The 69,777-nt window shown below is 41.2% G+C and overlaps 4 protein-coding genes and 1 gene segment (V, D, J or C); 2 read left to right on the top strand and 3 right to left on the bottom strand.

Moving 5' to 3' along the window:
• LOC103367589 (Ig kappa chain V-V region K2-like) lies at window positions 1-1,901 on the bottom strand. The segment is given in 2 exon segments: window positions 1-592; window positions 1,849-1,901. Coding segments are annotated over 2 exon segments (441 nt in total).
• Window positions 1,902-8,022: 6,121 nt separating this feature from the next.
• Window positions 8,023-29,591, top strand: LOC103367590 (myosin-11). Its single transcript, XM_008295670.1, has 5 exons — window positions 8,023-8,473; window positions 17,300-17,396; window positions 25,929-26,082; window positions 26,163-26,305; window positions 28,985-29,591. Coding segments are annotated over exons 1-5 (723 nt in total). The 5' UTR covers window positions 8,023-8,146; the 3' UTR covers window positions 28,987-29,591.
• Window positions 29,592-29,918: 327 nt separating this feature from the next.
• On the bottom strand, window positions 29,919-32,754 carry LOC103367591 (cocaine- and amphetamine-regulated transcript protein-like). Its single transcript, XM_008295671.1, has 3 exons — window positions 31,832-32,754; window positions 31,048-31,131; window positions 29,919-30,096 (listed from the first exon to the last, which is right to left on the bottom strand). The coding sequence occupies exons 1-3, from the start codon at window positions 32,030-32,032 to the stop codon at window positions 29,989-29,991; spliced, it is 393 nt and encodes a 130-aa protein (XP_008293893.1). The 5' UTR covers window positions 32,033-32,754; the 3' UTR covers window positions 29,919-29,988.
• Window positions 32,755-33,216: 462 nt separating this feature from the next.
• On the bottom strand, window positions 33,217-39,977 carry LOC103367592 (survival motor neuron protein-like). Its single transcript, XM_008295672.1, has 8 exons — window positions 39,902-39,977; window positions 37,882-38,064; window positions 36,984-37,178; window positions 36,607-36,738; window positions 36,165-36,323; window positions 35,069-35,206; window positions 34,466-34,502; window positions 33,217-33,487 (listed from the first exon to the last, which is right to left on the bottom strand). The coding sequence occupies exons 2-7, from the start codon at window positions 37,990-37,992 to the stop codon at window positions 34,467-34,469; spliced, it is 771 nt and encodes a 256-aa protein (XP_008293894.1). The 5' UTR covers window positions 37,993-38,064; window positions 39,902-39,977; the 3' UTR covers window positions 33,217-33,487; window position 34,466.
• A 6,439-nt stretch (window positions 39,978-46,416) lies between these two features.
• LOC103367593 (growth arrest and DNA damage-inducible protein GADD45 beta) lies at window positions 46,417-48,209 on the top strand. Its single transcript, XM_008295673.1, has 4 exons — window positions 46,417-46,682; window positions 46,919-47,020; window positions 47,139-47,361; window positions 47,521-48,209. The coding sequence occupies exons 1-4, from the start codon at window positions 46,639-46,641 to the stop codon at window positions 47,632-47,634; spliced, it is 483 nt and encodes a 160-aa protein (XP_008293895.1). The 5' UTR covers window positions 46,417-46,638; the 3' UTR covers window positions 47,635-48,209.
• Window positions 48,210-69,777: the final 21,568 nt, after the last annotated feature.

The following is a 69,777-nucleotide window of genomic DNA, read 5'->3' on the forward strand; positions in this document are numbered from 1 at the left end:
AACACACTTCAGGTACATTTATTGAACTGTGTCAGATCATACAGGTAAAGTCACAGTTACATGGTTATTCTTCTATACCACTCTGAAATATAATTGTAAATAAAAATCAGAGGAACTAAACCTACAAGAGAAGCAGTCTAAACAGACAAAACTGGAACTATTTCAGTTCAGACCAATAAGAGACTCTAACTATGGCGTTAGTTCTCTGAGAGGATCCGTGGTCTTGGTGCATTCTTCTGCTCGTTGCCTCGGCTGATCCCACAGTAGTAAACTGCTGTGTCGCTCTGCTGGGAGCCTCGCAGCAGCAGTGAGCCGTTGGCTGCAGCCGACACTTTATGAGGACCAACGCCGTCGCCGTACATCACGTTAGAGCCATTGAACGACCTGAGGGTCAGAAGCAGCTGCGGGCCCTGTCCTGCTGCCTTTCTGTACCAGCTGAGGGTGGAGTGGGCAGTTGGGGCAGCTGTGGTGTTGGCGGTGGCGGCATTGGAGGCATTAGCGGCGTTCACCAGGGGGCACTGCAGGATGGCGTCCTCGCCGACCCTCACCTGGACAGTGGAGGTGGGCAGGGCAGCCACACGGTGATAGGAACCTCAACAACAGCAACATGAAGGAAAAAAGGTTTATTTTCATTATAACTACACAAAAACAATGAGTAATGACAAATAAAGCCAAACAAACAAGACTGTAGTAACGATTTGTAAAATGGTTTTACGTCACATCAGGTGCTCACTTCACAACAGGAACCTCATCCACCTCCTCGTCCCCAAAGCCGCACTATTTTTGGACACTATTCATTTCAGTTTTCTGCAGCTCTCGACCGGAACCAGTTACAAAAAACACTCAAACTCACCTTTTTTATACCTTCATCATCTTTTAAAAATATGCTGAAGGCACTACTTACTGTGTCCTGTACCTGCTTTTAGTGTATTTTATCTTCAAGCCTGTTATTGCTTTGTTTTTTAAGCATGTATTCCTTTTATTGTATTTTCTGTTCTGTGCTGCCTCTTGGCCAGGTCGCTACTGTAAAGGAGAAATTGTTCTCAAATTAACCCACCTGGCTAAATAAAGGAAAAATAAAATAAATAAAGAAATTATGTGTTACGAGATACGTTTGTTTGAAATCGGACAAAATGAGATCAAATGTATTAGAAAACTATTCGAAAATTAGGGCCATTATAAAATAAAAACGTCACATTATTAGTAAACATTTTTATATAATAACAGCAAGGGTCAACATAGTAAGGAACACAATAAAATTAAAAGATAAGAAGTCCAAATTATGAGAGTATAAATCATAATTATTGGCCAATTATTGGCTAAAAGCTTAAACTTGTGAAGGAAACAATGAGAAATGATCACATTAAAAGTACAACATTTTAATTACATGCAGGCAACTAACTGTAAAGAATTTTTTTTAATCATTGATTTGTTAGAGTTGCTTGGTTTAGAAAAATGTTGTAAAAGAATAAAAAAACAACATATTGTGACGTTTTAAATGTTGTCATGTTTAAGTCCAAAACCCAGAGATTCAGTTTACTGATAGAAAATCGGACAAAACTGGTAATCTGTTATGTTCTAGGTGTTTTTTTTCCCTTTCTCTTTCCTTTTTTGTCAGCCTGTTACTTTACATATTTTCAGTTTCAGAGTTTAATCCAGACATTTAGTTTTAATCCCCCAGACAGGAGGCTTTATTGTGAAAGGATTTTAACTGTAAAATCTCTTCAAATTGGCCTAAAATGCTAAACAGCTCTTCAGCCTGTTGACAGTTTCATATTTAATAAGCAGTTTAAAAGTCGGTCGGTTTTGAAGCGAGCTGTGAATTTCAAAGACAGAGAGCAGACTCACCGTGGAGAGCGAGGACGATCACCCAGAGCAGCACAGACTCCATCATCAACTGACTGAGGACACTCGTCCTGCTGCTGTTGTTAATGAAACCAGCAGAGCGTTTCAGTCAAAACAACACCAACGGATAAACAACATGTGGCCAAAACTATATGGACACCGTGTCTGGCTCTCCTGATTTGGGCTCCTTTGTTCTTGTGTATATAAAACTGGAAACACTATTTTCCAGCTAAATTCCGAGAAACTTTGTTCTTAAGCTCCTAAAAATCGACGGCTATTTGTCTGTAAATTATGAGATCTTTCTAAAAGAGTTTGCTACAAATTCTAAGGGAAATGCTTGTTATTACGTTGCTGCTTGTAAACATGATTTCCCCTCTTTTGCAAAAACCAGAGCTACTCATACACAGCAGCTTGTCCTAAGGCTGGTCGATGTAACTAAGAAGTTAAATATGACAAAGCATGATCCAGATCCAGGGAGGGAGCACACTTGGAGTTTGTTCTTGGGGCCAAACTTTATGTCTTTTCATGTTTCAAGTTGGCATCTGATGTGTTGAAGTGAAACTATCACTTTTGTAGTTGTGTTTTAGGAAGTCTCTGTCATCACTGTGTGTTGCTGTCATTTTATCACCAAGACCTACCAGTTACTGAACTGTCCAAGTTGTTGCTGGATGATTTTTTGCTGACAGATGAATTGTAGTTGTAGGCTTTATTCATTTTATTTTATTTTACAGCTGTAGCATCCATTCATTATCTATACACCGCTTAATCCTCACTAGGGTCGTGGGGGGGCTGGAGTCTATCCCAGCTGACTCAGGGTGAAGACAGGAGACACCCTGGACAGGTCACCAGTCTATCACAGGGCCACACTTAGAGACAGACAACCAAGCACACTCACATTCACACCTACGGACAATTTAGAATCACCAATTAACCTCAACATGTTTTTGGACGTGTGGGAGGAAGCCAGAGAACCCGGAGAGAACCCACGCTGCACGGGGAGAACATGCAAACTCCACACAGAAAGATCCCGGTGCCCCCAACGGGACGCGAACCGTCGACCTTCTAGCTGTGAGACAACAGTGCTACCAACTGCTCCACCTTGCAGCCCACAGCTGTGACAACTAATTGAAATATAAATAGATGAATCTTCTGATTGGTTTATCTTTTGTTTGATAGAAAAAGCCAGAAACTGCTAAAATGCAGTTATGTTGTAATATTCTCCTCGTGTCCATGCCTGGTTTTGTTTGATTGAAAGTTCAAATCCAAAATATGATCATCAACCCACATTCCTTTGTCCAGGCCAAAGCCTAAATCTTGGTTAAAACATCACTGTCTGTTGACTTTTGGCATTTGATGAGAGTATCTTTATATATTTATACACATATACACTTGGTGTTTGTCGTTTAAAACCTTTAGAGAGATAGTGGAAAATACTCTTCTTCGAGTGTCCATTTTTGCTAAGAATTTGCTTTATCACGGGCACTGCTGTAGCTCACCTGGTTAAGCTGACGTCCCATGTACAGGGCTACAGTCCTGATGTGGAGGTCATGAGTTCAAATCCCACTCATGGTCCTCTCCCTGTTCTTCTCCCCCACGTTCCTGTCTCTCTCTCACTGCACTATCCAACAAAGGCCGAAAAAACAGCTTTATTAAATATTCCTGAACAAAGTACATATTTTGTGAAATCTGTATTTAATGAGCTTGTGTCTGAATGTGCTGAGCTGTTGGACATTATAGGTGTAGAGAGTGTGACCCGTCAGCAGAGGGCTTTGTGACGCTCAGTATTGGTCTGATGGATAAAATGATGTAATAATGAGCCGTTCCAGCCTCACGGGGGCGCTACAATCACCACACACTGTCTGCAGCCAAAATAACTTGTTTAAATCTGTGGATCTGTGCAAGAAGTTCTGCAGAGAGTTAAACTGTTGAGCACAGATGAATCAGCAGAGGCTCGCTGCAGTCACAGGCTGTATTTCACTCATTGTTGCAACACTGACATGTTGGATTCCTGTGTTAAACTGAACCAGATCATCTCTGTTAGTGATGCTCCAATGTCAGCAGTCTCACAGCAACACTGCTTTTTATTTTGCACCTTAAATAAATGTGATCAATCTGAGAGAATTTTCTCTGTCGTGCTACGATCCTTAGAAAAACTTTGTCTTTGGGGATTTTTTAAAGTCAGAAATTCCAGAAATTCATTCACTCCCACTCCTTAAATGTGAGGACCTGCTGCCTTTTTTTGGCCATAAATGTCTGAATAAACACAAAATCTTTGGGAACTGGACTGTTGGTTGACCTGAAAACCATTAACAGCATTTTTTAACTTTTTTTTTTTTTTTTTTTTTAACATTTTATAGACACAACACTGAATTGGTGTATCTTCACACAGTAAGCATGATTGGTTAAAAGCAATGAATTTGTATTTAAATGTTGAATTTTTATTTTTTTGCCAGTGGCTATATCCTCATTAAGAAAATGCCAAAAATTGCTGGTGAGTTTCCACTCATCTAATCTGAATGTATGATATTGCATCAACTTATTTGTTGATTGTTTTTTCCAACCAAATCTACAAATTAATTTGATAAAAAATATGGAGTAGAAGTAATAAGTATTCAATGGGAGAAATACTCCAGTAAAATACGACTGGATTCTAGAGTATTCTTTTTTTACAGTTAGTTTTGAGTCTGTACTTTTGAGATGATGCAGACGTATCTCTGACTCTTGCATCAGTTTTCTCACACAGATCGGTTATTTTGACTCTCCTATTAATTATTGACAAAGTACGATAAGACCTTATTGATCCCAGAGGGGCTGTTCTCATGTTACAGCAGCACAGAGACAACCAAAGAGGAAAAAACAAAGTAAATAGCCATTTAAATAAAATGAGTATAATACAACCAAATTGCTGAAATTTAATAATCTAACATATACAGTTGAAACAGAAGTTTACATACACTGTATTAAAGGACACATAATATTTATTGTACTCACTATCTGACATTAAATCAGACTAAACTCTTCCTGTTTTAGGTCAGTTAGGATGACCTAAATTATGTATATTTGCTAAATGCCAGAATAATGAGAGAGATTTTTTTTTAGAGAGATTTTTTTATTACTTTCTTCAAAGTCAGAAGTTTGCATCCATTTCCTCAGTATTTGGTAGCGTTGCCTTTAAACTGTGCTCTGTTAGCGTACAGCTCACCTCCGACCTCACCTCAACTCACAGCTCTTCCTGTGTTTGGACAGAGGACGCTGGGTCAGAGGTCCGTCGGCTGTTCAAGCTAAAATCATCACATTTGACGATGGAGGAGTTTTCTCTCCTGCTGTGTTTAATATTTGTATTTATTTATATCATCACTGTGGCTGGAAAGAGATGATAAACAGTTTCCTGCTGGTTTTTGCTGCAGTTTTTTTTTAAAGGTTTTGAAGACATCACAGATGCACAAACAGAATGTTCAAGTCAAGAAGCTGCAGTACATTAAGTATTCCTGAAGCATTTTGATTGAAGCTGTATGCAGCTGAATTCCATCAGAGCTACTCTATGAATCAGCTCCTCCAGTCTTGACTGTGTGCCACGCTTCATTCCTCAGCCTGCTAAATTTATATATGTAAACGTTTCACCCCTCCAGACTGAAACACTGCTTTGCTCCCCTTGAAAATGGACCTTTGTAGAAATGTTGGATCTGTACTGTGACTCACTGGACATAGACTTCAGGTATAAATCTGCTATTTCTGCTCCCTATCTGTGTCTAATTGTTTTCAAAATCCACTACAAGAAACAACAATAACCTCCGAGCAGCAACCCATACACTAAAAATGAATGTTGTAATCGTGTAATAAGACAGCTCCACTCGGGTTTTGTTTGTTTCTTTCATGTGAATTATCCATTTCAATGACAGTTCTCGCTTCACTGCATGCAAAACAATTCCCCTCTAACTGTTTTGCAGGAATGGCGTCCCTGCATCCTGGACTTGGCCCCGCCTAAGAAAACTGTGATTGGTTTCAAGAAATTCTGAGGTGCAGCCAGACCATTCTGCAGCTCTGACACAGTGCTGTGGAGATAGTTCTGGATATGCCAGATATCCATCCATCCATTATCTATACACCGCTTAATCCTCATTAGGGGGGCTGGAGTCTATCCCAGCTGACCCAGGACAGGTCGCCAGTCCATCGCAGGGCTACACTTAGAGACAGACAACCAAGCACACTCACATTCACACCTACGGACAATTTAGAATCACCAATTAACCTCAACATGGTTTTGGACTGTGTGGGAGGAAGCTGGAGAACCCAGAGAGAACCCACACTGCACAGGGAGAACATGCAAACTCCACGCAGAAAGATTCCGGTGCCCCCACCGGGACGCAAACCGGCGACCTTCTTGCTGCGAGGCAACAGTGCTACCAACTGCGTCACCTTGCAGCCCATATGCCAGATAATCAGAGTAATTATATAAACTCTAGGACCGTAGTGTCCAGGTGGATTAGTTGGTCGAGATGCCCTCACCAGGCTTCAGTGTTACTTTCATAAGGAGAAAAGCAACATCCTTCCAGGATTAACGTATTATTTTCGGCAGCAGGAGGAACAGAATACCTCTGAAATGGCCCAACTTAATGGAGTCACATTTATTTATCGTTTACTGAGCGTTACTTAGAGTCGGCTAAGTCAGTTGGTGTGCCTGCATTTTGTTCAAATGGGCGCCATCACATGTCTTAATTTATCCAAATCTGTGGTGACACTGAGAGGTCACACAGTGCCACTTAGGAAAATGTAATCCGATCAAGACAGCCTTTTTACCTTCTTGGCAACAAGAGCACAGATTTGGAAAGAAGTCCTACAATTACAAAATACAGTTTTTGTATTCTGTCTGTTATCGTGTATTTTCTTAAGCTGCCTGGTGTTGAGCTCTCAGGGGTCACTTTACAAAACACCCAAATAATAAACTTCCTTCACTAAAATAATCTGAATTGTTTAGGATTAATTACCTTCAATCAGTTGCTCGACAAAATCTGATGTTTTTTGTTTTTTTCTACACGATCTTGTTTCAAACTCTCAAAAATTGTTGATCTGATGCAATAAACGCTGGCACAAAGCTGTTTTATTTATAGTAAATGTTTCTTCTTTATTGGTTTTCTCAGCTCTTGAAGGACTTGGCTCAGGACATCCCCCCCCCCGCTCCGTTTGTTTATCTGATGAAGTAAACAGCAGTCAAGGTACAAATGTCTGCATTTGACTATTTGAACAGGAAGCGGCGTGTCTGATTTTAATAAAGAGACATCAGAAAGTCTTCTTCTAATCGTGATGCTTGTCTCTAAGATCTGGACCTGTGACATTACCACCCACGTTTAGCGTTTCCAGCTGTGAGCAACTCCTCTGCTTCATTTGTGTCCAGCAGGCTCAGAAATCGATTGTATTTGGCCTGTTTGCCTTGAGTGAACTTTATTTAGTACCTCCTGCAGCGTGTAAACACCACAGACTGAGAATTACTATCAGCCGAATTCTTTATGAAAACAACCTGAGTTTGTTTGGCTGCTTCCCTCTGAGGCTCCACCCTGATGGGATGATTCGGGGGCCCGGCGCTGGACCAGGGCCCCTAGTTCCTGGCAGGAATCATACATGTTTATAGAGATGTTGTTTGGCTGTTTCCAGGACCTGAGTATGCTCTGAGCCAATCAGAGGGGGCATCAGAGGGTGTGTTCTGTGGGGGCCAGCTGTGTGCCAGCAGCTGGCAGGAGATCAGGAAAGAGTGAGAGTTGCTGCTGAGGGAGGCATACTTTGACTTTATGTCTGACTCTCTCCTGCTTTGCTCTGTTTCTGTTTCTCTTTTGTTTCATTCCTTGGCCCGAAACTTGTTTTCAGTGTGAGAGTTCATCCAGGTTCATAGCTGTAAGGCCAGGAAACAGAAACAGAAAGACTCAGTGTTACGCAAACACACACACACACTCATACGCTCACACACAGGCTTTACACATAAACGAAACTTTCCATGTGAGCTCTGAGTGTGTTTCTCTGTGATGTGACTTTCCTGCTGATCACTATGTCCTCTCTGGGCTCGGTAACACCGACATGCAGGGGAGGAGGGTGAGGTTTGGGGTGGGGTGTTGAATGGGGGAGGAGCGGGTGAGTTTGCCGTCCTCCTGTCACCCTCTGAGGGAGCCCCTCCCTGCCTCCCTGCCCAGCCTGAAGGGAAACTCCAGCTCACTTCAACCTGAGAGACTCTCCCAACAGCAGCTGCTCGCTCCACAGCTCCTCATCCACATTTTCATCAACTCCATCCTCCTCCTTCCTCAGGTGTCCCCCCATGGCGGCCTCCCCAAAGTCCTCCAGCACAGCAAAGAACTTGCTGATAGGCGTGTTGGCGCTGTGGTCCATCATCTCGCTCGTTGTCATCGTGGTGTGGGCGACGTCTCCCGACCTGAAGGGCTCGGCCCAGTGCCGTGCCGAGCTGCAGGAGGCGACGGAGAAGCTGGAGGGAGCCAAGGTGGTGTTCAACAAGAACAAGGTGGCTCTGGAGGAGATGGTGGAGGAGGAGAGGGAGAAGCATGCCCGTCAGCAAGCTGAGATCCTGTTGCTGCTGGGACACCTCAACGCCACCAACGCTACACTGGAGGAGTGTCGGCAGGAAAACGTAAGTCACAGATTTAGTTTCATTACACCCTGTATAAAAATATTCAGCATTTACTCCACAGTCAAATATTAGAACTGGGGGGCGGAGATGTGTCTGTTTTTTTTTTTTTTTTTTTTAGATTTTGCAGAAATGAGTCAGCATCTCATGACAAGACAGGATGGTAGATTAAATAGATTAAAAATAGATTTACTGGCAGATTTTACACATGGTTTCAGAAAAATAGAATAAATTTTCCCACGAGAAGAAAGTCTCAGTTGAAGCTGTTTGCATTTCTGTGTTTATAGATTTTGCAAGTTTTTCCTTCCTAAAAATTGTACACACACACACACACACACACACACCCACACACACACACACACACAGACACACATGAGTCATTGGAGTTGAGAAATGTGGCATGAATTATGATATTCACAAGAATATTTTTCAACATCAGTGCATTTCATGGTATAGCAGAAGTCTGTAAAATCACTCATAATATAGTCAGAATTATGTAACTGTGTTTAAAAAGACAAAAAAGAAAGATTTTACACTGATGACACAGGGCTCCAAACTAACTTTTTCTACTAGCAGCACTACTGAAATCAACAGGTGACACAAAACATTCATATTTTCTTCCCCTTTTAACTGTACAAGTCATAAATGTATGAACTCATAAAGCAAAGTAGTGCTTCAAGACAGGATGTGAACTACATGGGGAATCAGGGTAAGCTTGGCTTCTCTTGTTAAGACGTGATTTATGAATTTCTGCCATGCATCGCGATTCCTTTTGTATCTTCATCATCATGGATCGTGTGTAAAATTAGGCTGTTATTAACGTAAGGTTCATGCATGAGGGTGATTAATCACTAAATATTAGCTTTAAAAGGATGCATGCTGTTCTTGCTACCATCATCAAAGCATGTTGCTCTAACTCAGTGATCAGGTGTGGCTGAGTGTTGCCGTGGAAACACAGGCTCTGGTCCAGGTCTCGGTTCAGCCTGTGGTTAGTCAGGCTAACTTTTTAGGCCTAAAAGAGGTCAGTCTTTGTTTTTGGCGTAATTGTCCTAACATGCATCAAGAGGTTCTAAGAGCATATTTTAGACTCATCTGCCGCTACCGACCACTTCCTTTGGAAGCTGGTTTCACATTTATACCTCAACAAGGAAACAACTGCAAAACTATTTTAATGTTTACTGACCGTTTACTCAGAGCTGGCTCCAAACTAACTGACACCAGCTCAAAGAAGTAGTTAGTATGGCTGCATTTTGTTCAAACAGATAAACAAAACGTGGAGTGGAATCTCAACAAACAGCGGTTTGTATATCACAGCTCAGCAACCAACATGGCAGATCATCTACAAATGGTCGGCTAACTCGTCTGCGTTATTTTCCTCAATAGCTGTGTTTAGATCAGCAGCCGATGGAGCTCTAGTTTTAGAGGTTTTATAAATATGGGCAGGTCTGCTCTTAGCCTGTTGTCATTTCAGTATAAAACAACCAGATTCTGATGATTAGAAATGCTGCAAACAGTCGCTTTGTATGTTGATTTGTAATTAATTTAGGCCAATAAGGCTCGCAGGTAGAGTACACTCAGTCCACTGTGGTCCATTTAGTTCATCTACAGATAAGACATTTTTTCTTTGCGACCAATCATTTGGATTTTAATCTACCAAGACTTTTGTTGGTTGAATATAACCTGGGAAACAACAACAACAACAAAAAAAAAACCCTGAAATGAGCCTCTGCTGCTAAGTATTGAATTCAATGTTGGTGGTCCAGCAGCCATATTTGGTCTTTTTGGTTACTTCTTTTCAAAAGGTGGAAAACCTCGTGCTGCAACTAACAATCATTTCCAGTGCCAGTTAATATGTTCAATATTTTCTCCTTTAATTCATTAATTAATAGTTATTTGTCCATAAAATGTCACCAAAATGTTGACCTTGGGTTTCATGCATACCAACCCTGAATAACACCTTAAAAGTTTTTGATTATGTCTAGGCAATATAATATTTATTAATTCATTTTTAAAGCTCATTTTTGTTTTGAGACTTCAGAATTTATAAACAGAAGCAGCTCTGAACTTAAAGTAATGAGCTGAATGAACCGCTGACAGTTACGAGCACATCGGCTGACGTCCCATCATGCATTATTTCATTTCAAACGCCCGTCCAAACGGAGCCTAAATGACTCCTAAACACCGACGCTTTGACTCAAATTACAAACTTAATACCAATCGGATGCTGAAAATAGAAACTTTTTCAATCCATCAGGCAAATTCAAACCAAAGCAGCCACACCCATCTCACCAAAACACTAACAGCTTCCATCTGTCCTCAGCAAAAACTCAGTCATATCAATAAATAACTTGCAGAAAGAGACGCTGGACAGAGGCCAGGATTCAAAAAGTTTCATCCTCAGACTGAGAGAAAGATCCAGAGTGGAGCTGCAGGCTGTGTTTTCAGTACAGTCAGTGTTTGTGTTACATGGATTTCTCCGAGTGTTAACGAGCTCTGATATGAACAGAGCAGGACTCTCCTCTGCTCTGACCTCCTCCCTCCTCTCCCGTCGACTGTTTCCATTTCTGGAGACGTTATTTTACCGCCCGGACAAAGACTGAGTAGATGCTCCCTCCCAGCAGGCCGAGTGTTTCAACTGTTTAGGTGCTTCCAACATTTCCAGCTCCACATTCTCCGAGTAGTTGGTTGGAAAAAGTGACTGTTTGCCTTCACTCTCTCTCCCTCCGCCTGTGGTTCGTCCTGAGTCACTCCTCCTTTTCCGCCCCTTTTACCTCTGCCCCACTCCTCCCTCCGTCTCTGCATCCTTACTTTTTCCTCCCCTCCTGACAACTCATCCAGTAAAAATCTCAGGATTCATGTGCTGCAGGGAATTGTTGTCTGCATCACCGTGGATTTAGTTTTTTATTTATAGCAACAGTAAATGTGCAAAGACAAAAAGCCTTTCTTCGAAGAATCCCGTTTTCCTACGAACAGGGATTTAACAAGCTGCTTGCTAGCTTCTACTACAATACCCAGAATTCCCTGTGAACACTGGACTGTACCATCACTGAGAAGTAAACTGTGTTTGAGTCACCAGTGGAGTGCTGTCCCAGTTCCATATTTAGATAAGAAGCGACCCTTCAGTCAGTGGCCTTGGTCATCATCCAGGGAAAAACAATCTGATCTCAGCAGTTCTTTGCCCTGAGGTCTCTGCAGAAACACAAGATAAACTTTGGTCTCAGACACTGACTGTAGAGCTGCCACTAATGACTATTGTTTATTGATTAAACCCTCAACTATTTTACCAATGACTGAAGCTAAAAACTACTGACATCATGACGAAAAATGTACGCGTGTTGGTTTAAAATATTGATGTCAATGCATTTTCACTATCAACGATCAACATGATGATCATTTAGAGTTGTGTTTGGGTCCACATTCATTCACCGTCGTCTGTTTTTGGTCTCAACCAGTTAGCTTATTAACTAGTTTTTTACCTGCTAAGTGCAGCGCTAGACTCACCAGCTTGTGTTTATTTGTTTCTGTTTGCTACCGATTACTGATTTACAGAAGCTTTTCCTCTGAAAATAGCTGCTTCATGTGGCTGAAAACAACACTTGGAGAGCGTTAAGAGTGAAACTAGATGATAAAATGGAGGGCTGTTGTAGCTCTGCACATGTGGCCCAACAGATGACCTGAATGGGCACTTAAGTTAACCTGCTTGTAAATGCAATCATCAACCTTTAATCCACTGTTCCTTTTTATTTTATTTCTTTGATAGTATTTAGGTGTCAGTCACAACTTTTTGTGGTTGTGCCTGACACTGAAAAGGTCAAAGTGTAAACTAAGTATAGTCAGGGGAAGCATCACTGCTGTTAATTTAACATTGACTGATATCAGATTGTTTTTAAGCGTCCAAATTCCTGCATTACAGTCATTATGTGGAGCTATAACAAGAAGAAGCAGGAAACAGAGGTGCAGCTGCTGTATGAGCTGATGGAAAGGATGTGCAGTCGTCATGATGAATCCATAAAAACACACCACTGCAAATCTCAAATTTAAATGTTTCCTGGAATAACGTAAAGTAAACGACGTCTTCTAAGGACCGCAGTTTCTGCATCCACTCAGAAAAACAGGATATTCGTTCACTTTGCACAGGAGACGTTCAGGAAAGCACCAAAGATACAAAGTTGGTTTCTTCCTCCTACCAGCTTCCTGTGTTGAGCTTCAAGCTGCTGGAACCATTTTTGGTAGGATTTAACCCCTTCAAGTCAAGTTCAGCCTCACTATATACTTTCCTCTTTCTGTGTGCAGACATGTGGCCTTTTGCTGCAGTCCTACAAAATAAAAGCCAGGGCTCCAGACTGCGACCAAAAGGGTTGCGTATTTTTTGAGAGTGTGCGAGTTAAAATTTAAAGCGTTCGCATTAGTGCGAGTGTATGACGATCATTAAGCTGTATTAGTGTCTCTGTAACCGACACAGGAAGCTACTGTGTTAACCACAGTGGTGGAAAGCAGCACTCTAGTAACTACGGTGAACTGCGCTATTGACGCTGAAAAATGCGGCCTCCTCGTGAAAAGCGGAGCGCACCTTCAGTGTGGAGCGTTGAGGGAACATTTGTAAATCGTAGATTCCATAAGAAAATTCAGCAAGTCATATGTTTCGCCTGTGACAAGGAGGAAGGTGCGACCAAATGAAAAAGTTGGTCACAGCGGTGCTACCAGTGAAAAAGTTCCTCTGGAGCCCTGAAAGCTGTAACTGAGAGCAGTTACCACCTGCAGCTCAGGAAACATATTTCACCGTTATCTTATCAGCCTTTCCTGCTTTATGTCCTCAGCTGTGGAACATCTGAACTACAAGTGATATTTGTAGGTTTTTTGTGATATTTTGGGTTTTGATTGATGTACTTTAGTCTTTAATGTTAATCAGCTGTGATGTTTTGTTTCTGACTTTTTAACTTTCTTTCTTAGACTTTGTGTTTTTCATGTGATGCCAGTCGTGATTTAACTTTATATTTTATAATTTAAGCCTACCAACTCCAAGCAGCTTCTGGTTAGCTTTTGCTCTGGTCACATTTTTACGTCCGTTTTAAGTCCTGTGTCGCAATGGAAACAGCACAACCACGGCTAGAAGGAGAGAGAACATCTCCTGTGCAGTATAAATCAATGTGTTTCACAGTTTTCCAAGGGCCCACAGGTGTTACACTAACCTGCTCTAGATAATCAGCTATTTACATGTTGACAACCTCCATGAACTCAGACTTTTTACACTACTCTACACATCAGCTCTAGTAACAGATTTCAGCATTCTGAAAGTATCTTCCCACAACTTGCTGCTCTACATGAAGAGTTCATTTGCAAAAACAGATCACTCCATCTTCACAAACCTTCAAAAAACCCGCTTTTCTATCGTCTACCTGAGACGATATCAATCAAACTTAAGTTATGTCTATTTTTTGTCATGTCGAGTCAGATCCACTTAACTTCAGTTTGTTTGATTTTATCTCAAGCAAACAACAACAAAAATAAGTTTTCTGAAAGTCTACAAAAATGGAGTTATCTGTTTTTGCAAATGAACTCTTCATGTACAGTTCTTGAGCCATGCTGTAGTCGTTCTTGTCGTCTCTTCTCTGCTCTGTAAACGCTGCCTGCAGTTCACCTGAAAACTCCCCCAAGCTTTGTCATGTTGGGTCAGTCGAGGCTTCTTAGTTGTACTGAGGAGCTCAGAATCTTAGTTTTTTATGGGATCTGGTGCAAACGTTTTATTTTTGAATTTGATTATTAAATACATAATGTTTTTTTTTGTTTTGTTTATAAAAGAAAACGCTTTTCAAAATTGCTGATAACTTTTGGGTTCAGAAGGTAAAAAACATCGACACTGTCTCTATCAAAACTGGCTGTCTCATTGCAAACTTCTTTGTCTCCGAAATCATCAGTTTCAATATGCAGCTGTTCAGTCAGCGTTTTGTCTGAGGAGCAGAAACCACAGCTGTGGTTTTTCACAACGGCTACTGTATGCAAATTCTGAACATGAAGTAGCTCTTCCTCTGCATCACATCCTGTTGAGCAGCTCCAGGTGTTCAGATTGTTTTTAGTCCTTAAGGAGGACTTGGATTTCCCTGATCGGGGGATTTTCCAAGTTTTCTGTCAGAAGACTGTGGAAGAGGCAACAGAGGTTACAGGAGCAGAAATAGAAGGAGGCACACATTAGGAGCTGTTTCTACATTAGCCTGACAAGCTAACCTTTGTGAGCTTTGTGTGTGGAGCATTGCTCCAACGGATGCTGTCTCAGTTCGCCAGCAGCAGCGGTAACATTTCAGGATGTGAACATTGTGACGACACGCTGTAAATATAAACTAACAGCTTCAGTTCTGTGTTCAGACCTGGACGTCCGTCTTTGAGCTGTCTGCTCCTTGAAGTGCTCCGTGATGCTGTTTGCATTCTGGCTGCTGCTCGTCTGTAACTCATCCCTGATTATATACTCAAACACTAAATATCTCCCGAGTGACTCCTGCAGTGTTTTGTGTTGCTGCTGCTGCACATGTTGTTGTTATTGTCCAGGACCGGCAGCGTCTAAGCTTACGTCAGTTCCTGCAGGACCAGACAAACACAAGGACCCACAAGATTTCAGGAGTCTGACATGGACTTGGTACCAAAGTATCTGATAGCATAATGATCACATCGTCACTGTACAGCATCAGAAATATGATTAGTCCACTTCATGTTGTTCTGTTATCAGAAACCACTCAGGATGGATATGTTTGTGTGAACTGCTCCTTTAAGTGCCGATCTAACTATAACTGCTGCGTTCGATGAAAGGAATGTTTCTAAAAGCCGTTCCCAGCATGGAGTGGACAGACGGGGCTGCCCTGCTTTCAGTCACCACCTCAGCTCTGAGAACGTTCAGTCTGGTCCGGCTGAGTGTCATTCTGAGCCCGTCGATAGTCCACAAGTTCTGAGTTTGTCTCCAGGAAAGAACAGATAAAGTTCAGATTATGTTTTCGCTCTTGACAAAAATAACTGATAAACCAGGAGCGACACGTGGAAACGCCTTTTTTATTACGAGCTCTGATTTGAAATAGAAAACAGGTCATTCAAAGTAAAATGATACTGAAAACACTGCAAGTAGCGTTTTTATACCAACACGTTCCAACATGAAAGTCACAGCGACACATGTTCAGTCCAACTAACAAAACAATATTTATCTTTTTTACTATTTTGTGTCACTTTATAGACCAAATAATTATTTGATTAATTGAGAAAGTAATTATTGACTAATTATTTGACAGTGACAAAAGCCGTTAACCTATAAGCACATCAAAGATTTGCCTTAAGAGTTTTGATTTCATGTAACTGGCACATTTGATGTGATTTTTGACCTGACCAGATTAAGTAGTCATCAGAACCCTCATTTGGTAGAAGACTATTCTACCAATAATTGATTGATTGGGGACTGCCTCTGGTTCTGGTCCAGCTGGGTGTGGCTACAGATGAAAAACACCTGAAACTTTAAACCAGTGAGGGCAGACAAATCTCAACTTGGTCCTCAGCAGGACGAACCAGAACACAAAGACAGGTTTAAAAGGTTTAGAACCTGCCTCTGAACTTTCTTCAGTAACCTAGAGATGTTTTTTTTTCTGTTATCCATGAAGCACTGCAAACAGGAACTGCTAACAGAGAATCCTGCTGCTTTTAATAGCACCAGTTTGACAAAATCCTAACAAATCCAGACTAAAAACAGAGAGAACAGCAGCACCTCTCTGGAGCTGAGCTCACAGGGTGCAGCTCTCCTGACATCTTTCATGTGCTCCTTCTTATTGCTTTCCAAATAGACGTCTACGCCGGTGTTAACACGTTTTCGTCACTTCTTCCATTTTCACACCAAAGCAGAATTTCACACTGAGCTGATAAAATGCAGGAGATGGAAAAAAGCGCCAAGTTTGGCTTAAAATTACAGGGACGGGCTTTAAATGACAGGAGGAGCACGGTTCACTGAGAAATCTGGAGGTTGTTTTTAGTCATTACTGTGGACGGGCTGAAAAATGAGTCACATAAAAACACTGTCCGGGACGACTAATACCAGAAGCTACTCACCTCTCGAAGAAAAATAAATCCCAATGGAACGAGACTGTAAAATGATGATATCAGTTTGGTTTGTTGCCACCGGAAGATTCAGAAGGCTTCAGTAACTGAGGAGGAAGAAAAGGAGTGTAGTGAACATCAATAAAACGTATTGATAAGCAGATATATTCACCAAGTGGAGAGTTTTGGGCACAATTTTATTTGTATTTAGTCACTCTGAATTAAGGTGAAGATTATTCCCTTATTTTAATATAGATCAGTAAAATCAGTGTTTTGTTTATTTGCATGTAGAAATGTAATAAAATATCTCTAAAAATCAATCATTAATCTAAAGCTGAAGCTGCACAGTTAGTTTTAATGCTTATTTCAGGTTATTATGAACATGTTGGACTCAGTTTTATTCATTTTGTGCTTGAGAGTAAACAGCTCAGTCTTTTCTTATTGATGCAGCATCTGATTGTTTTCATTCCTCGGAAATAAAAAGCAGAAATGTTACTGAATGCAACTCTTTTGTTTTCTCTGCTGCACTGAAAACCAGCTCCAGATCCCACAGTGACGGCAGCTGTAGGATTTTTGTCATTTCACTTAGTTTCAGTCCAGACTGGCTGTTAAATACCAATAAGTGTGGCCAAGGGAGAAAACAAAGAGTAAAAGTGCAAGTTTAAAGCACTCAGGAGGTCCTTTCCTTTAACCACTCGGTGTGTTTTCCTTCATGCTCACAGTAACACGTGTTTTTTTTCTTTGGGGTGTGTTTGTTTCGTGCTACAGGTCGTCCTGAACGGGAACATCACCCTCCTGCAGGAGCACATCGAGCAGCTGCGTCAGAAAGAGGCAAACCTCACGGCTCAAATCAGCCTCCAGGAAGGTAGGAAAAACTCCATCACTGCCATGAAAGGAGACTTTCTCAGTGAGCCACCAGCGGTATTCTTAGCTGCATTTTCCCCCGCCTGTTGCCATGACGACGCCTGAGTCTGTAAATAAATACACACGATTGGTCGGTTTAAAAAAACGAAAAGAAAAAAAAAGAAAGTGCTCTGAGAAAGACGAACGGCGATGAGTCAGAAAGACAAACGTAAAACAATCTGTTACACAAGAGTGAAAATGAACTGTATTTAGTAACCTCTAAGAGTTTTCACATCTGGTCACAGAATTAAATCCGATATGATAAAAGAAACTGAAAACATAAATAAATTTGGAAGTAGAAGAAAAATAATCCTGTTCATACTGAGTACATTCTGCATTAATGAAATCAGACAGGAAACGATTTCAAATTAAAAAAAACAAAAAAGAGAAAAAAATATAGTTTTTGAAGAAGGCAAGAAAAGAAACAAGAAACAAACGAGGAAAACTGTTAAGAAAAGACGATGAAAAGATGGTCAGTGGGAAGGAAAGAAGGAAAGAAGGAAGGGAAGAGGGTTGATCTTGTTTCTGATTCAGGGAAACGTGCTCTGGGTTTGTTCATGGCACCGAACTTTGTGTGTTTGTTGTGTGCGTTCATGGAGGTTTGCATCTGATGCATTGAGGTGAAACTATCAAACATTCAGTTGAGCATTTGCTAGTTGATGAAGTGTTTATCACTGGGACTGCTATCATTCTATCGTCAAGGTCGAGTGCTGCTGTGTCTGTGGCCTGTTGTCACTGTTGATAGTCGATGTGTTCAGGATCACACGTTTACAGATTATATGTCCGAATCCGTGCACTTTTGAACTTATAGCCAATCTTAAAGTGTGACATCATCTGTAAGCACATCTGGGACCTGCACCGGTGCTGTTACTGTGCTGAACCCTCGTTATTGTTGCCTGGTTGCTGCTCGTGTTGCGGCTCCTCGGCAGCTGGATGAAGGTTGGTGTCAGGACAGTCAGGCCTGTGGAATGTGGGTTTCCCTGTGCTGAAGTCAGGGTCGCAGCGCTACGCTAACGGCTCAGAGGGAGGAACTTCACAGCTCAGCTCAACATGTCAGACTGCAGCACCGACAGAGAACGTTTGTACAACCCTTTATTTGGCTTCTTGGTGCACTCATCATATTGGTCCTGATTATTAATAATCATGAATACTCGTCATACCCACAATAACCCGCATCCAGAGCCACAGAATAAAAATAATTGTTCTGTGAATGTTATGTAATGAGAAGAGACTGACTCTCCCATAGAGGAGCTGTGTGCTGCCACATTTACCAAATTAACCAGTTAGTTGATCAAGTCTTCACTTCTCTCTCTTGTAAAGCTGAATACTTCTGTTTTAAACTGTCAATGCGAATGTGTTCTCAAAGTTTTTCTGAAGTTTCCAAAGACATTAAGTGGCGGCTAGTTGCCCCTGATTTGCATAAAGTAGCCTCGACCTCAACTTAACACAGATCAGGAGTCAGAATGAAAAACCACATCACAGCGCCACCAGAAGGCGCATGGCATGGACGCCTACAAGCAGTGACGAGTATCGGTAGTGTGTCTGTCTGTAGTTGTAGCTGTCAGAAGAGGGTCTAAGCAGAACCGTTGTAGCTGCAAGTTATTTCATTTAGATATTCAGGAGCATTGGATTGATTTATTGCTGTCATTCTGTTACTGTTTTTATTTTGGAGGATGCAGTTTGTTTGTCAGTCTTCCATGAGCTGGACTTGCTTTTTTTTCATGTGAACGTTTCCTTGCTCTGTCTCCCTTTTGTGTTTTTAACTTTAACTGCAATGTTGACATGTGGAAATTTCAGGGTTGGGCCCAGTGTGTTAAATTTTTTAACCTGGCAACTGCCCAAAATATTTAAAAAAGGGTTCCATGGCGTCAGATCAGTGTTTCCCAAACATAGATTTATTTGTGGCAGTGTGCTGTTATTCAACACTGAGCACCACATGATGCTGATTGTCTATTTCCTACCATTTTAAACGGGTAAATCTCATTCTGATCCTCTCTCTCTATCTCACAAACACACTGACAACAGAACTAAAAGCCTCTTCTGTCTCACACTCTTGAAATAAAAATGTACAGCTTGTTCTTTTATGCAGAGCAGAATGAGTTTGGAGTACATGAATGGTTTGTATCAGAAACACCTCTGCACAAACATCCAAAACGGACACATTCCAGATCATTCTGATAAATTAGCTCCAGCTGACCCAACCCTTCAGTTATTACAAGCATGTACGGCACTGTGCTACCTTTCCAGAGCTGCAGCTCATAACTGTGGCAGGGACACATTTGGTTTTAAGTTCCTCTAACTCGAGCCTGGCTTGTAGCAGCTAACTAGTATTTACTGTCCAAACCAGCTGCAGCTACACAACATTAAATAGCTGTTACACTGTCATTTGGGCTCATCTACACATTTTATGGCAGATGACAGTAACTCAATCACTTCTGTCAGCATCAGTGGCTTCTGCTAACTCACACACAGCTTCTCCAACTGCCAGCTTCTATTAGCTTTGAACTGCACTTTCACAGGCTAATTATTCACTGAGCTCAATTCTCAAGGAGGTAAACCATTACATTTGCAAAACCAATTAAAAAAAACAACCGACAACGGGCTCAGCTGATATGTTCGTCCACTCAACCAAAGTGAATCTTATTAATAGGAGACGTTTGTCAAGGCAGGTTTCCTCCAGTGGAGTCGGAGGCAGCAGAAGACAGAGACCTTGTGATTGCAGTTACCCAACAGTTATATAAGAGCTTCACATGTTAATAGAATAATGGGCTGTTCCCAAAATTGCCTGTGACTCTATGCAACATGAAAACGCAAACAAAAATAGTCAAACCCGATTAAAACAGGAGCATTTTTCCATAAGTTCTATGAATTGATTGTCAACTGTTACATTAATCACCAGCTATTCTGGTAATCAATTAATCCATCTGGGTGATGCTTTAAGAAAAAAAGTTCTCTGATTATAAAATGTCAATAATTTCTTGTTTCTTTCCTTCTCTGTGACGTTAAAATAAATGTCTTTGAGTTGTGGACAAAACAAGACATTTAAAGACACTGTCTGGGTCTTTTTTGATTTTGATTTTGATTTTACTATTTTGTGAAATTTTATAGACCAAAAAAATGAATCACCTGAAGAAAACAGAAAACAACGGACAGATTAGTCAAGAATAGAAATAACCATTAGCTGCAGCACAGTTCACCTCCAGTTAATATATTTTATATTGTTAGTATTTTTTATTTTTTTTCTCACAAATTTCACAGCATAGTGAAAACACCCATCACAGGGTATCCACACCCATCCTAAAGCTACAGGTGACACTGGAATCACCAACTATTTTGATAATTCAGTGTTTGGATCAGGCAGCTCATGAAAAGCAGGTGTCAGATACACATTCAATCTTCATTATCTTCATTTGGCTCCCCCACTTCGGCCTTGGAAGGCTGATATCTCTCCATTTCTCCTGGATGTCATGCAGACAGATGCTGGACACCTCCCCTCCCCACCACCCTTCCTCCTTCCACAAGTCTTGAGTTTTGTTGTCATGTTTAATTATGTTGCTTATGTGCTGAGGTTTTTTCCTAATCCCACACTGTGCCCCCCCCCTAGAGGAGCCTAGTTTGGGAATTGCCTTTTTTCCCCCTCGTCTTCCCTCTTGTTTTTCCTTTTTCTATCTAAAATAAGGGACGCTCTCATGTTAGCTGACCTGAACAGTTTCTCCCTCCTGCAGGGGGAGACCTGTTGTTGGTCACTGTCTTTTTTATGTTTCTTGGACGGGATGTAACTGGTAGTTTCGTTGCTCTGTACTTGTGACATGTGCAGTGACAAATCAATCTGATTCTAATAATCATATAAGTTGTGTCACATCAGGCTCCCTATCAGTCAAAAAAGGATGTCACACTCGTTTTTAAGAACATTCCTAAAGCTAAATATGAAAAGTGTTTTTTCCTCAGTGTACAATCTGATAAGAAAATAAAATAAAGCGATTTTCCTTGACTAAAAGTCTCCAGCGGCAGCGGGGCAAAAACAGTGGCCTGGTGGGAAACGGGGACGGACTTTAATGAAGGTGACTTCCTGCTGCGAGCGGTCGGAGGGAAACGATAAATTCCTGTATGAATGAGATATGAAAGGAGCATTGTGTTCGCCGGGAGCCGCCTTCTCTGATAAACATCAGTCACTGTTTAATGTGAACACGTCATGGTGGAAGAAACAAGTCAGCTGTACAGACACATCTGACAGCGGAAAGCATCCAGGTTTTATTTTGAAATGTTTCACTTTTCAGTCCTGAAAGTGTTAAAATCAGCCAGAGCAGTGAGATTGAACGCTTCACTGTAATCCAGGGAAGTTACGTCTGCAGGAGGGCTGCTTCTAACTATTATTTGATCATTCTGTGGATTATCGTCTGGCTTCATCAATAGTTGTTTGATCTATACAATGGCAGAAAGTGTTGAAAAATGTCCATCAGTGTTTCCCAAAGTCTAAGATGGTGTCCCCAAATGTCTTGTTTTGTCCACAACCTAAATGTAAATCTGAAAAAAAAATCACAACAAAGAACCTGCAGTCAGAGAATTGAGACAATTTTCCTGAATAATTTCTTAAACTGATTGGTTATGCTGGTGGCAGTAGATGGAAACGGCTAGAACGATGCTGTGGCGTGTGAATCCCATCAGGTTGTAGGACTCAGTGACCGGTTCAGTGATCTCATCCAGTCTGAACACACAAACAAGCCGGAGAACAGAAAACATTGCAGCGTGCGACTCTGTGATAAGACTGCATGTTACCTTATAAGTTAATGCAGCAGCAGACCTGAGCCAAACCCTGGAAATGAGCAGAGCAGCAGCAGAGCAGGAGAACAGACTCAGGATCAGTTAGTTACTGTTGCTGTGTTGGGACGGCTCTCAGTAAATAATGCAGCCACGTCAGGCTCTGCTAGAAACACTGAAAGAGTTTAAACTGCGACAACTAACGCAGTGAGATGCCTGCTGTAGAATGAGTCCTACAACATAAACCAGAATGTAAGGGGAGTGTTTGGTAACGGTCTGGGCGTGGCTGACAAACAGATACAGGCTGGAGAAGATGTCTGTGAAGATTCTCAGTCATCCAGGTCAGGGTTATTCTCATAGATTAACTTGCTTGAGTTCCTTGAAGACGTTCCACCTCTCATCCAAGAGGCTTCATCAGTTCTGACTGACTAGTTGGGAGATCCAGATACTTGTATCCTTAAGGAGCCATTAACACCTGAGTTTCGGTTTCAATTGGAGGTTTGTTGCTCCTCCCCCTCGTTATGTGAGTCGTTAGTGCTCCCCCTGCCACAATAGGGTTCATTAAGGTCTTTTAGGTGTGAATGTGGTTTCATCTTCCTGCGGCGAGATCTTAATACAGGCTGGAGAAGAAGCAAGGATGGATAAGCTCCTGGTGCCAGACATGACACCAAAAATTAGTTTAAAGAGAGTGAAATGAGGAGTTCTCTGTCAGATTTACCTGAAACCAGGTGATTCCATCTACCTTGCCTGTTTCTATGAATGTTCATTTAATTGTGGGAAGATACAACTGTTTGCTCGATTTTGCAGCAGTAGAACTGCAGTAGTCTTTGTGGTTGAGAGCCGTACTTTTCTCCTTTTCTGGTTCAGTCGGGGGCTGCAAGGTGGTGCAGTTGGTAGCACTGTTGCCTCGCAGCAAGAAGGTCGCCGGTTTGCGTCCCGGTGGGGGCACCGGAATCTTTCTGCGTGGAGTTTGCATGTTCTCCCCGTGCAGCGTGGGTTCTCTCTGGGTTCTCCGGCTTCCTTCCACAAGGTCCAAAAACATGTTGAGGTTAATTGGTGATTCTAAATTGTCCGTAGGTGTGAATGTGAGTGTGCTTGGTTGTCTGTCTCTAAGTGCAGCCCTGTGATAGACTGGTGACCTGTCCAGGGTGTCCCCTGCCTTCGCCCTAAGTCAGCTGGGATAGGCTCCAGCCCCCAAGACCCTAATGAGGATAAAGCGGTGTATAGATAATGGATGGATGGTTCAGTCGGTGTCTTGCTGCCTCCACCTGGACTCTGATCATCAGGTGTTTCTGGGTCAGGACCTCCTCTCGTCAGCCTCCTCCTCTCTGTCCTCATTATCAAAACCAGCCTGATGATCCTCTTACGCCCACTTAAATGGAACCACGAGAAATGTTCTAAAATGGTTGCATATGTGACCATCTGAGTCACAGTCTGGAGCGCTGATGCCAGTTAGTATAAAGTTCATTTCACAATAAAAGCCATGTTAAGAAACGGACAGTTGCTGTCCACTGAAACCAAACAGGCCTTTTATATGTGACTCGTTACCGGGAGTGTGGAGTTTGTATGAATAGTGTCATACAGTCACTCTAACAGTAGTAGAAGCACATTTCAACAAGGCTTTGTACTAAAACATGACATGACAAGCATGCACTGGTCAGAGAGAATTAAACATAAAGGCCTTCCTCATCTTTGTGTTCTCTCAGAGTCTTCATGGCTTTTACTGGTAATACTTCTCCAGTCTTGTGTTGCTGCTGCTCAGAAGGCAGCAGAGGGCGCTGTCTGGTCACATAACACTGTACATGCCTTAATGCCTCTTTGATTTAAAATATATTGTTGTAGAGCTACAGGCTAAACAGGCACAAAACACAAGTCGTTCTGCATACAGAAGCTCCTGCATTTATCTGAGAGAGCACGTATGAGGTTTGAATATAATCTTAATAGATTTATGTCATTGAGATTGCATCAGTAAAAAAAAAAAAAAAAAAAAAACATGAACAGGTTGTTTTCTGCTAATTAAATATTTATTCTTAATGTAGACTTCTTTGCTGTCCCTCTTGGTTTCCCATCACTCATTCAGGTAATCAGATGTTATTGCGGACTCAGAATCCAGATGAAATACATCACATAGAATAAGCGACATAATCACAGTAAAGTTTGGTAAAAAAGAAATGTAACTCTGTGCCCTACAAAGAGACGACTGTAATAATCAAATCAGGTTTATCGTCATGTTGCTGTACATACACAGTAGTACAGGCAAGATGACAGAGCGTTTCTTCAGGATCCAATAACTTAAAGCAATTTAAATAAACAAGTGTTTGCATATCTGGATCAGCAGCTTGTGGCATGAAGCTGTTGATCAGTCTGGAGGTTCTTCCTTTAACGCTCCGGAAACGTTTGCCTGATGGTAACAGTTCAGACAGTTTTATGGAGAGGGTGTGAGGAGTCCCTGACAATGTTCAGTGTCCTGCTCCTGCAGCGGCTCTGGAAACGTTCTTGGACAGAGGTGAGGGAGCTCCTCTAACTATCCTCTGCAGGGCTTTTCTGTCTGACATACTGCAGCTGGAGCTCCATGTTGAGATGCAGCATGTCAGAGCGCTCTCCACCACACCTCTGTAGAAAGTCCTGAGGATGCTGGCAGGGAGAGAGGCTTGTTTCAGCCTCCTCAGCAAAGTTTGTTGTGTCAATAGCTGGGATTTATAGTGTGGTAGAACTAAACCTCATGTTTGTGATTTCATTTTCAGGGTCACACTTTGTAAGGTGTTGACTCCATCGTCATAAGCTTCTTGAAGTCTTGTTTTTTTCTGTACAAGTGTGCAGCATGAAGTGGCATTCAACCTGCTCTGAACACGTTTACACACTTGCTTGTTCACACATACAGCATGTGGCACCACATGTAAACATCTTCATCATCTGTTATTTGTTCTGTAGTAAAATGACTCTTAGATGTTATGATGGTTAAAAAGTATTGAAAAGTCTTTATTATGTTGAACCTGCAGGAGACTGTGGAGAAGCCGGGGGATAAACATAATGACTGAACAAAAACGATGAGCTGCAGACTTGTTGCTTCCAGACCTGCAGCTCAGTTTTTGATTAATCTGTTCAATACTATCAGATCAAAGACTTCTACCAACCTAAATGCTGATTAAATCTGTATCTGGCACCAGATTTATTCAGTTATTCAAACACTGAAAGTTAAAAAAAATCTGATAAAAGTTGAGTTGAGGAACGTGACTGTGATGTTTCTTTACCTCATAAATAATCTGTTATCTCAGACTCAAACCTCACCGGAGCGCACAGTTATTCTCATCACCAGTCATTTTTAAATTCATCGTTTGATTTATATTAATGTTAATGTGTGACATAGGAAGTATGGCAAAGGAAAGCAGGAGCTCTTCTGTTTGGGGGTACATTTACTTATTATTTTTACTGTCGATTATTTTCTGGATTAATTGATTGTTTTTCAGTTTTTCCCAAAGCCAAGATGACAAATGTCTTGTTTTGTCCACAACTCAAAGATATTCAGTTCACTGTCAGAGGATGAAAGGAAGCAGTAATATTCACATCTAGGCTGCAGTCGGAGGATTTAGACCTTGTTTCCAAATCACTCAAACTGAATAATCAAAATAGTTGGAGAATAATTTAGTGGTTGGTGACTGTTGGATCGCAGCTCCGGTCAGTTCAGCTGTTTGTGTTGTTCCTCGTATTGACACAAGTTTCCCTCTTCTGTCCTCAGAACACATCGAGGCTGTGGAGCACAACGTGACTCAGGCCATCTATCAGATCGAGTCCTGCGTCAGGGAGAAGGCGGTGGCCGACAGCCAGATGGCGTTGGCTCAGACTAATACCAAAGCCTGCAAGTCCAACGAGCAGCGCCTGGAGAAACAGCTGTGAGTCTTCAGTGTTCTTTACCTGAGTTACTGATGTTCTGATCGAGGCTGCAGCTCTGATCGTGTTTCTGCGTTTACAGTGACAAGTGTAAAAGCGCTGAATCCGAAGTGCCTCAGCAGACGCAGCCGCAGGAGGCCGCTCCACCCAAGTCGGCCGCCTCCCGCCTCGCTGGCGTTCCTGTGTTGACGCTGCTCATCTGCAGCTCTCTGCATCTGAGAACCTGTGAGTAGCAGTCGCCTGTTTCAACACATAATCGATCACACATGACGCTAAATCACAGCTGACTGGTATCAACAGGGAAAGCCACGATTGGACGAAGTAAAAAGTCTCAAATTTTATTCACAAATATTGTTTGCAGTCTGCTAATGCTGCTCCTGAAATAAATTTGCATTTGATTTTTAGCAAAAGCCGTCAGTGCAGACCTGTTTGTTAAAAAATGTACATGTGGACTTTTTAAAATCGCTGCTATGTTGTTTGTCCGTCCATCCATTTCTCCACATCATGTTCACTGATCGATTACTGGGATCATCAGGAGTTACTGTTGTCGTGCTGGCAATGCTGACAGAAATGTGGTTCAAATATCAATGCAGTAAATAAAGGCTCATAAATAATTGTAGGTCTCATTGTTCCTGCCGCTTTATTGATATCTTTCATATTTTGTAAAATGTACTTAATGTGATGGATGTGTGTAAATAGCACAGGATGGATGGATTAACCAGTGAAGCTTCATTAATCTGAAATTTAACACCTTCTGTCGTCTTTAATTGAAAACAACAACAAAAAATCTGTAATGTTTTTACCTTTAAAATAACTTTTATTTATTTAGTAGAAACTACACCTAAAACATTTCCAGTTCCAAAACTCCCCCACCACACAGCAAACAGAGGCAGCAGCTCCTCTCTTTAACATGTAAACAAACCTGCTCAGCTCTTAAATGCAACACTAATAGTTGAGAAATGTGACATGTTAAACTACTGATGATCCAGCTTCAACCCCTACAGTGACGTGTTGCTGATATTTTACCAGAACAAACTATTTTCCAACAGCAGGTTACTCAATATTGGTATGTTCAGACCGTCCCTCCAATGAATGATGGAACAAAAACACCTACCAGACTAAATATTTCTAACATCTTGACTGAACTTAGTGCAAACAGATGCACCTGAAATCCCCAAAAAGTTGTGGCCTCCATGTATCAAAGACAAACTTGAGCTGTCGTGTCAGTCAGTGATTCCTCATAAACAACAATAACAAGAGAAGCTTGTTTATCAGAGAATAAGCAGAGCGCCACCTGCTGGTTGGAGCTGCTCACCGCAGTGATAAAATGGAAAATTCACAGCAGGAAACCAGCAGAACCTGTTTCACTTTCTGTCTTTAATTAATTGAGGTGAGACAGAGTTTAACATGCCAGTACTGTCAAACTGTTGTAAGTGAATTGGTGGCTGCAGGACTTCAGAGGTGCTTTGATTCCATCCTACTGACGACCAGCCACAGAAGGAAGTTATAAAGTCTCCTCTGGATTCTCCGTCTGCCTGCTGAGCTCGACACACCTCAGGAACTCTGACATTGTGCAACAGTCTAACCTGTAACCAGCTGAGATCATGTATCACTGCATGGAGACATGATAAAAGTGTTCTCAAGTGTGATACAGAAAAAAAGCTTGTGAATGACAACTAGTTTTTTCATAGAAGGACATCAACAAGTTACTAACTAAGCAACTGTAATACCACAAAGCTTGATTAATACTCCTGCGTTGAATCTACACCGTTGTGAGAATCTGTATTCATGAGCTGGTGTTTCTGTGAAGGTCTGCAGTTAAACCGTCAGTTTCTTTGTGTAGTTCAATCAACAGTAGCTGAAACGGAGCAGATCATGAGTCGACCCATTACATATCACCCTGTGTTTTACTGACGCTTAATCATCAAGTATTAGGCTACAGCTCAGTGGACCAATCACAGGTGTTGCGCTCTGCATCAGTAACAGTAACATCCTGTTGAAAATCGCTACTATCAGTAGCTTCACTGTTTTTTTTCTTTTTCTTGCTCCCTGAAGGCAGAGCGATAGATATACAGAGTAAGGCAAACGTGGTTTCGGGTCAATCTAACAGAGCCATATTCGCACCGAATGTTCCAAGGCCAATACATCATCTCCTTTTAAAACCAAGTGTAGTTGCTGTGGAGCTTCTCGCGCTAATATAAAGCTACATGCAGCACAGATTCAACACAAAACTACAAACCACACAAGACCACAGGTGTTTTTCCTCTGAGGTAGATTAAACAAGCAGCAGGTTAGTTCGACATTTCTGACAATCAGCTCTGTGTTGTCTCTAAATCCAACAGCTCAGCTCCGACCTCCTGGTTCAGGAACCTGTTCTAACTTAGAACCACTTCGTAAAGAACCATTAAAGTTTTACTTCAGTTACGCTCATCCCTTCCTGAACAAATTTCTGTCACACGAGTTTCATATAAGCAGCGTACTGAACACCTACTGCTGTCTGTCTGCACCACTAGTCATGTGACTCATGTGTTTCGTGTCCTCGTGCGTCTGTGTGAAGAAATCCTGACAAACATGATTCTCAGTTGACCTGCTCAGGTGTTGTTACTTGATTAGCAGGCAAACACCACAAACTAAGTTTCGTATCACCTGAACTGAACAAATGCGGCTCCACAACGCTTTACAAGGCAGATTAGACTCCACTGTAGTTACAGTGAAGTTGCTGAAGTAACCACGAAAATACAAACCAGAAAAAACAAAACAAACTCCTGTTGCCATGGTGACAATTACTTTATCCAGCTGTGTTTCATGTGGCAGCAGGTTTTCACACAACTCTGCTGTGGACAATGAAAGCCTGAGTAACATAATCAGGGCCTGACAGCACTGAATGTGTGTGTTGTGTTTCAGGAGCTCGGTACGGCGGACGGTCGCACCAACGGCGAGCACCGCGGTCCAGGAGGGGGCGGAGCCTGGACCGACACAATGACTGCTGTACAGACTTCCCGCAACAAGCAGGTCGCCATGGAGACACGTCACGCTGTCGTATGATGAATGATTGGATGCAGACTTTGCTTAAACTGCACAGCTGAGACGTTTACTGACCGCCGGACTCCGCGGCCTCGACTCCTCACGCTTTACAGACACCAAGCTTCGCCGCTGCTTTTTCACTTTTTAGGCCAAGAAGGAAAACGTTTCCGATCCTGCCACAGTTTCCTTCAGATAAAATAAGCTTAAAATCCAGAAGTGCTCCTCATCAGGTTTTTACACTCGGCTGTAATCAGTGTGTGAATGGATTTATTCTGCTGTTGTTGTTGTTGTTTTTATTTTATTGCATTTGCTTGATGTTGTGCTTTTTAAAGACGAACTCACAGCCTGCAGCTTCTGACACTGCAGCAGACCAACGACTCGACTCTTAGAGGCTTTTATTGAATTTTCTCAGATGCTGGTTTGAGGGTGGGGGGTTCAGGGGGGATGTTTTCATTTGAATAATAAACCTGAGGAGTTTCTAAAACCACAACGTTTCCTTTGTCCTTATCTGAACTGAGAGTACAGTTCAACTAGCCACCTCAGCACTTTGTCTTTTATCTTATGAAAGTTTGAAGGATCGTTCCTGCACATCTTCTGCCTTTCAGGAGGAATCTGGCCAATAAACACCTCCCATTACTATTTTCACGTCATTTCTTTCTTTCGTAGGACAACAGACGTTACTAAACATGGGTTTGACAACTTTTTTGAGCATTATATCTTTACAAAGCAGTCAGTTTCGGCCATCGTTGCATTTCTGTAGCAGCAGTATGTTCTAACGTAGACGAATTATTTAAAACAAACAAAAACAGGCGAGTGGAGTTTTTAAAAACCTTTAAAAGCCTTTATTTTGTGCTCTCCAACAGCAGGACATTTGTGTTTGAGTTTTACAGACACTTGAGGACGCTGAAGTCACAGATGGTTCCTCTGGGACATCCACACAGCTTCCCGATCCTCGAAGCTTTCCGCACCGCACACTGCTCACCTGCATCACACTGACACACACAACACACAGGTGAGCGTCAGTGCAGATCCAGTGAAACCCTTTAATAGTAAATGTTTCTGAAAACACTGAGATAACAGCTAACTCACATCTTCATCCAAATACTGAAGGTTCTGATTTAAAAACATACCTGGCCAGATGTGCCGTTGGAATTTAACAACTTTGAACAGTCAAAACAAAGAGACACAAACCATCACAATGAGACACAAAGCTACCACAAAAAGACTGAAAATGACCAGAAGGAGGAAAAAGACAAAATGAGCACAGACACAAAACCACAAAAGATGCAAAATGACCACAAAGACTTAAAATGATTTTCTCGTAGATTAATCGTAGCAACTGGACTTGCTTGAGTTCTGTCTTCAGTGCTCGGTACCACATTCGTTAAGGTCTTTCGAACCCTTAACGAACAAAAGACCTTAACGAACCCCATTGGGGCACGGGGAGCACTAACGACTCGCATTACAAGAGGGAGGCGCAACAAACCCCCAGCTGAAACTGAAACGTCTTCAAGGAACCAAGCAAGTCCAGTTGCTACGATCAATCTGTGAGAATAACCATGACCTGGATGACTGAGAATCTTCACAGACAACTTAAAATGACAACAAAGACACAGACTAAAAGAGACACAAACCTTTGCAATGTCAGACACAAAGGTTTGGGTCACTTTAAGTCCGTGTCCAGAACCTGACTGTCTCAGAATCTGTCGATGATTTTGTCCCATTAGTGTGACTTTCTCCTGTTTTTCTCTTTCGTTGCATGTGTGTTCACACAGCTGTGTAGCAAATGTGTGTATTTAATTTGACTTTATGTGTGCGTCTCAACTGACATGTTTGTTGTGTGAACATAAAGCAGTGAAAAAACCGCTGAGAGTTTCAGTTGCTGTGGTCAAGACAGAATAAAACCCAAACTGAGAGACGGAGGGACACATGAACACACTCACAGCAGGAAGCCAGCCCAGTTTCTTCTCCGATGACGGCAACTGTTTGTTCTTCAGCTTCTCCAGAACTTCCTGCAGAGCTTCAATCTGAGCAGAAAACAGACAAGATTCACCGGAGAAACTCCAACCAGTGGAAACATCCTGGACGAGCATCTGTCATCATCAGGCTTAATGGAGGCGACTTACTGTTGATACCTCAGCAGTAATGTTCACCTGACATTCACGTCAATAAAGCAAACAGCTTGGTGTCAGTTCACAGTAGCAGCCCTGGATATAGGTTGTCTTTAGCTCTTTCTATTATTACTTCTACTGTTGTTGTGGAGAAACCACTGTGACTCTTATGATGTTACAGAATAAACAAACTACTGACAAGTTGCTAAATAACTTTCTGCTTTGCTATGGAAAGCCAGAATCTGTCCAGCATCTCCCAAAGAGAAGTGAAACAGTAACTGCCTATATATAGTATGACAGGGAACACAAAACTTTGGTTCAACAAGTGTAACCTGTTGAAGTCCTGTGACTAAATCACAAACTCTCCGTCTACATTTCATATGTTGGCAAACAAACTCAAGCTCTAGTTCTCATAAAGGCCCAAAGTCTCTGTTTCTGTTCCACGTCACGACTCACAGCAGCAGCAGCTTTAACCTCAACGTACACGTTTAGCCTCTTTCAAAGTAAGTAAACCTAACTGACAGATGATAAGCTATGAGCTTACAGCTGCATTTGCTTTCACGGTATCATCTACATCTTCATCTCCTGTCTTCTCCTGTCATGAAGCACGACTCACCAGCTCTTTCTCCTCTTGTGTCTCGATGCCGTCGAACTCGAGTGATCGCTCCTCTTTCACCGCCTCACAGCTCCCCACAACAACCACCAGCCAGCAGGAAGCGCCGAGGAGCAGCATCCTGCTTCTGACCATGGTGCTGAGGTACTCGGACCTGGTGACGGCAGTCGCTGAAGACGCTGAAGGATGCTGGGTAACGGACATCAGCCTGCCCTCTGCACACTGAGGCTCGTTCAGGTCTATATGTGAGCAGCTCCGACGTCACTCAGACAATATTTAATGACCAATAATGAGACAATCGGCCGGCTCACCTCCGAGGTCAACCTCTGCTCCGGCAAACAGGACGTGACGGCAGGATTTTCTTTTTGTAAATGCGAGTTCAATCTCATGGTGAGTTGGATTTCAAAAAGATGAAATATAGGACATCGTGAGACATCTGCTGATATCAGCCATAAAGTTTCTCTTCTAAAAACTGATTACCCAACTAGTCCAAGGAATTGTCACATTTTTACTCCCTGCGGCTCATGTTTCACTGCAACATAAAGTCCTGCAGCTTTACGGAAACAGCTCAACCATGTCTTTTTTGGCATTGTTGTCTTCATGCTTACACACACATTTATTAAAACTGCATTCTCTCCATCAGCCAGCAGGGGAGCAGCTTCTCTGGTGGCAAAAAGAAGTCTGATTGTATAGAAGTCTATGAGAAAATAACCGTACTTCTCCCTTAATCTGTTACCTGAGCAAACATTTTGCTAATGAGCTTATGGTGTCATCTGTTGTGACTCAGAGGGTAAATGTGGGTAAGTCCCACAAAAGGTCTAACTTTAGAAGGTTTAGAGAAATACGACTCGTTTTGTTCATCGGAGTACAGATCAATAATACTAGTAATACTAGCTCTGTACTCTACTGAGCGTCCTCGTACACCGTCCACACTGAGGCTGGAGCTGGTTTGTAACAGGTCTACATGAACACAAAAATCAGGCTCTGCATATCCTCTTATACATGATCAATACCAACATCTGCAGTTCTTTCTGACCACTAAAATATCTGGATACAGCGTCACATCCACTCTTGACCAGCTCCATGCGTGTCAACAGCAGAGGCTGCTTGAACAGCGGTGCAGTGTTTTAGGGGGACTGTTCCTTTAAGACAACAGCCTGACAGGAAGATGTGCGACTCTTCAGGGTCTCAGAGTCACCGTTTACGTCAAAGCACACCAGAAGCTTTAATATCTGACGAACGGAGTCAGCGTGTCAAACACAAGCAGCTGACCGGTCACGTTGAAGTTCAGCATCACGCAGCGAATCTGACGACCTGCTGAAATAAAACTTGAACTACCTGTCGGATCACATCAGCTTGTTTACAAAGACGGAGATGAAGCTCAGAGAGAAGTTACCCATCTTTCTGTTTAATAACAAAATACTGCTCATTTCATTGTCTAACAGCGACACTGAAACTCTCAACAGAACCAAACATTTCCATTGCAAACTCTCTGAACAACAAAAACACTTCCTGCACTACTTCCAAGTACCAGAGCTTTTCCATGAGAACATTCAACCAAGAACAAATAAAACAATTCTAAAAATTTACTAAACAAATGTACACTGTGAATGAAAGATGACGCTCAGCCTGCTTCTCGTCCCAGAACTCTCTCTGGCTCTGAAGCAGAAAGCAAGAGAACACAACTAAATATAGAGAACAGACGGTCCCACAGGTTTAAAAACTTGCTGTTACTGTTTATGTGCAGACATTCATTCACGTATATGAGCATCTGTCGAACTTTGTTTTGACTCAGAGCTCATCATACAAAACAATTAGAAAAGCTGTTGATGTTTGTAAAGACGGTTTCTGATCAAACTGTGTGGAGGAGACGCTTAAATTCAGCAAATTCTCAATAGTCGCCACAGCAGCAGCCTTTAAGGATTCATTCATCACGTTTGGCAACAGCTCCATCATTTGTTTTAATGGACTACACAGTGAATATTGGACTGAAGCTTGATTTTAGGAAATAAAATCGTAATCTGTCACAATAATCATTATTTGGTATTTTCCTCAAATTGTTCAGCCCTAAGCCACGTTTTCATTTTAAAACGTTTACATTAAGCATCCACACAACTCTGGAGTTTTAGGATCCTAAAATGGAGACTTGTGAGCACGACGACACAAACGACCACGCTGGCTTCCTGTGTTGCACTTTGACTCTTTACGCTTCCATCACGTGACATCAGTCTTCAGTACTGGTGGTTATTTCAACTTGGATCATGAATCACAGGAGTGGCTGACTTGCTGTCTGAGCTAACAGCTTGTGTGCAGTTACATTGAGTGTTTTATTTGTGCTGCTGCTGCTATGTGTACAGGCGGGGAAGCTGCTATTCAGTTGGACTGAATGGTCGAGTGTTGTGCGTTTTTAGGTGTTCGTATAGAAAAGCTGCTAAATGAGATAGCTTCATTTTAAAATTAAAACTTATTTGTGTGGACACAAACTATAAACGACTGTAGATGATGGCATGAATCCATTTTTACAGACCAAAGACGAAGCATGTGTTCATGTGTTGTAATCTACTGACATGTGCTTGTAACACCGATTCTGCCTTTCAACGAAACACTATAAACACAGCGCTCAGTGTGTGTTCTTACCTCAGTCTTTGGATGTCGACCTGAACTGCTGCTGAGCCTGAAACACATTCACACACACATCAGTACAAACACACCAGCTTCACCTTCATACAAAGTTTTCAACAACAAGGTGGTGAGTAAATAAACTGAAATGTCTTTTCCTGTTCATTTATGCGTCTGTTAGTTTTAGATCAGCAGGATCAGTGATCACCTCCTCCACTGATTCTCTTTTTCCATGTGGCTTCAAACCAATGAGGGTCGGAGTTCATTGTGATCAATCAGTTTAAAAGTTCTCCTTTCAATATTCAGAACCGCTGGATGTCAGAGCAGCATCATCTTACACCAAAACAAATGGGCCTATCAGCCACCATGCCCCTCCCTTCATTTACAACCAAAAGGGTTTGTACATGAGCTGCATCCTGTCCAAGGGGGCTCCGTACTGCAGACCTTCAGTCAGCAGAGCAGCAAATGAGACGTCAGCTTCTTAAATATTAGGATTTTATGCTCTCCTTTATCATGACAGTGAACTGGGTATGTTGGGAGGACACCAGAAAACATCACCTTGGTGTGTAGTGAATCATAAAGGGCTTTTCAGATTGACTGAGGTAAAGACATGTTACTGACCAGGTAGCTGCCGGTGTGGAAACCACACATGTACCACAGCATCAGTATGCTGGAGATGGCGTCGGAAGCTGAAGGGGTGCTGGATTCTTTCCCACCAGACATCCATGTAGGAAGAGGAGGGAAGAAGGGCAAAGGGTCCTGGAGAGGAAGAGACAAACACCAAGACACCAGCAGACAAAATTAAATCAGAAATGTTTGACTAAACATTGAACCTGGTCCACATTAAAGATAATGATAATAGTACAGTCGTGACTCGATAATCCGACACTAAATGTAAAACCTTCTCTCATGTCCAACAGCAAGGCTGTCAGATTGTCAAGACAGAGGTCGAGATACAAGGAGGGCTTGATGCTTGAATGGCCACTTCCACCCCGGTGGAGCGCTCCAATGGTGTGGAAGTGGCCGGAATGCACGGGCAATACTTGGCTGCTGATGCTAGTTTAGGTTAGCGGTCACAGTTCTGTTTCCACCATCGGTGGTGGTGGCAGGGGGGGATAAAATACCACCACAACCATGGCGAAATGTGCTGGCTCCGGTTGGACAACTACTTTAAAAAAACAACAACAAAAAAAACTTCCATAAACGCTGAGCATGCACGCTGTGTGTGACGTCGTCGTGTCCTCTTCTGCGCATGCGGGACACTTTTGCGTCGTATGAAGTTCACACAGCAGATCACATACAAGTCGCATTTAATTGGAAATGTAAACGAACTTGCAAAAAATCAGATTTCACAAAAAAATCCGAATTCAGCATTAAGTCCTGCAGTGTGAACGTAGCCAATCTGTGGGATTGTTCAGTCAGATAATACGCCGTTATCCTTATATGTGACATAAAATGTCATGTCAGAGTCAGAATCCAAGGCTGTCGGTATGTTAAGGCTATTTTTTATGGGTTCTGTTCGTTTTTCCTAAAAAGCTGTCGGATAGCAAGGTTTTCGGATTGTTAACGGTCGGATTATCAAGTCACGACTGTACATGGATTTCTGAGCCATCAATGTAATTTTTCCATTATAGTAAAACCAAAACTGATTTTTAAAATGTTCAATACCCAGGAACTGATGGTCACACAGGCAGAAATAAAGTTGTGTTAGTTTTACCCCTGAGCCTGACTGAAAAGGAGGAGGAGGCGGCAAAGGAGGAAAGAGAGGGAAGCTGTGATTGGTCGGTTTCTCTGCTCCGTTTCTCTGCTGGTTTCCTCTCCTCCTCTCGTCTGCTTCCTTCTCAACTTTGCTCTGATTACCAGGTTTGTCTTTAACCTGCAAACACACAAATACCATAAAAATACAACAAGTATAAGATGAATCTGTCAAAAAAACATCTGTGACAGCAAAACTCCAGCAAAGAGCGCAGGTCAAAGGGGAGGAATAAAATCTTTATGAGTGACTGAACAGGTCAGTTTAATGAGTTTATATGGCTGAAGTGCATTAACAGCGTGTCTTCAGAAGTGTTGGTGTTAGCTTCTATTTCACACGATTATGCAGCTGGCACACAGCTGACACACACAGTCCTGTTTCTTCATCAGTATTTACGGAGACTCACCCAGGAGGAGTTCTGCTGATCTTCTCTCCATGCTGACCTCCTCTCTCCTCCTCGCTCTCCCTGGTTCTCCTCCCTCCTCTTCCTCCTCCAGTCAAAATGAGGGCTAGTTGCTGTGGACTTCCAGCCACTGCCCTACAGGACCAACAAACATGTGTACGCGCTTCTTTGACGCATATTTGTAAATGCTGCTTTAACATTATACTTGCACATGTCTAAATCTGAGCTACATCCAATCTGGTGGAACTGGAATCGAATTTTAGATGTTTTAAACAGAGCAGGAGGGTTTTGGTGAATTCATGCTACAGACATTTTCAAGTCAATCCTCTACAGCTCTTGAGGTGTGACACCCTGCTCTTGGTCCTGGTCCAGGTGTTTACCTTAACTGGGCCAGCTTTGCTGGGTCCATGGAGCTCGTCAGAGTTCAGCAGGCTGCTGACATCCAGCTCCTCCTCATTGTTGTACTCATCGTAGCGAATGCGACAGCGCTGACCTTTGACCCAAAGAACCACAGCAGGATAAACCAGACCGTCCTCTGAATACACCGCCCGGCACTGAGAGCCAGGCTTCCAGTCCTGGAACATAAATTGCATTACTGTCGCTTTTTACACATGAAACATTTACATTAAGACGTCATTTGGAACTGAACATATTTTTGAATTTTATGAGGCTTAAAGGTTTAATTTTGGATTAAATAAACAGTTCTAACAGAAGTTTTCTCTTCACAGCACAAAGGATTCTGCAGTCATCACGTGCTGCTGTCTTCTACAGACGTCCAGGCCTTTGTTTTGTTGCCGAGCTCGTAAGTGCCTTTCTTGTTCTCACAATGTACTAAACCGTTGATCTGGACACTCCTAATGTTCCCACAGTCTCTCCTAAGGATTTGTTTTGTTTGTGGCTTAAGGATGGCATGTTTCACATGCACCGAGGGATCCCTTAACTAAATGTTGTGGGTTCACAGCAACAGCTTTCAAACAGCAAACTTAGAATCAACTCCAGACCTTGTAGCTGCTTCACTGATGAAGTAACAAGAAATAGCCCACACCCGTATACAGAGCAGCTTTAGAGTCAATTATCCAATTACATTTGGTCAAATGAAATATATTAGAGAGCTGTAATTCCTCAACCAATTTAGATGCGAGTGTCCTCAAATTAAAGCTCAGAGTCTGCGATTTAATCAATCATACAAATCAAGCTCTCCTTAACTTACAGGACATTCACTAACAATGCTTTCATCCAACATTCAATACAATTCTATGTTCGAGATGAGTGATGAACCTGTGAGCTCTGTGCTTGCAGTGCAGCATCGGGACTCCTGAGCGCGCTCAGTTCCATGTCCTCCTCATTGCCGTAGCCAACGAAACGAACTCTGCAGCATTCGCCGTCCATAGACACCACCACTGCCCGATACACCTGCCCATCCCCCGACCACACCGCCCGACACTGAGCTCCCACCGCCCACTGAGGGACAGAGAACCAGCCTGATGACACCTGACACTTTATTTACTGCTGAGATCACAGGTCAGCTGACAGGACTCAGTATTTATTACTTATGCTGCATATTGTTCGGTTTGTGTGACAGACTGAAAGAGTAAAATAATCAGTGTTCAATAATAAAATAAATGCATCGCTAGCTTGTTGTTTTATAGATTGTGGTCTAGTGTGTAACCCTCTGAACTCCAAAACCCACTGCCTGGTTAAAACAAACAAACAACAAACACACACCAAAATTACACCATTTATCTGCCAGAAAACAGACAGCGTTCAAATTGTTGAATTTTCACATTTTGGACAGTCCTTAAACTAATCATGTGTAATGTGATGCTCCTTCAGGAAAATTATCTAAATCTATGCTTAAAATTGTGATATTTCATCAAACTCACTTTATTCTACATGTCTCATTAAAAAAAAATAAATAAATGAAAATTAAGCATTTGCACTACAGCCTGTGGAAAAACAAACAGTCAAACAGTCGTGGTTCCTCAGGATAACTGAGAAGCCACGACTGACTCAGCTGTGACCAACAGTCATGGAACAAACATGCAGAACTTTTCAGTTGAACTGCAGGCTGTGTTCACACAAAGAGGTGACGACAAGAGAGAAAACACACTGGATCGCCGAAATAAATGCACCACGGCTCAAACACAGCAAACAGAGGAACCAGTTGTCGGCTAGTTGTTGGATGACACGTTTAGCTTGGTGAAATGTCTTTTAGACTTGATGTGCAGAACAGTGAAAAAAACAATACGTTTATAAGAATTGTAAAATATACATGGTAGGGCACCTATAGCTCACCTGGTTGAGCTGTACAGGGGGCTATAGTCCCCGACACAGCGGTCGTGGGTTCAACTCCCGCTCATGACCCTTTGCTGCAGGTCTCTCCCTGTTCTTCTCCCCCCTTCCCTATCTATCTCGACTGCTCTAAATAAAGGCAAAAAGCCCCCAAAATATATAAAAAATATACATGGTTAAACCTATTCAGGACTTTCATGTTGCCACACGTAGAAGAATATGTGCAAAACATTTGTTGGTGTTCATTATACACTTTTATAATTTACAATTTCATTTAGCAGACGCTTTTGTCCAACGTGACATACATCTGAGAGTAGATCACATTCATACATCAATGGCGACAGAGCTGCCTGCCTACCATTGGGAGCAACTTCAGGTTCAGTGTCTTGCCCAAGGACACTTTGACTGTGGAGGAACCGCCAACCTTGGAGGACAACCCGCTCTACCACCTGAGCCACAGCCGCCCTTTTATACTATGTTCAATACATTTTCTCATAAGTTGACATATTTTTGGTTTCAAATGCATGACAAATGTCCCTCTTTTTATATTTTAAAAAAAAATCTTCAAAAAACCTAAACCAAATGGCCTGGGGTCCAAAAGACCCCAAAAGTCCTGAACAGGGTTAAACATCTTTAGCATGTGGAGCCGCAATTTGTTGTGTAGTACTTGTAGCACCTGGTGGGTATTTGGAAAAATGCAGAACATTTTGATTCGAGGTATGTCTAATTCTGTCAAATACATATTTAAATATTCTATATTTTCTCATGCTTAGTGATGCATTATAACTGTGTCATACAGTTATCACGCACAACATTTTGCTGTCTCTACTTCTAGCCATGGTTGTGTTGTTTCCACAGAGGTGCAGGAAAAATGATCCCACAGTGAGTGAACTGTGACAGTGCCCTGCTTCTGCAATGCCTGCTGCCTGCCTGCAGAGGGCAGCAAAGTCTATCGGCATAAAGTTTTAATATAAACACTGCTGATGTAAAAATGAGCTGTGGTTACCTTTGACTCTGTGCTGGGGGAGTCTGCAGGTGGAGAGGCCGTCTGTCCGTCTTCATGCTGCAGCTTCTCGCCAACATCTCTCTCCTCTGAGGCTTCATCTTCTGTCAGCTTGACATCCTGCAAAGAAACACGAACATCTTTATCTAGAAAATAATATTCTTTTTGTGAAAAGAAGACACGCCAGACTCTGTTCAAAAACCTGCCACATGATATTTCTGTCATGTAAAGCCGGTACAACAAGGCTTAAAACTCAGCTGTGAGAGCAAATACTTTTTTTTTTTATACTGTCATCCTCATCAGATTAACCACCACATCAAACAGTGTCTTGGTGTAGTTTTACACATGTACGAGCGACTATATATAAAGAAAGATTTTAATTTATTATAGCTTTAAATAGAGATCTAAGAAATGTTGCTGTGCGGAAAGTTTCCTAGTAATATACCAGGAATTTTATTCATTTATTTTTTAACTCAAGTGAGCTGATGTAAAACTTCCAGAGCTATGAGTGGAGTTTTGAACACTGCTGAAGGAAAACGATGAGATTAAGAAATGTAACAGGAAAATTCTTGGTGTCGATTTGGAAAGATTTCTGTGGTATCTGCTGCAGAATTATAATATATTAAAATTAAAGAAAGTGATTTTTTCTAAATGCATATTGACAATACTCACACTTCAGAATGGACGCTGGTGGACATAAACCTGTTGAAGCTACCGTGAAAGGCGGGCTATCGTTTTTTTTTTTTTCTGTTCATCTCCCATCATATTGTAAACAGCTAAAAACAGAAAATAACCTGTGATATTTCCAGTGGAGTGTCAAACACTTCTCCCAGAGGGGCCTCCTCCTCCACAGCCGCCGTGACTAACTCCACCTGCGAACACACCGTTAGCTGTATTAGCAACGAAGCTAATCTTCAAATTAGCTCCGTAGCTGCATTAGCAACGAAGTTAATCTTCAAATTACCTCACAGTTAGCCTACAGCGCTAACCACGCTAAGCTAGCTGCTCGCCCCGTGTTTATTAACCGTTACCTTCGTGGCTAATCAATTAACTAGCTAACTAGCGTGACTCGGCTAACATTAGCGGTCGATTTTCAGGTATTAGTCGGTACCACCGTGCCCACTTTCTGCATAAATGCCGATAATTATGGACTAACACGTACAGGCTCCGGCTCTGGCGCGCCGTCAGGTAAACCGTTTTCTGTCGGTTCAGTCATGGCTGTTGTCGCTTACACGAACATCTCCCGAAGCTGAAACGACTTTAACCGCGACAACACCTGTGTCAAGTTACACTGATCTAAACAGGAGCTTCCTGCGTCACGCTTCAAAATAAAGGCACGACAAGTTAAATTATTTTTGGGGTGTAAAGTTAAAGTTTAGAACATCTTTTTAAAGTTTCATTTTTAAGGCATCTTTCAAGTACAAAGTAAAATTTTAGGACAACCTTTATGTAGCAAGTTAAATTTTAGGTGTCCTTTTAAGTATAAAGTTCAAGTTTAAAATGTTTTTTAAATATCAAGTTTGCCACATATTTTAGATATAAAGTTATATTTTAGAATGACTGGAAGGTGTAAAGTTAAAGTTTTGAACTTCTGTTAAAGTTACGTTTTAGGATGTCTTTAAGATATAAAGTCACATTTTTGGTGTTCATTTAACCCTGTTCAGGACTTTTGGACCCCAGGCCATTTGGCTTAGGGGACAGGTGTTGTTCTTTATTTGTAAAGATTTTTTTAATCTTAAAAGAGGGACATTTATCATGCATTTGGATCCAAATATACGTCAGCTTATCATCCATCCATCATCTATACACAGTTTAATCCTCACTAGGGTCACGGAGAGCTGGAGTCTGTCCAAGACAACTCAGGGTGAAGGCAGGGGACACCCTGGACAGGTCACCAGTCCATCACAGGGCTACACTTAGAGACAGACAACCAAGCACACTCACATTCACACTTACGGACAATTTAGAATCACCAGTTAACCTCAACATGTTTTTGGACTGTGGGAGGAAGCCGGAGAACCCAGAGAGAACCCACGCTGCACGGGGAGAACATGCAAACTCCACACAGAAAGAACCGGCAACCGTCTAGCTGCAAGACAATGGTGGTAACCACCGAGCCACCTTGCAGCCCTAAACTTATCAGAAAATGTATTTAACACAGTCTAAAAGTCTATAATGAATACCAACAAATATTTTGCATGTATTCTTTCTTGCAGTCCAATGGACCTTGAAAGACTTTCTACGTATGGCAACATGAAAGTCCTGAATAGGGTTAAGTAGGAGATTAACATGTCTGATGTGATTTAGGAATGCAGGTTGACATCCTTCAGACATCTTTTAATTGTAAAGTTACAGTTTTTGGACATCGTTAAATATAAAGCTTTTCGGTACAAGTCAAGGTCATCTTTTAAGTATAAATTTAAACTTTAGGTTGTCAAAGCTCAGTTTGAGGATGTTTTTTGGTATAAAGTTGTTGTATACATCATCTAAGTATAAAGTGAACGCTATGGATGCCTTCTAGCTGTAAAGTTACATTTAACAACAGACTTGTTCCCCCTGGTGACCCACTAGAAGTGAAAAGAGAGAAACAATCAGTAAAAGTCTATACGTCTGTGTCTGAATCTTCTGTGAGTGAAAGTTGCATGAATGACCTTTCTCTGTTTGTTGAAGTTTAAACAACAAATCTGACGTTCAGCAGCTGAGGAGGAGGATCAACCTGACAGACACACTGAGATCTGTGTATTCAGAGAGAGCATTTAGTTTCATTAAATGATCCTCAGACTATGGAGGATAAACGATCCAGTATCTATACCCCGCCTAATCGTCACTAGGGTGGCGGGGGGGCTGGAGCCCATCCCAGCCGACCGAGGGCGAGGCAGGAGGAGAAACTAGTGATAATGTGTCAAATGGCAATCACATGTAAATGAGCTGAAAGGAGGCTGAGAGCCACAGGAAAACCTGCAGACTGAGGAACAGCAGGAGGCATCACACCCAAAATTAAAGGGGCCATCAGTCGGTTTGTGGATTCTGAATCCCAGTCAAGTGATTTAAATGTTAAAATATCACCAGAAACTGCAGATAGCTGTATACATTTAAAACCAAACTTTAAAAACCACTTTGAATTTTATTGACCTTAAACATTGAACAGTTTCCTCAGTTGTTCATGAGACTGGCTTCATTTCACATTTTGACAGTCAGCTATGTTGAATTTATAAAGCAAAATACTTTTTTAAGTTAAGATTTTAAGATCCAGCAGAAATGTTTCAAGAACTCTGCATAAATATTTTATAATTTTGAAGCCCCATTGATCTTAGTTTCATTTTTTTAAATGAAAAATAAGTAACAAAGAGTGCACTGGACAACTGCATCCTTCATTTTAAATTCACCTTCAACATGCATAAATCTAACGTAATGTATTTAAAACTTTATTTGCACACATTTAAAATCAATTAAACTTTGATTTATATCTTTAAAACACCTTGAAGTTTAGTTTAAAATGTTACTGACCCATGACAGTTAATTAAATGTTGATTTTTATGATCCATCATTTGTTAAATAACGTTTTAAGCACTAAATCTGGAATTTTGTTATCTAAAAACACACACAAAAGTGACTTAAAAATGATATACATTTTAGTCTTGAAATCTTAATTTTAAACATAAATTGCCCCTTTTTATTTTGTTTTTTAAACACATGCTCATTTTAATTGTCTAGAAAGTTTTTCAGGATAAAAGAACTTTAAGATGCAAAAGATCAACATTTTAAGGCTTGAATTTATATCATATGATTAATGAAACAAACTCTGAAGCTCCTCTTTTGTTAAACTCTATGAAGGGATGACCACTGATCAATCATTAGTTAGGTCACTGATACTTTTCAGTGGGGTCATGTGATCAGAAGTTTCACATTAAAAGCTGAGAAACAATAAGTTTCGATCTTTCATTGATGAACTGATGTAATCATGAAGGCGGCACACTGTTTAATCTGTGACTGACTGTGATCAGGCCTCATCAGGCTGATTTCAATCCTCTAACTATAAACTAATCAGCCTTTTTTCCACCATTAACCCTCACAAGAGTTTAAGTGTTTTTTGATGATGTTAAATGTATTTTTCATTCACGGAGTTCTGAAATAATTTTTGATTATATCTGTGACAAGGCATATGAATATGTGTTTTACTATAAAATGACTCAATAAATCAGAGACAGCAATGTGACTGAATATATCAGTTTTTAATTTATGAAATAATTCATCAAATTAAAGTTTTCTTTATACTTAAATGTAGAAAAAAAAGATGAATTTACTAAAGTGAATAGATTTCAGATTAAAGCTGTGTTCCCCTGAAATGTTCATTATTATTTTAAAGGTGTTTTTGGGGGCAAATATGTTTAAAATGTTGCAACAGAAACATAGAATACAGGATGTCATACACTCCTACAATAATGTAGAAACATCATATAGCTTTGCTGCATGTATTCATTCAACTCATAACCACATTATTTTATGCAGGGATACTTTCAGCTTTGTTGTTAAGTTCAGGGTTTTTTACAACAAATCTGTAAAAACATGAACATATAAATAATGAAATGGAGCAAGAAACCCAGCCAAACATACCTGAAGAAAACTAAAATTAAAAAGTCAAGCTCTTATGAAGATAAATATGAAAACTATCACACACAAACATATGAGCACAAATAATTAGTGACTATGAATCAGATGGAACCAGCAGGTGGCGCAGTGACACCACAGAAGCTTTAATCCTGCAGAAACTCAGACATTATCTTGTAAATAAGTCTTTAAACCAAATAATGTCAACTTGAAACCAGTTCAATAAATAAAATGTAAATGTTTTCAGAAAGTTTCTTCTTCCTGCTTGATCGAAAAAATAAAAACATGTAGGATACTGAGGAACATTTTAAGAAAATTGCATTTGTAGCTGCAGCTCCAAAGTCTTGTGACTCTGCTCGTCAAACTGATGTTCCAGGTATCTGTGTTCACTGTTAATTTAATCAGTGAGTTCTGATTACTCATCAATGAACCCATCAGCACTTTCACGATGACACCAGCCATCAGTGGTTTCACTTTAACAAAGAAACATGCAAACTAATGACCTTTAAACTTCATTTGCATGCATTCGAGAAGTTCTTTTTAAACTTATGGTCATGAATGTTGCCTAAAGAGTTTCATTTAGACTCAAGGCACTGTGCAGAAACTGAGCTTCATGCTTCTTTTCAGCAGAAAATAAAATAAAATCAATGCAATTTTAACAAAAGACTGTAAACAATAAACCTGCAACTTGTTTCTAGATTATGTTTTGTTTCAAATCTCCAAAAGTCCACCAGCGTCCCTGAAACTCCCTGGAAACCCCCCTTTAGAACTGCATCGCCTTTAGAGTCGCACAAATCTATTCTTACTCCCTAAAAACCCCTGAAACGTTCCCAAACAGCAGGAGTCCCCCTCGCTTTGCATGTGGCCCGGGTTGGGGAACCGGTTTTGCAGAGAGTACCGAAATTGCCGCTGCTTGTTTCACAGCTGCAGGCTCACGACGAGGCCGCTGGGGAGCGTCTGAGACCCGGTTTCACCCTGAACACGGTCAGACCAGGCCTTCGGGACATGATCAGACATGTGTGGTACAAGCAGACACATGAAGCGTGCATGTGACAGAAGCAGCGCTTCAGGTAGACGTTGCGTCCATAAATGTATATTATGAATATAATTGTTATTTTGATATTTCTCTGATGCACTTGTCTTCTGCACGCTGTGGCTGCTTCAGGCTGCAGCAGGTAAACAGCTCTCAGCTTTACAGGGTATTTTTAGTGCGGATGGAGACGTCCATCAGTCCAGCAGTGCAGGAAGCTTCCCGAACACAAAGTGTCCTGCAGCAGTCTTCAAACTGCCTGCAAGGAAAACACAAACATCCATCTGTGAAATTACATTAAAGTGAAGCTCTGCTGTTTATCAGAGCGTCTTTTTTCCATTTGAACTCTCCTCTTGCACAACCTGCAGCCGTTACACAATGCAGTGTGTAGGCGCGTGCTCAGACACGGGGCCGATCACCTGCTCCAGCTTCCCCTCTATTTCTGCATCAACCATACTCCGTTTAAAAAATACTCAATTTATCAATGTGCGGCTGTATTGGGGCGTTTGTGCACGGATGTGAAGTGGAGACAGTGTCGGGTCAAACCGTCTGTCGTCCGGCTTTGTTTCGGTTCAGTTCTGCAGAAACATTTCCTTGGAACAGGGAGGGAGAAGATCTGGAAATTCCTCCAGTCCGAGAGAAAAAATCTCCCAGTAAACAGACTGGGAGTGATCACGGAGAGAGGAGAAGGTAGAGGAAGAGGAGGGAGAGCGCGGGGGATTCTCCGAAACCTCCCACGTGGGATCTCCGTCGTCTGCTGCGTACTCAGCCAATGGGCGCAGACTCCGGGGGATCTATTGATAGCAGCGGACCAATCAGCGGGCCAGCGACCGGGCGTGGTGACGCCCGTTTCGGAACGCGGCAATAAAAGCGCGAGGTTTCAGCTCTCGGAAGCAGACAGCTCGCTTCCTACTGACGGACTCACAGCTCACGGACTTATCTTTGAGTTTCACTGTTCACGAGCTCTGGAAGGATCTTTGTGCCGATCTGGATTACTTCTTCTTGGGACTTTATTCCGGGAATTTAACGGAACAGCCGCCGCTCTGCGCTGTGGATATTTCTTCTTATCCTGGATCTTGTGGATTATTTTACTGACTTCAACATGACTCTTGAGGAGGTTGTTGGATCCAACAGCACCGAGAAAAAGTAAGTTTGAGCTGCGCTTCGCTTGTGCGTAATTGCGCACTGGCACGAGGTTGCACGATCACATGTCAGAGCAGGTTTTAGTGCAGCTTCTACTTCTGAATCACAATTTAAAGATTTTATTCTCATGTTTAGCTTTCATTCGTAGATTTTAGCGCTTTTAGCCGCAGTTATTCGTATTTTTGTGTGCTCTCTGTGCCAGTTTCGGTCACGTTTCTAACCGCCTCGTGTCTTTGCAGGATGGAGACGGTGAGTCAGGCTCTGGAGGAGTTGCTGGTCGCGGCTCAGCGGCAGGACTGCCTCACGGTGGGAGTCTACGAGTCCGCCAAACTCATGAATGTGTAAGTAGGAGTTTTGTTCTTCACAGAAAAGACTGAACACACCACCTGTTCTATGTTCCGATGTGGGAGTGATGCCGTGACACTAACCGGGTCTGTCCTCCTCCTGTTCCTCCTGCAGAGATCCGGACAGCGTGGTTCTGTGCGTCCTCGCCACTGATGAGGAGGACCAGGATGATATCGCGCTGCAGATCCACTTCACGCTGCTGCAGGCTTTCTGCTGCGACAACGACATCAACATCCTGCGGGTGTCCGGCGTGAGGCGGCTGGCTCAGCTGCTAGAGGAGGACACCGAGGACCAAAACGGCAACGAGCCCCGAGACCTGCACTGCATCCTGGTCACTGTAAGTCCAACCTCCAATTCTGTTGCATTTACCAGATCCTGACTGGATAAACTTCTTTAATGTATATTTGAGAGCATGTAAACATTCAAAACACAAGAATCTAATGTTACGTAATGATTGAATACATTAATAACCGAGCGTCTCCGCTGTGTTTTGCAGAACCCCCCTGTGCAACCGCTGCAGTGCCAGGCCCTGCAGGATGTGGGCAGCTTCTGTGAGGAGAGCCGCTGCAGGAACCAGTGGGTTCCCTGCTTGGAGCTGCAGGACCGCTGAGTCGAGCAAAACCGAACCGAACCGAATCCGACCGCTGCGGAGCGGTGAGAAGTGGAGTGGAAACAGTCCAAACAGCCAATCCTCGTGCAGAAGGGGGATAAAATGGCGTTTAAGTGACGGAAAGTGACCGAACCGAACCAAACCGAACCGAACCGGGTGCCTGGGAGCCTTCCTGCTGCCTGGATGTTTTGGCCTTGGGGGAGGCACTTATGATGGCGGTACCGGTACTGAAAGTTGCACCGGACCGTGCAGGACGTCGTGGACCTGCAGAGATTTTTTTTGTTTTATTTGTTTTATTTTGTTTTAACTGAAGAGTCACGACCTGGGTTACAGCAGCTGGATGTCACGTGACTGAACGGATGAATGAATGAACTGAGGAGCTAACGTGAAGCTCTGGACTACCTGTGCTGCAGGTGTTGCAGATGTTCTGCTCACCTGTTCGCTCGCACATGAACTTTTATGATGATTGCACACTGAAATGATGTTAGTTTATTTTACTGAGCAGATTATTATATGAGTGAAAAGTGAATCCAATGTTGATGCATTCTGTTTGATGAATAAATTGTTGACGAGAACTCATCGATTTCTGAGTGGTTCATCTGGGAGGAGTGTGTTGGGTTGAAGCTTGATTTTATGGTTTGTTATTCTGGCACTGAAACTCCAGACCTCCAGCAGTAAACATCATGAAGCCTGTTCCCAAGAAGTCTTATCATTTTTCTTTGTCAAGCAGTTAACAGTGAAACAAGGTCATATTATGGGACCTCTAGAGGGCTGAGGCTCCAACCAGCAGCTGCTTTAATTATAGCCTGGGTTTGGTGCATTAAGCATCTAGAAATAGTGAAATATAATATTTTTACAAGGGAAAAAATAAAAGAAAGCTTTAAAATTAGGATAATATAATCACATTTGGGAAGCTGTAATCAGAATTTCTGGTGCATTTGGTCTTGCTCAAAAAGTGCCTCAAGGTACATGAAAAATGTTGCTGGTTACACTGCTGCAGGCCAACTAATTGGTTAATCAGTGGACTGTTTTTGCTCTAGAACACTTGGGTCATTTAAGGTCCCTGGAGAAAAACAAGCCTGACATGTACAGTAGGAGAATGACAGCTGATTTCTGCCCTGAGGCTTACCAGGAGGTTAATCTGTCTGTGCTGAGTGTCCTCATAGTACGTTGGCAAACTTAATGAACTCCAAGGAACTCCTAAAGGACCATTGCAGTGTTTTTACACATTTTCAGTTTAGTGTTCTCAGTCATGGATGAAACTACAATGCTGCCTTCCTACAATCAGCCATTTTAATATTTAATAACTGAGTCTGACTATTGAGAACAGAATTAACGTTACAGAGACCAACAACACCATTCTGATCAGTCGTAGCTACACTGTGACTAGACTTTTTTATTCCATTATTATAGCTGCGAGAGTAATCGGTCCCATCTGTGTGTCTGTGAACAGTCTCTAGCTCGAGTGTTAAGGTCTAACAAGTTATTTTACAGGTGAGCTAGGAATGGCCTCTCCTTGGATGATTCGTTTTTGGAGTCAATCAGTGCACAAATAGCTCTGCTAGAGGTTGAAGGTCACGTTTTCAAAAATGCTGTACTGGCAGGTGCAACTATTTCCTCAACTGAAGGCTCTCTAGTATTAAATGTTAAAATACCTAGCCATGGCATTATGTTTACCTCAGAAGTTGAAGCTGGAAATTACATCACACCAAGTTGGACGTGTTTGAGTACAGAAGGAAAACCAACATGAACCCCATTGTGGTACTAACGACTCACATAACGAGGAGGAGGAGCAACAAACCCCCAACTGGAACCAAAACTCAGGTGTTAATGGCTCCTTAAGGTTACAAGTATCTGGATCTTCCAACTAGTCAGTCAGAACTGATGAAGCCTCTTGGATGAGAGGTGAAACGTCTTCAAGGAACTCAAGCAAGTCCAGTTGCTACGATTAATCTACCAGAATAACCATGACCTGGAATCTTCACAGACACCAAGATAGAACCTTTTTCATGTCACCCCAGTTAACAATACCAGTTGATAATGCAATATGTGGTATTTTATCAGCTGCTTTTATCAACACAAACACCATAACAACACGTCCACAGAATGTGGACAGTGCTGTGTGTACACCTGATTGAATGAGTCGCAAATAAGACACAAGAGCTAACAGATAATGTACTTTCATATAGCTTTTTCTACTGTTCCCTCAGGCTGCGTTTCAGTTGACATTTTCCAAAGTCAGGAGTTCCAATTTCCCAGTTAACGCACCACAAACATGCTGTATGAAGGATGTGGCTATCTGCTACACAGGAAGTCTCTAGTGAAAGAGTCATTCAGGTGCATTATGAGAAATATAGAACACATGTTGATTTTGGGACTAAAGGTCAGAATATCTGCACCTCTGCCGCTCACATTTCTTAATATTCTTATTTTCATGATTAGTAGTCTATACAATGACAAAAAGAGTCCAAAGTGACATCTACAAAATGTTGACCAACCGATAGTCAACCCCCCCCAAGATGCTTTACTGACTATCATACATGGTAAAAACCTTCACATTCGAGAAACCAACCAAACTAGCTTTGTCAAACTTATTTTGTCTTAAGAATATGGCAGTTGCTCAGTTAATAATATGTTTGCACGTTAATTATTTTAATGATCAATTAATTGTCGTAACTCTCTGCTACAGCTAATTGGTTATTATTAAAGTATTATTTAGCAGCTGTACCTCCTCCAGTGGACAATCAGTCAAGAGTGCTGTATAAATAGAACAAATGAAAATATCAAGTCTCCTCATAGGAGACATTTATGAAGCATTAATACGTAAAATGACCTTATGTCTGTTTACAACTACATTATATGGAGTCATACCATTTGATAAGTATGTTAAACTGAGTTTTATTATAAAAATCTACCAGCTGGTTGGAAATGTTTCAACTTGTCTTTAATGCATTTTTAAAAAATCAACATTTTCATACTTTTTTGTATATAAAATCCACTTCTTCTATTTTTTTTTAAACAGTTTTAAACAAATAATGATATTTAAATTAGGTTCAAATGTAAAACACGGTTCTACAGACAGATTTATACATGCTAAGCACATTAATGATCACACATGGTCACATATGGAGGGAACGTCCTGCTGTCCACATACTTTTGGACATGTAATGACTGCTTATTTCAATTTTAGTCTTGACTGCAACTCTGCAGGATAAAAATGGATGAAAACCTGGAGGAGTGTGTTGGTGGACATCTTCACACCACCTCGGTTTCCATGGCGATGCCTGGACAGTGTCTGAGTGTGTGTGGGAGTTGAACTTGCAGCAGTGTAGCTGCCTTGCTCGGGGTGGCTTTGCAGCTTGTTCAGCTGAAATTCTGCATGATTTAGAAGATTTCAGTTTTATTTGATTTGCTTAATGTGCTTTGTTATAAAACTGTAGGTCACAAATTCTACCTGCATACCCATAAAATCTGGGGAAAAAACATCATTATGTCATTTATTTTTTTAATATAATTTATTTTATTACATAACAACAATATTTTAGATCACAAGTAAACTCAGAAAACTGATAATAAATATACCTTTACCACTGTGTTAGAGAATGAGTTTATGAATCCATTTACATCCTGTTAGCTCGAGTTAGCCTTTAGATCCCGTAGCCTATAGTTTGTATTTAGGTCCTGTTGGTCTACAGTTAAATTCTCGAATCTCTTTGCAAATATTAGTCCTCAAGGCATTGTCAGCTAATCATTGGTTTCCCGGTTCCCGTGGCTTATCGTTAGCTAATCAGTCTAATCAGTCTATTGTGATGTTCTAGGTTGTGTTAGGTTATAATTAGTATAGGTCATGTTGGTTCAGGGTTAGCTTCTCAGACCTGCTAGCTTTCTAAAGCGTCTTGGCTTTAGCGTTAATCAACAAAAACTGCAACGGAAGCTATTAATTGACTAACCGATTCTCCCAATGAAAATTAAACTAAACCTACATATGAAGTAATATTTCGATACTGGAACTGTGACAAAGTGTTTTAGATTTTTCATCAACAAATACCAAACAATCAATGATGTTCACAACAGACGAATGGACAAATTAACTCCTCGTTGTTTGAATGCAAAGTGTCTTCAGTGAGTTGCAGCATCTGTGGCGTCACTGTCCGTCCTAATCCAAGTTTCCTCTGAATTTCTCTTGTTCAGCAGATTTACCAATTTGACGAGTTGAAAGGCTGGAAACTAAGACGCACCCACATTCACCTCGGATGTCAGACAGTAATGGCTCTAGGCAGGTCTTCTAAGTAAACAGACTTACATCAAGAGGAAGCAACAAAATAGTCGAGATAAACTGCAAACATACAGGCAGCAGCTGACATCTATAACAATATAATGCAACATTATCAGGTGACGTGGATGCAACGTTAATGTTATCTTTCATATTGCTGTCAGAAGGAATGAGTCACTTTAGGATTTATGATGGCAATCCATCTAAAGTTATACCACTATATTCATGTTTTTCATGTTAACCCAGACAGAAATAAGGACTTTGCTCAACAAGTGACTGAATTCTCTTCTTGATGAGACAACAGCTAACAGTGGATGTGCGGGATAGCCAGAGAGAGCAGTTCAGAGCTTGGAGATGATAATAACTGGATTAACTGAGGAAAGACCGTCTGTCGTATCACTGCAGAGATGTGGGACATGGACACTGAGCCACAGACCAGCATAACACCTGTAACCATGGTAACCCTAAACAAAGATGGAGACAGCAGCTGAGGTGACATAAAAATATAAAAGCAAAACTTTTACTAAAGTGTCACAGAGGAAGCCAGACTGAATTATTTTTAGTTTTTGTGACTACAACTAATACAAATCAAAAGACTCACATTTGATTGAAGCTAATGCACACTTTTCATCAGGAGACTAAAACTGAATCAGAATCAGCTGCCAAAACTACAAGTGGTCCTTGGTCCTGTTAGTCCAGAATCAGCATTCAGGTCCTGTTGGGTCACAGTGTGCATCTCTGACCTATCAGCCTGCACTTAACTTCTTGGTCCCATTAGTTTAAAGGTTGGTCCTGTTATCTTATATTTAGATTTTAAGTTTGGCTTAGTTCTAAGTAGCTCGCTAACACGGTACAACGTGTTCAGTGTGTTTATTGCAGGATTTCAGGCACCATTATACACAATTAAAAAAAGCACAGAGCAGCATGTTACTGGTTCCCTCTGAGCTTTTCTCATGTTCCCCACCTTTGAAGGTTATTTTCTGCTCTTGAAGTTGTTCTGTGAGAGATGTGGGAGTAAAATATTCCTATAAACACAGAGAACACTGAGTTCTTCCAGCTGTGTGTTTGTGTGAAACCTGCTGGGCTGTGAACTGAAGCTCGGTCTGCAGCCAGCTCTGCCCGTGATGTCACATCCTGATGTCACATCCTGCTGTAACCCTCCACCTCAGGAGGTGACGAGGACTCCGCCGCTCCTCTGACGCCACAGGCCTGTTTGTATTGGCAACCGGCCCTGCCCTGATGGGGCCTCCGCAGGCTGGATGGGTCTCTGACAGCACAGCAAACAGCGGCCCTGTTGCAGACCTGGTACAGCCGATCAGCAGAAATGATCATGTGCCTGCTGGAGGCAAAGATCATCATAACAACACTGACAGGAGAACTGAAGAAGCACTCAAATCATTTAGTCAAATAAAGTACTGATACAGCAATGTTAAAATACAAGCAAAGAACTTGCATTCAGAGCCTACACTTAGCTCCAACGCCCAGTTAGCTCACAGCTAGCTTTTAGATTTTGACAGCTTTAAGTAAACTTTGAGATTCTGCTAGCTTAAACTTAGCTTCTAGATGCTGTTAGCTCGTAGTGAGCTTCCTGTTAGCTTGCAGTTAGCTTCTAGATCCTGTCAACTTATAGTTTGCGTCTAGATTCTGACAACTCGTAGTTAGCTTGGAGATTATGTTAGCTTATAGGTAGCGTTAAGACCCTGTTAGCTTTAAGTGAGCTGCCTGTTAGCTTATGATTAGCTTCCAGGTAGCAAATCAGTATAGTAAGCAGTTCCAAACATTCATTCCTGTGAGCATGTAGATCTTAGGTCTTGCAGGTTAATTTCTTGTTTCAGTTAGCTTATAGTTATCATATACACCGTTGTGGATTTTTCGGGTCAACAACAACTAATATTGGTTTGAGAAATAAGATGCAAAATAATTGTTTAGCATCATTTAGCATTAACTGCTTTGTCAAATGGAAGCAGTGAAGTCAAAAGCAAAGCGTATTGCAGTGCAGTAGAAGCAGCTATAGAGTAGGATTAAGTTCAAATAAACAAGTCAAGCACAAGGACGTCATAATTACGCTTCACATATTTACACTTACATTTGTCCCACGTTGAGACGTATTTTTCACCTCGCTCACCATCATGGAGACTTTGTGACGAGGCGTCTTTCACACGTTGAGTTCGTCAGATTTCTGGTTTGGAGCCATTCGTAGTGGTTTCCTCGCTTCACACTTTACGCTGTAGTTTATTCTGTTTTGGTTTCATGTGATTTGAACACTTGGTTGCTGAGCTTTCACTATCTTTCTTTACAGACCTTTTGAAGCAAGTGTTTGTCTTAGAAATTATGTTTACTTGCAGCTGATTTGTGACAGAAATGCATTTTTTTTCTTTACCAAAGAAAACCAAAAGGAAATGGCTGCAAGAGTTCTGACCGACATGTAAACATAATAAAGAGAAAACCAATCAATGATAATAACAGTGATTTGTGATAAAAGTAGACAGTAAACAAAACAGATAGTCAACAAATTAGAATCCATTGCGATTAAAAGATCAGAAAAGATGGAAATACATTTTGCAACCAACGTCAACAACAATAATTTTCACCTTTCTGCAGCTGTGACCAGAAAATGTTGGATTTGTAAAAATTTTTTAGCAGGAATTTTGGATTAGTTTCATTTGGAATTTGTGCCAAAAATTTGTTAACACAGCAGATGTATGCAGAGAAAAGTAAAACATTTATCTGTTAGTTGTGAACCTTGTTTGCTTTGGAGGTGCGCGCCATCCGGCTGAGGTTTGTAAACCAAGGTTGTCACGGTTACACAAATAAACGTCAGTGATGAGTGTGAGGACGTGGATGTCCTGTTACGGACCGGCAGCTCACGCCTTGGCTCCACCTGAGCTACATGCACATACTGTATGTGACATTAGCGACACAGAGACGTCAGTGACAGCAGAGCACAGGTCATGTGACTTTAATTTGAACAGACACGCTGTCTCTGATGTGGAGGAAGGAATGTACCAGCCTGAGTTAATCACTTCACACACCCACTATGATTTGTGTGTGTGTGCGCGCAGCAAGGCGAAACAGGGAGTGTTAAGACCTCACAGAAACCATGTGTGCCTTTCTGCAGGGTCATAATGAAGTACTTTGAGTTCAGTACTTCGGTTTATTGCAGTATTAGCATTTTGAAACCTTCAGCTGCACAATTACTGCAATTATGGCTTAACCTTGCAGATTTACATTTGATATATTCAACAGAGATCATAATGGCTTTTGTGTATCCAAATACACCTTCATTTCACCCGAATTATTTATTGTTGTGCTGCATGATTCTGGATGTGTTGGTCTTGACCCAGGACTTGATTTCAGACTTGCTGGTCTTAACTTTGGACTGAATTTGAGACTAATTGGTCCTGACTCTGGACTTGGTTTTCTGATTTTTGTTATTCTGTACTTGGACTTTGTTGCTCTTGACTTGGGATGTTACTGAGCCTTTAATTGTTGATTTGGATGTGCAGGTTGGAATAAATGACAAGAACCAAAGAAATAACCCTGGATGGTATCTTGATGCTGGACTTGTTCTCTAACCCTGGACTTGAACCCATATCTCTGGATGGACTCTGGAGTCGAGTATCTTTCCTTGAGTCCGATAGATTCTGTGGTCTCCTGACCGAAGCCTCACCACAGAAGTGGCAGATCTGAAAACACTCGTATGAGTTACATGAGTCATTCTGGTGGAAGCTGATTCCCTCTACACTCATCTTTGTCCACGTCCTCACTGTGTAGCTTTTGATGACACGATACGAGCGCTCTCCTCGTTGATGGCGATGACCCTCTGAGTGTTTTCATCAGATCACTGATCCTCAAGAATATTTTTAGAGGCCTTAAAAGCAGCTCAGTGTGTCACTCCATCAGCTATTTCTGTTCAGCAGCAGCATCCACGAACAGCGAGGAGGCTCCTTGCTCTCCCTGCGTCACGTCGCCGTGGAAACAGATGGAGCCTGCCGATTGGACCGCTGAGCAGGCCGAGGCAGCCGTTGAGAGCCCGGAGCCATTGTTGTCTTTATTTGATTATGAGACGAGCTGAACGGCACGTCGACGTGTTACGTAGGGAGATCCTGCTGCCGCATCACTGACCATGTAAGGTTGCTTCAGAGAGATGAATCACAGAGAGGAGGCGCCACAGAGGAAGAACCATAGAGGAGGAGAACAAAGAGGAGGAGAACACAGAGGACGAATCACAGAGAAAGAATCACACAGGAAGAACCTCAGAGGAGGAGAACACAGAGGAGGAGAGGAGGCCCAGCAGAACGATGAGTCTGTGAGAGGCAGAGATCGCTGCAGTATCAGAAATACTTTCACAGCAGATCGGAGTCACAGAAAAACAGGAAAAAGACCCAGTTATCAGATTTCTGACCCTGAGGTCAGGTCACTGAAGCCAACATTAACATGGAAACACCCTCAAATCTGTCACCTCTCTGCTCTCTGCATGGAGTTTGGTTTTCTCTGTGTGCTCACAACATGCCCGTCAGAATACCTGGTGATTCTAAATTGGTCGTAGGTGTGGTTGTGAGTGTTGTTTTTTGTTTTCCCTGTGATGGGCTGCTGACCTGTCCAGAGTGTACTCTGCCTGTCACCTAAAGTCAGCAGGAACAGGCTCCAGCCCCTACAACCCTCTACAGGATAAAGCTGGGATAGCAAATAGATGGGTGGATGGAAATGTGTCGCTTCACTGTAGTTCAGAACTGCAGAAACACCGAAGTCATGAGTCAAAGTCCCACACAGCTGTGGACAGATGGTGAGGCAACAGGCCCCAGAAGATGTAAAAGTCCCCCATCCTCCTACAGCAGAGTTACTGACAGAGTCACACATTATACAGTTAATTTTGTGTTAACTTGTGGTTGCTTTGAGCCTCTTTGTGGTCATATTGTGACTGTCATGTGTGTCTGTGGTCACTGTGCATCTCTTTGTAATAACTTTGTGTGATCACTCTGCATCAATTTATAATCCTGTGACTGACTTTTTAAATGCTACTTCTCACTTCATCCAAAGCCGCAGAGGAGCCCCCATGACCTCTCAGGGCTCTGACCCTATATCTTATAGTCCTGTTTAGTCGTCTGTCCATATACTGTTTGCTGGGATGTGCATTAATTATTTCACTCTCGTTGAAAAAGACTCATCTTCTTATCATTTTATGTCTTTAAACTGACTCTGTAGACAAACATGTCCCCTCTAAATCTCTGCCATGCGCCACTGATTACATCATTCTGACTATTCTGGAAATTATAAAAAAAATTAAACCTGAATTATTATTGTTCCTTTTTTTAGTTCAGAAACACTGTGATCAGCCTGTAGAAAATCCTCCACGTGAATTTGCATCTGTGCACATTTCCCACATCCCCAGCAGCAGCTCCAGTCCTGCTGCGGTTGTGTCTGTTTCCAGCTTCAGTCGACTCTACGAGCAGCTGTTTGGCTGATGAAGCATGCTGGAGCTCCGCCTGTGATGGTGAATCAGTGATTTCGCCCGCTTTGTTTTCTTGTCTTTTTCCACATGAGACAGACCTCAGGATGACTGCACAAAGCTACGCTGTCAAGTAGCTTATCAACAGTTGTTTTGTAAATGGACGGCGTGTTTGTTGTGTTTTTGGATAGTGAACACAGACTTTTATTTCTTTTCTCTGTAGAGTAAACCTGTCAGCTGTGGTGCATTCGAGTGCAGCTTCTAACGGATAGCGTGAAGAGATGCTCGGTATTTAATCAATCCTGTGAAGTATTTCAAGCTTGTCCTCAGGAACTGAAGATGAAACACAAACTGGCTGAATATTTCTCTCTCTTTCAGGAATGTCAGGAATGTAACTCCACATGCTTTCTCTTTGTGTCGGTTAACATTTCTTTTTAATAACCTGCATTTGAATTTTGTGTCTCTTTCTGGTGTTTTTTTTTTTGTCCCTTTGCCGTTGTTTTTGGTTTCTTTGTGGTCATTTTGTCTCTCTTTGTGGGTGTTTCTCATCTCGTTGTTGTCCTTTTTGGTCACATGTTGGTGTTTTTTAGGCTCATTATGGTTGTTTTGGGTCTCGTGACTTCTTCCTTTATTAAACCTTGTTGTTCTGTCATTTATTGATTCAAAATGAGCTGCAGGAGGTTGAAAAACATACGATAACAGGTACAAACGTGTTTTCCACTCCACACTGACCTTCACTTCCCACGGCCCAATCGGCTGCCGCCATGTGACGTCATCACAGAGACGAGCCGTCTGACGCAGAAGCTGCAGACGCTGATCGGTGTGGATTGAACTTTGACGTTTGACCTCAGCACCAGAGCAGGTCCTCACCCTGAGCTGGTCTGATGCAGCAGCCAAGACGCAAACACACAAAACGAGACACACACGTGCTGTTTTTTCGTGTGGTTTTAAATAAAGTTCTGTCTGTGTCCCTGTCCGTTTAATGATCACGTGATGTTTGTTCCTCAGCATTCATCATGGTTCACGGTTCCATGATCTCTGTGCTCTCAGCGCCTCCTGACCGGCAGCAACATGAACACTAACCACTACTTGCACAGAGACACACACACACAGGAAGCACCCTGTGTGCATGTGTGTGTGTGTACTTTAACAGCTATCTCTGTGAGGACAAGTGTGAGTTTTAGATGTTTTGTTTGAGAAATGTTCACGGCTTCAGTGTAAAATCTGGGAATGCGTTATGCAAATCAGGGTCTTCACAAGGACAGAGGTATGCACACACACACACGCACACACACACACACACACACACGCACAGACACACACACTATATATATGTGTCTGTGTCTGTGTGTGTGTGTGTGTAGGTGTGTGTGCATATGTGTGTATTCGGTGCAGGACAGATCTTTGCAGGCCGGTTTGAGACTTCAGGGTAGAATCCTGGTAATTCATTATGCAAACAAGGGTCCTCACAAGGATAGAAAAACACATGTGTGCTCAGGGGGCGTTTGTGTGTCTGCGGGGGGATTTACTGGCAGTAAAACTAAAAGTTCACTTTCTCTTTCCCCTCAGACTGAAATCTTTCCTCTCTCTCTCTATGTGTGTGTGTGTGTGTTTGTTATCACGCTGATGAGTTTCAATTTTAGACTTTACAGCTTTGACTTCTGGCTCTTAGTTCAAGTCAGCGTTATCACCAGTGAACACTGATATCAGTGTGTAAAAACATATGCCATTCAGAGACAATGTTCAGACATAAATCTCTCAACTGCTCCTGAATGGATGGATTCCATTCACACATTCTGTTCCCTTCTAGATAAACTGTCGTAACTTTGCTCAAAGCACCACTGTATCTGTGAGTGTTGGTGTGGCTGCAGACTCCTGGATTTGTCAGGAGAGCTGCACCCTGGTGTCTGCTTTAGTTTACATTTGCAGTCGATGGCGACCAAGAGCTTACATTCTCATTGTAAACCTGAAAACAATCAAAGAGCAGAGGTTGGATTTCCTTCTTGCTTGACTTTTGCATTTCACACAATTCTCTAAAACTGCAGCCTGCACAGTACAATGTGCTAAAATACAGATTCTTTACTGTTAATGAGTTTAATGTCAAATGTCTGAAACATTCCATATTCTACCCCTATTTTGCTCATCTGTCTCTTAAGTGAACTACGTGTCAGTCGATGAGTGTTATTGATGATAGAAAGCAAACCTGAAGACAGTCACTGATTACTTGTCACTGTGTGAAGAAATGTGCAGAAAATCAGGTCACTTTGAGGTTTCCTACCTCTGAAGCACATTAATTGCAGCGTAAGTCAAAAAGCATTATTCTTTGTGAAAGCCTCCTATTTGCAGTGCATCATTAGGCCACGTTTGGCTGCAGGAACTTAGAGCAATCTCCTGAACAGGCACAAAGGTTCAAAGTCAGACTGCACTAAAACTGTCCTCAAGTTCTTGCAATGGCCTAATGACACAACAAGGAAGAGGAGAATCACCTGTGAGCGCTGATTTTGACGCCTCTGTTCCTCAATGTGGAGGAAGAATGACTGCGCATTAATGTGTTCGCGTGTAAAAGTTCCTGCTGTTTTTGCCAGCATTGCACTGAATCACTTATGTAATTAATGGGCAGGTCGACACTGCAGCAACGCAAACAGAGTTTCAGGATATGTTCACCCTGGAATTAGTTTCCTGAAACCTCTGTCTTCAGTGAATGAAACTGTCTTTATATGGATGTAAAGGTAGAATATGTAAGAGATAATATGTGTCCATGTGAGGACAGGACCTGAGCCAGATTGGACCGTCAGAAGCAGCAGAACTCTATATGAAGAGCTGTTTGCACTGTACAGACAACGATCACTGGACTACAATCAGACTTTCACGATCCCTTCATTCCTGACAAACCACCTGTATTATTTGCTTAGTTTGGACTTATGAACAGCTGCATACAGAGTTTTACAGCCTCGTCATCAGCAATAGATCCAGCGGCCAATCAGACAGCTTCCTCTGCTCGACTTTACTGTTTCTTCCTGGTTTGATTCCAGGCAGCTCTGATGACTCTGACAGACACACAGGCTGCAGAGCGACAGTCAACAATCACACAGTTATATCTGTTCCCCCGAACTACAGGTGTGCCTTCACGCTCAGGTAATAAAGACAAGATCCTGCTGTGCTGGTTGTTCCCATGGTACCGGGACAGCAGAGGCGCTGGGTGCATTCCAGTATCGGCACAGCGTACTGCATACACGGTACTAAACACTTTAAAACAGTTTTTAATTGTAACTTTTTGAACAATGTACTGTTTGCAGATTTTCTCAGTTTTGTTAAATTACATGTAATAGCTACTAAAATCACCAGGATTGATTTACTAAACAGGATAAAACTGTGTGTCAGTGTTAACATCAACAATCTGCACTATTTTCAAATGGCAAATTAGACTTTCAGCATTTAACCATAAAAGCATACTACTTTTACCCCATTCAAATCTGAAAAAAAACCCAAAACAAAACAATTGTACATATATTTGCCATTACTTCAAAGAAAAAAGAAGTGCATATTAAGGACTAAAATATTTATTTTAACTCTCTTCACTGCCAGTTGCTGTATTTTCACAAATAGTAATATTTTTCAAAAACATTTGACTGTAAAATGACACAATGTTTTTTATTTTTATTATTTTTATTTTTTTTCTATTGAATTTCCCTTCTTTATTGAATTTCCCTTCTGGGATAAATAAAATATTTTTCTTTTTCATTTAATTTACCGTATTTTAAAACCCACTATACAATTATTTTCAGCATTTTGTCATTTTTTGACACACTTTTTCTGGTGCCTTTTTATTACAGGACTATTTCTTGCTTTTTAAAAAAGTGTAGTATGCCAGACAAAAAGTTTTAGTGTGTCTCAATACATAATGTGTGAAATACAATCAGCTAAAAGCACCAGGATGTTCTGCTACATCCTGTCTCATCTTGCAGTTTGCAGCCAGTATGCTCCTCTGGCTCTTATCACCCACAATCCTTTGCACAGCTACGTCACATAAGTCACTGTGTCTTGCACAAGCATAAACGAGCTTGAGCCAAGTAATATTCCCTATTTTATGTGTACTGAATGAAACAGTTTGTACTTGATGAGGGCGGCTGTAGCATGTAGAGAAAGTAAAAAGGCAAAGTATGTGACTCGGAACTAAATTAGTTTGTTATTTATTGGTTTTGAACCTGTAACAAGTTAGATTTTTATGTTTATGTTGCTTCAGAAATCAAACCAAAAAGAACAGTTATCTTTTCTCAGTGAAATTTGATCTTCATTTGTATATCAAACGTCTCTTCTAGACGAACTGGGACATGTGAGACACAGATTTGGAGTTAAACTGGCAAAGAATGCTTCTAAATAAAGATAATGTGTGTTCATAAACACTTACAGTATTTTGGTAAAGTTGCTTACAACCCAAAGCATTTAAAGCTTATGATTAATACATGTGAAAAAATAAAGCTTATATAACTAATAGTGTCCATGTTTCCGTGTCTGAGCAGCAGCTGGGTGGAGAGTGAGGCCGCCTGAGTTCAGGGAGCTTTTTCTTCTCTGCAGCTCAAAGTGTCTGAGCTATAAATATCTCCTCTGGACTCTGACGGTTATTTTTATCCCAGCTGAGGCTAAATTTACCGAGCCGGGTGTCGCCCCACCCGTCCCGCCGCAGAATAACCCCCACCCCCTCCCTGCTCGAGTCTCCACTGTGTTCAGATGCCAAACCAGAAGGCTGAGGTCAGTGAGTCTGAGCGAGGCTGAAAAAGAGCTCAGACTAAATGGGTCAGACAGAAGTAGAGTCACTCCAGCAGAGATCTGGAGCTTTAAAGTCTGAATTCCACTGCAGAAGTCTCCAGTTTATGGACTTATTTCTGTCTTTAATGTCGGAAATCTGTAAGCGTTCTCAGGTTGACTTGTTGTTCCGCTGACTTCAGGCCTTAAACACTCAAAGAATCTCCATCCTGAAGTCACAGGTTTTTGCATAAAGCAAACAGATTTTTCTTAAACTTGGTAAAAAAAAAACTTCTTTCTTCAAAAAAAAAGTCATTATTGTCAATCTTCATTCATCTCTCAGACCGTCTCAGCCACAGAAGCCAAAGACAATGAAATAAAAACAGCTCTGATGAATGTATCCCAGTAAAGAATCCTGATGTTAAACACTCCTATCACCATCAAAACACCATCGTTAGGCTTGTTGTAGTCTTTTGGGAATGTGTGGACTACAGGAATTGAGTGTTCCATCTTTAAAAGAAAGATATTTTTCACTCACTTCAAGAAAAATATGTTGTTTTTTTTTGCAAAAACCTGTTAACCAAGTCTCACATAAAATAATATTTCACACTTTTCCAAAGAAAATCCCCGTGTTTAGAGAATTTGTGAGGGTTATGGGATATTTATGGGAATTATTACATTTTATTTTTGTACTTTAAGCTGCAAACATGATTAGATGAAAAAATGTGTTGGAAAATACAGAAGAAAGCCTCATTTTAGTTTTAATTTCATCTATATGTAACCAAATACTTGGGTTGATATAGATTCTTATGTTTTTTATGATGCTAATTTGCAGCCCACACATTCATGAGACATAACATGCAAGTCTAAATTGGAACTGGAGCTGGAAAAGCACCGTCTTTTTCATAAAATGTGCAGGTTTTTGTGTTGCATGTGAGCCGAACTGATCAGTGTTCACAATGGTCTGTGGTTATAAGGATGAGGAAGAGATCTTTAAAATGATGCTTTTTTAATATGGAGTTTGGTTTGACTCTCTTTAGTTAAACTTACTTGAAATGCACATGCAATGAATTTTAAACGATCTTCTGTGTGTTTTAGGTTTTAGTTTCCAAAGAACAGGAGCTGCTGATTGAACATCAAAGTTAGAACGAACTTCATTCTCTGTCTTTAACCGCTCCGAGCCCATCAGCAGCTCCATCTAAACACCATCACAGAGCCTCCTTTCTCTGTGTCCACGAGCCCACAATTACAGGCCGCGTGCTGAGGTAACCCCCACCCGCCCACCACCACTCTAACCCCACCCACCCAAACCCCACTTTGATCTGAAACCAAACGTCCCCTCCCTCCAAATGCTGCAGTTTTCTCCTCCAGACCACAAACCAGAGGGACTCCGGGTACAAGTCCTGCACTTACTGGAACTGTGCAGGGCCTGCAGAAGCCTGGAAAGCCAGACTTCCAGGTTTTGAAAGTTTTAAGGAAAGTTCACATTGGAGCATTGTGCATGCAGTGCGTTTGAACACAATGTCCAGTTTATTAAAAGCATTAAGTCCACTTTGAAGTTTTTCCCTGGCACTGGGTTTTAACATTTAATCACTGTCGATTTTGACAACAAGTTTGTTTGTAAAAAAATCTATATAAAATGTAAAATGAGTGATTGCACAAGTATTCATCCCCATCAAGTCAGTATTGAGCAGATGCCCTCTAGGATTACCCTCTCCCCTTTGCCTCGACAAGCTTTGAGGGCCGGCTGCATAGAAGTATCCCAATCATGATGCTGCCACCACCATGCTGGGGATGTGATGTGCCATTTATGTTCATTGTTTATCCACCAAACATAGCATCTAGCCATGGATAAAAATAAGAAAAAGTCCCATTTGACCAAAGAATTGCTTCCAGCTGACTTCAAGTCTCCCATATGCCTTCTAATGAACTCTGTAGAGATTTAACATGTATTTTTTCCAACAATGCTCACTCTCCCTAGTCTGCTTCTTGCACGCTCTCCTCTATGTGCCATATTCTCTCCATGATGAATTTATCTGTACTCCAAAGGATGGAAATGTTCTTGTGCTCATCCCCTGACTTATGCTTTTCAAGAAACTAATCACAGAGCTGCTTGGAGTCTTCATTTGTCCTCAAGATGTAGTTATAGCAGTGATTCACTAATGACTGGACCTCCTGGATACAGGTGTTTTTACACTACAATCTCTCATCCAGTTTGCTTTATGGTATCTGGTGTGATTTGCCTCACACACTTTCAGGTATCTGTTTCAGTTGTTGAGCCTCAGGATCAGTGTCACTCTCATTATTCAAATTTTAGCTGCCTGAAACCATTCCCTCCTACCTGAAGCCTCCAGCTGTTTGAAGGAATTATGCAAATGAGACTCTGATTTCAGCCAATGAGCAGCCGAGAGCCTGCAGAGGACAAACCTTCTTATCAGTTGATCTCGGGTGGAATGTTCAGCAGAAACAGCAGTAAAAAGCTGCTTCCATATGAGTGCAATAATCTAATCAGTTACAGTACAACACTGTAAAAAAGCTATCAGGAGTCACTCTGCAAGCATTTGGAGAGTTAATCTGCGTTATATGGAAGCTTGGAACAACATTTCATGTCATAACCTCTTTGTGTTGCTCCCTGATTATGATGATGATAGCACCACGACTGTGCATCTTAAAAAACACAGTACTGAAGCAATCAAACTGAGTTGTATAAAAAACATGTTTCAGTAGTTTCTGTCTGTTTTTGTATTTCTTAAAATCACCATGGAGGAAGAAATATTAAATTAAAACTACTGTCTCTCCTGAAAACCAGGAGCTGTAAACTTGTTATATGTAAAAATTACAAAATGGAAAATTACAAAATAAATATAAATATAATGCAAAATAAATTTTATTCCTGTAATTGTTACTATCCTTATCTAATTTTAGAAATATATTTACAGTACTGAATTCAAATTTAACTGTTTAATCTATTAAATAAAATATGCATCAAGAACATTTGAAAATGTATTTCATGTGTTTTTAGATTTAAAAAAATAAACAAAGAATTGTGAATATGCTTTCACAGTTGCAGGTCTATTCATGTTATTTTACATTAGATGTGTAAATGCAATATTTTTATTCTGTTTTTGTATTTTTTGTGCATTTCAAAAACACATTTCTGTAAAATTACAGACTATTAGTTTTTACAATGTGTGTTGCAAAAAGCCACTGTAGCACCTCATAGCACACTTGCACCTACCAAACCCAGCTCGGTCATTACAGGAATCTCTAAACAGAGTCACGTGCTTGTGGTTTCTGCAGCCTGATTGCTGCACAGAGCTGCACTGTTGTGCCTCCATCAGCTTGTGGAAGTCGTGGCTCCTCTTTGCCTTCCTGCAGCAGAAGGTTTTCCAGAAGAGTTTGTTTGATTTTCTACCCTCACAAGTTGCACATTTGTCCTGAAAAACTACTGGTTTATCCATAGCAGCTCAGGGAATCACAGATTGATCTATAGGTTTAAGTCTGAACTAATAGTAACTGGCCAGTAGGCAGGATTGGGAACATAAATCATAGATTTATAAGTTGAAATCTACCTTAATACGTGTAGAATGTTGCCAAGTGGGTGCTTGTACACAGAGGACCTCACACAGAGCCTTGTGGTACTCCACCAGATAAAGAGACACAAAAAATACACAATATAAGGCAGGAAAAAAAAAAAAATCTGAATGTCTTTGTAATCCTCTGGTTCTGTTTTAAAACAATCTGACTGATGAACAGCACATAAACTAATTCCTCCTCCTCCTTATAATCAGCCTCAGGTTTAAACAACAGCAGCTCCAACATGTTACAGTGACGATAAGACAGACACACTTCTGTATCGTTGTGTACGGTTGAAGCATCGAAGTGATGACACAACACGGTCGCCGTCATATCACACTTGGAACTATGCCTCCTATCATCCCTGTCTAGCAAACTGTTACAGAGAAAAACATATTAAAAAAGTTATGTAGTTATACAGTAAATACTGGGGAGCTGAATGAACTAGAAGGTGTTGCAGGTTTGCATTTTACAGTTAATTCTGCTTCACCTGCCACAAATTGAAATTTTGGAGGAAAAAAAAAAGGTTGAATCATTCAGTCAAACTTTATTTACACTGCACTTTTCAAACAGATTCAAAGTTTTTTTTTTCATTTTTTTTATTTTATGTTTTTTAAAAGGATTGATAAGATGGATTTAGAGATTGGTGCACGGCAAAACAACAAAGTGGAAAAAAACCTAAATAAGAGATGGGCACTTAGGATAATCTAATATAAATATAGTAAAAAGAAAAACAAAACACTGTACAAAATAACATGATTGTAATTGAAATGAATAATAATGATGGTAAAAAGAAACAAACAGACATTTTGGGACTTGCTTAATTAAAAATGTTAATTAATTCCTGTTTTCCTCTTTAGTTTCAGGAGACCTTTAGCATCTGCACTTGTGATACATCAGCTGTGTGTATAATCATTTCTAATCAGACCTTTAAACGTTGAGCTGACCTGCAGAGTGAACCTCCAACACCAACAGGACAGGATGGAGGAGGTCGGAGGTCACAGCAGCCACAGCGATCACGTGAGGCTGAACAAACCGATGACGAGTGCTGATGGAGGACAGAAAGCGACCCCGAGGCCCATCAGCTGACTCATCATTAGGCTGTCATGTGCTGTCAGGTGCTGTTGGTGTGTGTGTGTGTGTGTGTGTGTGTGTGCATTGAATGCAGCGTGTGAGCATTAAAGCAGACATATAGGCGACTGCGCTGCTGCTGCAGGTTCAGGAGACGATGAAAGAAGCTCTGTCTAGTGTCCTCCACTAATAACTTGCCTGTATAAACTGGGTAACACTCATGCCTGTTAGCGGAGCCTCTGTTGCTAGATTTTGGTTTCGCCCCACAAAACTTTCAAAACGCTTTCAAGAACTCCTGGACTGGTGGTGAATCTCATGTGTTCAGATTAGCCAGTCGACATGATCGCCTGTTTATTCAAGCACATGTACTGATACCATCAAAGAGGCCTGGGGCATTCGGAGCGTTCCTCTCATCTGCTGTCAAAATTATCGGCAAGGATCAAACAAAGCTGCAGAGAAATCAAATCATGCAACTTGTTTCTTGGGTCTCAACAGATGAATGGGTAACATTAAAGGAGCTGAAAGAATATGCAAACTAGCTGTGTGCACACTTACAGAACTGGTCCTTCTGACCGTCTGCACAGAAGAAGATGAAACAGAAGATGACATCTGCAAATGACTGGTCAGTCACTTCTGTAATGAAGACAAGGGAGAAGACTTTCACCTCAGGAAGGTTTGGAGGCATTAAGGTGAACATTTGCATCTCTCCATCAGTTCTGCTTAAATTAGTGGATTTAGAGAAGCTAAAAATGTCTTTCTCCTTCAAAGAACACCATGAAAGCTGTAAGCACAACTTTCCACAAGCCCTTCAGACAGTCAAATCAGGATGGTGTTCTTCAGGTGAAATGTAGCCTTGAAATGATTATTATTTCTTTTTCCACTGAAGATGAATGCAGTCGGGGTGCCCCTATAGCTCACCTAGCTCAGTGGGCGTCCCATAAACAGGAGCTATAGTTCCCTAATGCAGCGGTTGTGGGTTCGACTCCCACTCACGACCCTTCGCTGCAGGTCTCTCCTGTTCTTCTCCCCCCTTTCCTGTCTATCTCTACTGCTCTAAAATAAAAAGGCAAAAAGCCCTAATATATATATATGTATATAAATAAAAAAAGATGATAAATAAATAATATAAACTGTTTCAGCTGAATGAGGAGACACCAGTGGAGCAGCTACAGTCGTCCTCAGATCTATTCACACCCTCCCATTGAAGAAGGAAAAAAAAACAAGAAATAAGTTGAAATTGACAAAAGTAATAATAAATAAAAACTTAATGAAAATCATGACATTGCTTTTGAATTGTGGTTTTAACAGAAATATTTAAAATATAATAATAAAAAACAAGCAATAAGCATGATGGGACCCATAAACTAATATTCTGTTGAACAACCCTTTGAGCCAATCACTGCAATCAAGTGTTTTCTGTAACTCTCAGTCAGACTTCTGCACTTGGTGACATTTTTAAAAATTATTCTTTTCAACCACAATTCAAAAGCAACGTCTTATTTCACTAAATTATGATTCAGCAAATTTTTATTTATTATTACTTTTTTCAGTTTCTAGTTATTTGAGTGACTTTTGTGAAGTTTGCCTTTTCTTTAATGGAAGGGTTTGAATACATCTGAGGACGACTGTATAGCAAAACCAATGCAACAGAAACAAAGCTGCTCCTTTTGTCATCCCACTGTCACTCCACTGAATGTGTCTCTGAGGACATTCAACACTTTGTTTCGATGATTTGTTGTGTTCTCAGAGTGAAATGTTTTGGGCTCTTGTGTAACTAACATGAACTCCTGCTGCTTCAGTGTGACTGGAGGAGGATCAAAGAGGCCTGCTGTGTGTTTTAGAGTCACCTGCTGAGTTCAGGTGATCCTCAGGTGAGCCCAGTGCATCATGGGAGGTGAGCTGAGGCTCTGCAACCGCCTGAGGATACCAAACGTCACTCTGCTTGCATGTTTATATACACATATGTTAATTTTATGTGTGTGACAGAAATCTACCTGCCTACAAGCTTTCCCATGTGATTATTGATCATTATATTGATTAACTATTTATTCAGATAGATGTGAATAATTAATTCCAAGAAGAATTTAGTTACCCATACACATGTATTTAAAAAATGAGTGTGATAAATATATTTATATAACTATAGAAGAATAAAAAACAATAAAAAAGCAAAGATTAAATATAAAATTAGAAGAATAAAATGAAATAGATAAAATATACATTTAATAATATCAATGTAGTTAAAAAAAGCTGAATATATATATTTTTAAATAACAGTAACCATAACAGAAAACAATAAAATGACAAGAATAGCAATAAACTAATACAGCTGAAATATACTTAAATATAAAAGAAATAAAATTGGAGTTAAAAGGTTGAAGAATTATATGAAAATAAAAACATAAAATGAAATAAAAATCGAGTAAACATATTCTAAAAAAAAATAACAGCAATCTAACTGAATAAAAAAAAGGCAAAAATATAATTACACATATTAATAAATAAAAAGTAAAACTAAATATTCTTTATTATAAAATAAATGTATATTAAAACAGACTAATCATATATATATATATATATATTCAAATAGCAGTAAAAAACATAAATCTCAGAAAATTAAAAACAATTAGAAGAGTCAAATAACATTGGTCACACTGTCGTCACCTGATATAAAACGTGTTTCATTGTGTTGCTTTGAGGTTGTAAATCCATTGTGTGATCGAGGCCTCGGGTCAGACAGGTGATCACAGTAAACGCAGCTGAAGGAGATGAGAATGTTAAAGCAAACAGAGCTGAATGTAAATGTCCGTCAGTCAGGTGATAACGTGGCGCTGAAGCTACCTGAGGCTCCTGCAGTGAGACTAATGTCTTTACAGCAGGGACCTCGTAACAACCCCCCAACACATGAGGAGTACAACAAAACCTGCCCCCTCCATCTCCTCTGTGTGTTTACATAAACACAACAAACCAACTGATTGTTTACCTGGAAACTGATGGTTAAACATGAGGACGAGAGAGTCAGAAACAAAGG

The sequence above is a fragment of the Stegastes partitus genome, unplaced genomic scaffold, assembly GCF_000690725.1.
Source record: "Stegastes partitus isolate 25-593 unplaced genomic scaffold, Stegastes_partitus-1.0.2 Scaffold1067, whole genome shotgun sequence".
NCBI lineage: Eukaryota > Metazoa > Chordata > Actinopteri > Pomacentridae > Stegastes > Stegastes partitus.

Bases quoted from the DNA above. Each gene is read 5' to 3' on its own strand.
- LOC103367590 (XM_008295670.1), top strand. From the start codon at position 8,147: ATGGCGGCCTCCCCAAAGTCCTCCAGCACAGCAAAGAACTTGCTGATA. The intron at 17,397-25,928 runs GTAGGAAAAACT...TTCTGTCCTCAG, and splicing joins TCAAATCAGCCTCCAGGAAG to AACACATCGAGGCTGTGGAG. The intron at 26,083-26,162 runs GTGAGTCTTCAG...CTGCGTTTACAG, and splicing joins CAGCGCCTGGAGAAACAGCT to TGACAAGTGTAAAAGCGCTG.
- LOC103367591 (XM_008295671.1), bottom strand. From the start codon at position 32,032: ATGTCCGTTACCCAGCATCCTTCAGCGTCTTCAGCGACTGCCGTCACC. The intron at 31,132-31,831 runs GTGAGTCGTGCT...TTTTCTGCTCAG, and splicing joins CACAAGAGGAGAAAGAGCTG to ATTGAAGCTCTGCAGGAAGT. The intron at 30,097-31,047 runs GTGAGTGTGTTC...TGTGTGTGTCAG, and splicing joins AACTGGGCTGGCTTCCTGCT to TGTGATGCAGGTGAGCAGTG.
- LOC103367592 (XM_008295672.1), bottom strand. From the start codon at position 37,992: ATGGACGGCGAATGCTGCAGAGTTCGTTTCGTTGGCTACGGCAATGAG. The intron at 37,179-37,881 runs GTTCATCACTCA...TTTATGTTCCAG, and splicing joins TGCAAGCACAGAGCTCACAG to GACTGGAAGCCTGGCTCTCA. The intron at 34,503-35,068 runs GTCAGTAACATG...AATGTGTTTCAG, and splicing joins TCCACACCGGCAGCTACCTG to GCTCAGCAGCAGTTCAGGTC.
- LOC103367593 (XM_008295673.1), top strand. From the start codon at position 46,639: ATGACTCTTGAGGAGGTTGTTGGATCCAACAGCACCGAGAAAAA. The intron at 47,021-47,138 runs GTAAGTAGGAGT...TTCCTCCTGCAG, and splicing joins TCCGCCAAACTCATGAATGT to AGATCCGGACAGCGTGGTTC. The intron at 47,362-47,520 runs GTAAGTCCAACC...TGTGTTTTGCAG, and splicing joins TGCACTGCATCCTGGTCACT to AACCCCCCTGTGCAACCGCT.